Source organism: Oryx dammah, unplaced genomic scaffold (genome assembly GCF_014754425.2).
Source record: "Oryx dammah isolate SB20612 unplaced genomic scaffold, SCBI_Odam_1.1 HiC_scaffold_23, whole genome shotgun sequence".
NCBI classification, from domain to species: Eukaryota; Metazoa; Chordata; class Mammalia; order Artiodactyla; family Bovidae; genus Oryx; species Oryx dammah.
This window is the reverse complement of record NW_024070207.1, coordinates 57278683-57347017: the sequence shown is the minus strand read 5'-3', so window position 1 is coordinate 57347017 and position 68335 is coordinate 57278683. Positions and strand designations below refer to the sequence as shown.

The following is a 68335-nucleotide window of genomic DNA, read 5'->3' as shown; positions in this document are numbered from 1 at the left end:
GATGCAGGAGAAGGCAGTGGGTGGGATGCGGCGCCGGTCAATAAGGTTGTTCTCCAGGTGCGTGGAGATGAGGTTGGAGTCCTGGGCCACACGTGTGTCACAGATGGAATTCAGGGGCACGTGTCTGTGGGGGAGGGGTTGCAGGAGGAGCCCAGACCCAAGAAAGGAGAGTCAGGCATCAGGTAGAGGAAAGAAAGCATGGCCCCACAGTGGATGGTGGGGACACCAAGGCACAGACACCAGGCCCAGGGTGGAGGGTCACCTGGCCACTCGGGGCTCCCAACTTCTCCCACCCTCCCCTGGCCCAGATTCTTCTACCAGCCTCTGGGCATGGCCTCCAATCACAGCGATCAAGATGGGCCCATGGAAGCAGGGAAGGATGACCCCACAGTCCTGCTGCCGGCCTCTGGGGCCCCTGGGTGATGAGTCCACAGGCCAGAACATCTGGCCAGCCTGCCAGGTGGGGTCTCTGGGTCTCAGCAGAGCTGCCTCCCTCCCGGACTGGAGGTGGGGACAGGCCAGGGCGGGGTGGGGTGGGGGAACAGCAGGATGCGACCCTACCTGATCTTGTTGTGGCTCAGACGCAGCACCTGCAGTGCCCGGAGGCCCAGGAGACCCCTTGGGATGGCCTGCAGCTGGTTGTGGTCTAGGATCAGCTCGGCCAGGGAGGCCTGCAGGCCCAGGAAGGACACGCCGTGGATGCCGTCCTCGCGCAGGCTGTTATGGGCCAGATGCAGGGTCTCCAAGCCGGGCTTCATGTGCGCGAACACGTAGCCGGGGATGCGCTCAATGCGGTTGTGGTGCAGTGTCAGGTGGCGAAGGCCCCGGGGCAGGAAGGAGGGCACGTGCACCAGCTGGTTGTAGGACAGGTCGAGGGCCTCCAGCTTCCTGGGGTGTGGTAGGGGAGCTAGAGTCAGTGGCCCCTGGTCCACGCCCCAGAGGAGGGTGGGGACTTGCTTCAAGATGGCAGCAGCCACCAAGTCTCCCAACAGCTGGGGAGGGCCAGGCCCTGTCTGGCTTGTGTGCCCTCTGTCCACGGAGGCTGGGAAAAGGTCTACGGGGTCCTCCCTTGCTCACTGCAGAGCTAGCGAGGCTGGCCCTTGGGACAGAGATGGAAGACCCTTTCCTTTCCCTCCCTCCTAAGCCCGAGCGGAGGGGCCAGTGGTCTGGGCCAAGAGCTATCTCCCTGGTAGTCCCCACGCTGCACTTTCTCGACCTCTTGGCCCTACCCAGGCTGAAGGCAAGCTGAAGACTGATGGGGAAGGAAAACAGGAGCACAGGGTGGTGATGCTTCTAGAACAGATCGGGGCAGGGCAAGTGGCTTCTCTCACTGATATCCCCCCTCATCCAGCCCCTGTGGGTGGGGTCAGCTCTTTGGCCTTGGGGTGGATGCCATCCTCCGTCCAAAGCAGGTGGGTCTCTGGTGCCTCCCAAGCCTGCCGAGCCAGCAGCCCCCTCTCTGTCTACCAGCTGGAGAAAAACTGGCCAGCGCCGGCCTAGGCTTGACTGGCCGCCAGCCCCCTGCCCAGGCCCCGTGGCAGGAGTAGAACATGGCTGGGCGGCCCCTCCCTAGGCTGCTGTCTGCTTTCCTTTGCCCCCTTGGCAAGAGGGGGAGAGGAAAAAGGGATAATTAAACCCAAACGTCCTAGTAACTTTTTCCTGGAACACGAGGGTGCAGGGCGGGAGGCTCTGGTCCCTGGAATGGCGGTCCGGACTCTCAACCCCTCCCTCACCCCACCCCTGCCCTGCCTCTGTTGTCTTCAGACCCCAAGGATTGTCCCTCCCCAGCCCTTTGGCCAGTCCTGGGGTCACATCCTGACTCCTTAGGCAGTGCCTGTAAAGGCCCTGTCTGTTCCCCAGCCCCTCCTGCTGGTGACCTGACTCAGCCATCCAAATGCGATCATGGGGACTCATCCTGGACCCTTTTTCCTATAGTGGGGTGACTAGTGCCCCCCAAAGATATGGCTGCCCAGAACCCGTGTATGTGACCTGATTTGGCAAAAAGGTCTTTGTAGATGTGAGTGAGTGAAGGATCTTGGGATGACATCATCCTGCTTTACAATGGGCAGGAAATACAATGGGAGGTGGTCTTATAAGACAGAAGAGGAGAGACACAGACACAGAGGGGAAGCCAGGTGAAAAATGCAGAGATTGCAGTGGTGCGGCCACAAGCCAAGCGGCACCTGGAGCCCCCTGAAACTGGAAGAGGCAGAAGAGATCCTACCCTGGAGGGAACACGGCTCTGCCACACCTTGATTTTGGATCTCTGACCTCCAGAACTATGAGAACAGAGCTCTTTGTTGTTTTAAGCTACCCTCTTTGTGGTACTTAGTTATGGCTGCCCCAGGAAGGTCACAGGCCTTTTTCCTGTGGCTGCCATCTCTTCCATGCCCCTTCCTGCCCCCATTGCTTCCTAGCTAAACCCAGCAGGGGGACAGCTTGCAGCAACTAGACTGCCCTCCCTCTGGGCACGGGCAGAGGAGGGATTTTGTGGCCTCGGGAGTTCAGTCGGGTGGGAGGGTCAGATGGAAATCGTGGAGGAGCAGGTGGTGACTGAGGGCCCAGGCCACCCTGAACCCTGGGCAAGGAGCCAGGTGACCCAGGTGACCCACCAGGCCCCGTGAAGTCTCTCTGCCTTCCCTCATAACTCTCTGCTTCCTTTATGAGCATCCTCTATCTCTGTGCCCATGGGGGCAGAGCTTGGCCAGTGCCAGGGCTACCACAGTACTCACGGAAGATTGATCCAAGCACGGGGTGCCAGTCGGTCCTCCTGGAGCCGGTTGTTGCTGAGAACCAGCACGCTGAGGCTGCGGCTGTGGTTCAGTGTGCCCTCTCTAACCTCCTCGATGACGTTTGTGCCCAAGTGCAGCTCCTAGGGCCAGGGTTCAGGGTAAGCAGTCCACCCACCACTCGGTGGTGGCCTAGCCCAGCTCCTTGCCCCCTTCCACTAGGTCCCACTGTCTCTGCCCCTCTCAGGGATGTGGCCAGCTGTGCAAAAGATCCCAGCTGACACCTGCAAGCTGTACCATGACTCTTCAGAGTCCCGCAAGACACAGGCTCAGAGAGCATTGCCAAGCACCAGGGATCATGCGGCCCAGAGAGGGCATGAGCCTTGTTCAGGGACACCTGGCGGGTCCACAATGGTCCTCAAGGCTCAATTTTGGGCTCTAGGAAGGTTTCATCAGGCGGAGGAAAGGCCCTTTGGTGCTGAGGCCTTGTGGGTTTAGCATCAAAATTGCCCCCACAGGCAGCTGGCTCAGCTGTTGTGGGCAGACACTCCAGTCTTTTGGCCACAGCTTTACCCTTGTGGCTCAGTTGGTAAAGAATCAACTTGCAATGTGGGAGACCTGGGTTCGATCCCTGGGTTGGGAAGATCCCCTGGAGAAGAAAAAGGCTACCCACTCCAGTATTCTGGCCTGGAGAAGTCCATGGACTGTATAGTCCATGGGGTTGCAAAAATTTGGACACGACTGAGTGACTCTCACTTTCAGGGATTCCCTGGCGGCTCAGACAGTAAAGCGTCTTCCTGTAATGCAGGAGACCCAGGTTCGATCCCTGGGTTGGGAAGATCCCCTGGAGAAGGAAATGGCAACCCACTCCAGTACTCTTTGCCTAGAAAATTCCATGGATGGAGGAGCCTGGTGGGCTACAGTCCCTTGGGTTGCAAAGAGTTGGACACAACTGAGTGACTTCACTTCCCTTTGCCTCTCGTGGCCTCACTTCCCTTTGCCTCTCGTGGCCTCAGGGCTCATAGTTACCTGCAGGGAGGCTGGCAGGCCGGGCGGGATGGTCCGAAGCTGGTTCCGGTCCAGCCTCAGGTACAGCAGGCTGCGCAGGGGCTGGAAGGCTAGGGGGGAGATGTTTCCGTCATGTAGCCTGTTCCCTTCTACCTCCAGTGTCAGCAGCTGGCTGAGACCTGTGGCAGCAGGCCGAGGGGGCAGGTGAACTGACTGCCGAGCTCAGAAGGCTGGCTGGGAGCTGCCCTCCTTAGCTCCAGAGACACTCCCCTGGCCCTGGAGGCCAGGGCCACCTTTCTGAATTGGCGCTCCCCGTCGGTCCCCCGGGAGGCTGCCTTGGGTGGAGCCTCTGCTTGGCCCCTCCCCCTGGCCCCTCCCCCTGGGGCCTGTTCACACCCCGGAAGCTGCTGTACTCCAGGCCCTGAAGAAGGTTGTCATTGAGTTTGAGCTCCTGCAGGGAGGTGGGCAAGGCTGGCACCGTGGACAGCAAGTTCCCATCCAAGTTCAGCCGCTTCAGCCGCGTCAGATTCTAGGAGGTTAGAGGAGAAGACCAAGCTAGAGACTGGGGTGCCGCTGGCTGGGGCTGGGCCTTCTAGATGTGGCCTTGGGCTCGTCCTTCCCACAGACACCCTGGTTGGGTTGCATCATGGCTTCCTGGTTCCCTCTTGGACCAGGCTTGTCTCTACTCAAGTTCTCCCAAGAGTGCTGGTCCCTTGGGGGACCTCAGGATCTGTGTTGGCCTCCATGCTCCCGGCTATGGACCATGTCACCCTATATCACTGATGCCCCTGGCACTGGCCCCCCTAGGAGACCAGGATGAGGGGCTGCTGTGTACCTTGAAGGCGTGGGGGTGCAGGCCAAGGGCATCCAGCTTATTCTTGCTCAAGTCGAGCCACTCCAGGTTGGGTAGTCCCAGGAACGTGTGGGCTGGAATCTTGGCAATTTCGTTCTCTGCACACACACAAGGTAGCCATTTTCCCGGCCCCTCCGTCCCCCTCCACTCTGCCACTCCGTACCTCCTCCACACAGGCCAGAGGCTGCAGTGACAGACTCCTTGAAGGAGCTGGCTCTTCTGATTGACACAGTCAGAGCCTCTCAGGTCAGAGGGGTGGTGAGTCGTCCTCAGGCGTGGTGGGGCGGCAGCCATGGGGACCAAAGACCAACTGCAGTGGACACCTAGGTGTATGTCCTTCTACCCCTGCCATGGGAGTAGGTGTGGGAAAGCGGGCCCACCCACCTGCCAAGTAAAGCGTGGTCAGGTCAGGGTCGGACAGGGCAGGGACACGTTTCATCTTGACATTGCCACAGGCGATGGCCGCCTGGGCCAGGAGGCAGGAAGCTGGCAGGGAGGGCATGATCCACTCCACAGTGCCTGGGCCTATAGGCACAGGGCTCTGCCCTCGCCTGCTTCCAGCTCTTTTCCACCCATGACCTGTGGTCTCCGAGGTGTTGCTGCCCCCTTCGCCTTGGCTATGATCCTTCTCACACCAGCCTGCTGGCCTGGGTTGCTGGGGGGCCCCTGGAGGATAAGAGACAAGGCCTCAGCCTGCTCACATGGCAACAAGGCCCCACTGAGGAGCAAGGTCTTTCCCGGGGCTCCCCAGACCTGCTGATGACTCAGCCAGCTGTACCAGAAAAACAGGCCATTGGGCCTCCTGCCCTCGGCACCAAGGGTAAAGGCCCAAATTGGGGCCCTAAGGCTGGGGTAGAAGATCTGCCTGGGGAGGGTTGCCCTCCTGCCTTGCAGATGGGGGCACTCAGCTTGGGCACTCTGAGAGCAGGTGGGGGTCTCAGTGGGTGGGGGTGTCAGTGTGATTGGGCTATGTGTCCAAAGCCAGTCCTCACCTTTGGGGGACCTCTGGGGTTTTGGGCCCCTTTTCTTGGCTTCCTGGCCTCCGATCTGCCTACCCTGGCCCTTCTTGGCAACCATGGCACCCTTTTGGGCTTGGGGGGTTCTTGCCACCCCAGGCCTGGCTATATCTGTGGCCTGGGGGTGGACCTGCACGGTGCCAGCCCCATGGTTGTGGCCCTGTTTGTGCTCCCAGGTTGCTTGCTGTGTCGACCTCTTCTGGGTCAGCCTGAGTCTGGCGAGGACCTTCCAGCGAGGGACTGTGGGCTGGGTGGAGGCTCTGGGGGGCCCCTCCTTGGAGGTGGGTTGCAGCGGTGGCCTGTCCAGCTGCCCGTTGTCAGGCCTGTCCAGGCTCCCATTCGTGAGCATGGGTCGCACTTGACCTGCAGAAGGAGCCAGTGTGGGGTGGGGTGGCTGGGACCCCTGTGTGCCTGGGAGGCAGCACCTCCTTCCCGAGGAGGGAGAGAAGCCATTGGCCTGCCTGTCTCTCTCCTGTATTTCCCCAGGCCTCACTTCTGCCTTTTTTTTCTCTCCTCAGGAGCTCTTGGCCTTCTGTCACCAACCCAAAGCCACCAAGTGTCAGAGATTCCCTGATCTCCAACCCGCATTTTCATGCTGCCAGAGTGGGGGACCCTGATTAGGAGAGAGGTTCTCAATGTGATAAGCAGGCTGCATCACCCTGCCTGCTTCTCAGAACTCCCAGGGATCCTTCAGGGACAAGGTACCAGCAGGTCCTTGGCTTATGACTGTGGGCCCAGGAGACCTTCAGTTGCCCTATTCAGAGAGGTGGGGCCTGCTCCTGTGTTTCCAGTTCCCTGTGGCTTCTTCCTGGGCAGGGAAGGGTAGGGATCCCCTCTGGGAAGATGAAGGGTCGCTGCCACATGGCACAGTTTGCTCCTGGAGGTGGAGGCCCCAGTGCCTACTGGGAGAGGAGATGTTGAGGGTGAGGAGAGCCTACAGGCCACTCTGAGGGGCTGTCAGCCATTGCAAAATGGGGATAATAGTCTCCCAACCCAGGCCTCCCCTCCACTGCATGGTGCATGCTGAGTCCCTCAGTCGTGTCCAACTCTGTGTGACCCCATGCACTCTAGCCCTCCAGGCTCCTCTGTCCATAGAATTCTCCAGGCAAGAATACTGGTGTTGGTTGCCATGCCCTTCTCCATGGGGATCTTCCCCACCCAGGGATCGAACCCAGGTCTCCTGCATTACAGGTGAGTTCTTTACTGCTGAGCAACCCAGAGAAGCCCCTCATGGCATGGTAGCCCCTCCTCAACCAGCACTGACCATGGGCCTGTCCTGCAAGTCCTGCTGTCTGCAGTGGGTAGGGGACTGGGTCCCCTCACGGGCCCCTCCCATCCCACCCCTGGGCCTGGGCGGGGCCTCCGCTTCTGGCCTCCCACGCTTCTCCTGGTCCCCTTGGTAGGCATTAGGGCAGCCAACTGTACTCTCCAACCAGCAAACCTGGGTCCATTCTTCCAGATCCAGCTGCAGCAGCCTCTCTTGGCAAGGGGGTGTCTTCTCTCCCCTGTCCCCACCATGGGCAATCAGCACAAGGGCCTCTCAGAGTCCACCATGCCCCCTTGCCCTCCAGGAATGGATTCCTTGAGGCTCATGGGTCCCTTGTGGCCCTGAATGGAACACTCATGGGGGGTCATGAGGTGGGCAGCCTCAGGGTGAATCTGCTTGCTCTCCCTCTGCACCAGCCCTGGAGGTGGGGGGTCCCGGTAGTGGGGAAGGGTGCCATCATGCCAGCCTCCCTGCTAGTGCCACTTACTCACCGTCTGGGGGCTCAGATGCGCTGGGTGGCGGCGGCTGCAGGGTGGGCAGCCCTGTAGGGGTTGGCCGAACCCTGGGCCCTCTCGGGCCAAAGACTTGCTTGGCCAAGGCCCCTCCAGGGCAGCACCCCACCCAGAGAGCCAGGACGGGGAGTAGCACCCTCTTCATGGCCGCTGGAGCTGGCAAAAGAGATGAAAGGCTGGGAAGGATGGAACACCAGTGGGGCAGTAGGCGACAGTCTGGCTCCCAGAGCTACAGTGCTTCGAGCCTCCCCTACCTGGCCCAGCCCTCCTCCAGGAAGGCTGTCCCCCAATAAACGCCTCCCCAGGCCTGGCCCCTCGCTTCTCGCAAAGTCCACTGCTCTCATCTGAGGAGAAAGAGAGATTGATTTTTTTTTTTCTTGGACCTGAGCACTCTCGCTCCTTTTCTGAGAAGCCTGCATTCATTCTCCACTGGCCCTGACCCAGTGGCCCCCATGAATAGGGCTTCTGTTTCTGTACACAGGGGGACCTGTGAGGCCCACCACAGACAGGGCTGCCCACCTCGGGCTTCCAGGTCCTACCTCAGTGGCTGGGAAAAGAGAGGGTCCAGGCCTTGAGAGCCAACAACACACCCCAGGGCCTCCAACGTCCTTGGGAGCCAGGGCAGATTCCCAGGCCACCCAAACCATGGTGGCTCCAGCCACTCTGTTGCAGTTGCCAATGCTGAGGCCTCCCAATTCCAGGGGAGACAGAAACCCTGGGCAGAGCTGGGATGGGGCCCCAGTGCCCCCCACCTCTGGGCAGTTCCCTTTCCTCCAGGCTTCCACCTCTTCCTCTGTAAAACGGAGAGCGGGTATACATACACCCTGCAGACCCCCTCCATGCCCTCACCCCCACATGGGAGTGTGTGTGGACCAGGGCAGCCAGGTTCTTCGGTAACCCTTGGCCTGGGGCAACCTGGCAGCCGCCTGGGTGAGGCCATCTCACAGGTCCTCACAGACTTCTTGGCTAACAGTTTCCAGGTCCCACTGGGACTGCTGACATCAGGCAGATGGGTCCCTCTGGGTCGGGATGGGGTTTGAGAGCAGGGGCAAAGAAGGGGTGTCTTGACCACAGGCTCCCTGGCCCGCCCTCAGAGGGCCCCAGCTCTAGGCCCAGCTGTGGCAGCAGGCGGGGGCTGGCAAAGCAGCCAGGTCTCACCACATGGCTCTTTGGGGCCAGCCTTGAGGAAGCTTTTCCTACAGCTCTGTCCAGCATTGACTTATGTTTGGAAGCGATCTTAAAAAATGAGTTAATTGTGGGCAAGGCTTGGGTGGAGGGGAGAAGGGGAGGGGTGAGGAACAGGGCCAGGAAGGCTTGTGGAGGAGTGGCCTGTAGCCATCTGGGGTTCAAGGTATCTGTCCGGGGCTGGGGAGGAATGTGTGAGACCTAGGATGGGGCAGGGGGCACAGATTTCCCCCCACAAGTGAGTCTTCCTTTGTGCCTGGGGAACAGCCTGAGTCCCAAGTGCCAGATGTGGTGAGGACACAGCAGTCACTGCCTTCCCAGAGCCCTTGGGCCACCTAACAGTCCCACATGAGCCACACAGGGTCCGCCATCCTATCTGGGGCTCTGGGTTAAGAACTGAATTTGGGACCATGAGACAGAGACAGTCTGGGGATTGTGATCAAGAGCCCTGGGAGCCAAAGATGAAGCCATCATCTGCTTGTGTGCTCATAGGTGACACAGGATATCCTGGGCTAACGTTTTGCTGAAGCTGGGGGATGGGGAGAACGTAGGCACAGGAGGCCAGGGTTTGCCCAGGGATCCTGGACCACTGAGCCCAATCCCTCCCAGCTCAGTACAGAAAAGGAACCGAGAGGGGGTAGGGTTGGCCCAAGTCTGATGCTGGAGACCGGGTCTCCTGCCTCCCAATCTGGGCATTGCTTGAGGACATGGTAGGACCCAGATGGGCCCCTGGAGATGGACGGACTGGTGGGAGCCCTGGCTCTGATCCTCCCCCTGCCTGGGGATGGATTCTGGAATCCTGGCCCCCAACCCATTTCCCCTGTTCGCGCCACTCCCCAGGCGCTGACTAAACATCCTGCCATCTGGTTCCCATTAGCTGGGCTGGAGGTGGGGGAAGCCTGTTCCCAGGTTTCTTTGGCACAGTGGCCTGGAGGAGGGAGGCCTAAGCTCCTACCCACCTAGGCAGGAAGGGGCGAGGCCTGGAGCACTCTCAGCCCCCCAGTCCCATGGAGTCCTGTCCTCACTGCCCTTTTCCCACTGGGGGCTCATCAGCCACTTGGCCTTCTACTCTGTCCAGTATCTAGGGGCCTGGCCATCGTGGGGACCTTGCAGCCGCCCTCACAGAGCACAGCCAGCACACAGAACTTGCTTGTGGACTGGGCTGAGACAGGCAGGGCCCCAGGCCAACACTAACCCTGAGCCTGGTGTCTGGATTTTCCAGGAACCAGAGATGTAGCCTGAGGGCTGTTGGAAGGGTTTTGGTCTCCCAGCTCTGCCCGGATGGCTCAGCCATGTGATGTCAGGAGGAAGCCTCCCTGCTCAGGGCCTCGGTCTCCCCATTTTGCTGTGGTGGATATGGTCTCTTTAGAAAGTTCTAGAATCTGAGAACTGGAAGGGACGTATAGAAACTGGATGAGATGATCACAATTGCTTCTGGCTGCACAATCTCAAGGTTCTGAGGGCTAGGAAGGGAGTCTTGCTTCTTCTCCTCCTGTTCTTCCCTTCCATGTGGCCCAGTGTCTACATGCAATTTCCCCCCAAGAACACACATACCCTCATGAGTCAGGACTCACTCAAATTGGCAGCCTAGAGGATGACAAAGCAATGCCTTTTTGTCCCTCAAGCCTCCTTAGAACTGCGCAGCGGAAAGCTCCTCTCCTGTCAAGGGAGGATTGGAGAATAGATCTTTGCTCACAGAAGATTCCTGAGCCCCTGCAGTGGGCCAGACACCATGCCTGGCACAGTGTGTGGTACAGTGGTGAACCACATGGCCAGCTTCCCTGTGCTCACAGAGTGTGCTGTCTACTGAGGTGCATGAGGACCCCATCAGAAGGAAAGGGACTGGCCACGGTGACTGTAGGAAGAAACACTTTCGGCAGGATGAGGACTGTGAGAAACTGACGTTTGGGCTGAGATGTGAGTAAAAAGGAGATATCCATGCAAAAAGGGCTCCAGTAAGGAACCCCCCTGAGGAGGATGGACAGCAGTGCGAAGGCCCTGAGGCAGGAAAGGCTTTGGCCCACTTTGAGAACCAGCAAGGAGACCAGTGTGGTGGAGCAGGCTGAGTGAGGAGTGAGGCTGGGGAAGGGTTGCAGGGCTAGCTTGATAGTGCATCAAAGTGTGGCCAGTGGACTTTGCCTTTGACCTTGAAGGAAGCAGGGAACTGCTGTGGATTTCTGAGCAGAGGAGCTACACATGATCTGACTTTTTAAAAAAAAATTTATTGAGGTATAAGTGATTTACAATGTTGTGTTAATGTCTGCTGTACAGAAAAATGTATAGTTATACACACACACACATAGTTTTTCTTTTTCATATTCTTTTCCATTACGGTCTATCACAGGATATCGAATATAGTTCCCTGTGCTACATAGTACAGAGAAGGAAATGGCAACCCACTCCAGTATTCTTGCCTAGAGAATCCCAAGGACAGGGGAGCCTGGTGGGCTGCCGTCTATGGGGTCGCACAGAAGTGGACATGACTGAGCGACTTAGTAGCAGCAGCAGCTATACAGTACGATCTTGTTGTTTATCCATCCTATATATAATAGTTTGCAGCTACTAATCCCAAACTCCCAATCCTTCCCTCTCCCTCCTTCTTCCTCCATGGGCAACCACAAGTCTGTTCTCTATGTCTGTGAGTCTGTTTATGTTTCAGAGATAGGTTCATTTGTTTTGTATTTTAGATTCTGCATATAAGTGATATCATATGGTATTTGTCTTTCTCTTTCTGACTTAGTATGAAAATCTCTAGGGCCATGCATGTTTGCAAATCCATGTTGCTGCAAAGAATTTCATTCTTTTTAATGGCTGAGTTTTATATATATATATGCTGCATCTCCTTTATTCATTCATCTGTTGATGGACATTTAGGTTGTTTCCATGTCTTGGCTATTGTGAATAGTGCTGCTATGAATACAGGGGTATGTATATCTTTTTGAATTAGAGTTTTATCTGGGTATATGCCCAAGAGTGGGATTGCTGGATCATATGGCAACTCTGTTTTTAGTTTTTTGAGGAACTTCCATACTGTTTTCCATAGTGGTTGCACCAATTTACCTTCCCACCAACAGTGGTGGTGGGGGGGGTCCCTTTTCTCCACACTCTCTCCAGCAATTATTATTTGTAGACATCTTAACCATGGCCATTCTGACTGATGTGAGTTGGTACCTCATTGTAGTTTGGATTTGCATTTGTCTAATAATTGTCTAATGGAGCATCTTTCCATGTGCCTATTGCCCATCTGTACGTCTTCTTTGGAGATTTCTCGATTTAAGGATTCTGCCAAGTTTTTGATTGTGCTGTTTATATTTTTGTTATTGAATTATATGAGCTTCTGTATATTTTGGAAAGTAAGCCCTTGGGCACATCATTTGCAAATATTTTCGCCCATTTCATAGGTTGTGATCTGACTTACATTGTAATAGGATCCTTTGGACTGCAGGGTGGAGCACAGACTTGTTGAGGGCACAAGGGCAGAAGGAGGGAGCCAGTGTGGAGGCAGCTGCACCCTTCTCTGGGGAGGTCTTTGAGTCTGGCCCAGGGTGTGAGGGGGCTAGTGGGAGAAGTCGGTGGAGCCAGAACAATGAAGGCTGAGTGAGCCCGTGGCAGAAACTTGGGAGGCCAGCTCTTGACCTGTCGAGTGTAAAGTGGGTGATCAGACAGCCAAGTGGTCAAATCTGTAAGGCAGTTCTGTGTATGCATCTGGAGCTCAGGGTCAAGGTCTGGGCTACCAGTCCTGCCCTCCCCTTGCCTATCATTAGATGAGTTCATTGAGCCCCTACTATGTACCAGGCCTTCTGCCAGGACCCAGGGAAGAATAGTGGCTCTGCAGCCAAAGACAGACTCCTGGGGTAACACCCAGAGCAAGCAGACAGGCCTGTTCTTGTGCCCTCCACAACGTGTCCCAGTAACATCAAAGCTTGTCTGCCCACGTGCCCGTGTGTGTGTGTGTGGGCATCTATCACATATAAACAAAGGTACAGTGGCCTTTTCCCTCTTCAAATTTTGATAAGAAAAAAGGCAAACTTTCCATGCCCTCTTCCTGTTGCTAGCCGTTTCTTCCCTAGAGAAAACCCATCTTGTTTTAATGCCATGAAAACCCCAGAGGATCTGGTCCCAATTAAACAACTTTTCTTGCAGATGCTTTTGTGAGATCCAAATACATCAGGTGGTCCAGATTCTTGTGTCGTGCTTCCTTCCTTGAGACCTGGTGTTCCTGAGCGAGCAAGCCACGGAGGGAGAGTAAGAGAGAGAGAAGAGAGGCACATAGACAGACAGACTAAAGGAAAGACAGAAGAGAGGGAAAGGGAACACAGAATCCGGATGATGGCTGGGGATGCAGTGATGGGTAGTAAGAAGCACTGGTGGTCAAGGAGAGGACCGTGGGCATCCTCTGGACTGTGGGCATCCCTGGGGAAGGTGCCAGTGGAAGGTGGGCTGAAGGAGGGTGAAAAGCAGCAAGCGTGGCTTGGGAACAAAAAGGTCCCAGGTGGCTGATGTGGCTGAGTCGAGGGAGCAAGGTTAGGGGAAGGTGGGGGCCACTCTCCCAGCCTCCTTCCCTTTTGAAATTCCAGATGGTTCTTGCCAATAATGTGGGCCCTGCTTGACTCCCCATGGAAGCTGCCCCTGCCCCTCCAGGTGGGCATCGAGGGGCCCCACACATGGGGCAGAGGCTAGTGTGGGCCTGGGGGCGAGGGAGCGGGAACGCGAGGTCGAGCCTCCCCCCAGCCCCCACCTTCCTGGCCCTCCGGAGTGGGCACGTTCACGTTCCAGTCCTGGCGCCCGCGTCTCCAGCTCCAGACGCATGTGACTCAGCCCCGCCGGCCTTGCCAAGCTGTCTAGACCCAAGTGTCTCCCCGTGGAGGGGGCCGTCCCGCCGGCCACTTCCTCTGACGCCACCCCGGGGTGGGGGTTGGGGGGCGCTGTGGCGCCCCAGTGCACGTGCAAGTGCGTCCCCGCCTCGCCCAAGCCATGTGCGCGCGCCCCTGCCCCACCAGCCTTCGGGGGCACCAGGCGCGTGCGCGGAACCCCCAGAGACTCGCCCCCAGCCCCGAGCGAGAGGGCGCGAGCACAGGGCGCCCCAACGCCCGCGGAGGCCCGGCTCACCCCCTGGGAGCCCACCCCCTGGGAGCCCACCCCCCTCCCCGCGTGGCTCCCCCAGGCTCCCCCAGAGGAGGGCCTGGGAGCGCACTTGTGGGGACAGCCCCGCCCATGCACCCTGGCTTCCTCCCGCACCCCCACAAACCTCTCGGGCCTCCAAGCGGACCCGCAGGCCCTCGCAGGCCCTGGGGGTGGGGCCCTAAAGCAGGAGGTATGTGGCCTTGCCTGGGTGTCCCAGGCGCAGAGAGTCAAGGGCTGTCTCAAGCCCCTCTCAAGGGCTGTTTCTCCAGCTGCACCCCCAAGCCCCTCTCAAAGCCTGGTTCTCCAGCTGCCCCCCCCACCCCCAGTCCCTGTCCCAGCATAGGGATCAGAAGGGACAGAAAGAGGAGGGCAAGGTCCCAGGGAAACTGCTTCATCCTCTTGTGCCAGCAGACATGCTCAATGTGGACACAGGCTGAGAATGAGAACGTTCCTGATGGTTTTCATCAGGCAGCTCCTAGGCTGACATTCTTAGCCAGCCAGGGCTAGGACCCTAAGACTCCCCCAAGCCTCCTCTCCAGGCAGGTCCATGTCTGTCAGGCCCATAGACACACCTCTGGGGTCCTCCAGACTTATGCCACCCCAGTGCATGGCCAGAGCCTCTGGGTGGGTGAGTGGCAGCCCCCCAAAGGAAAGCTAGTGTCATTCTTGTTCCCAGAACCCTTCTGGTCTGTTGTGCATGACAAAGTTTGGGGTCCCTGCAGCCTTGAGGCTCTTCCCAATCTCATTGGTAAGGGTCCCCTGTGTTCATGTCCTATACCCCTCCTCCCATCCATGTGAAGATGGTTTATTTTGGAGTGGGCTTCTGGCTGGCACAGATGGCGAGGGCTGGCTGCAAGCCCTGGGCACCTGGGTGGATGGGTGACCAACAGTCCAGCCTGCTGGCTCAGTCTGGAGCAGATGAGAGAGTTCCAGGAAGAGGGTAGGCAGGGAAGAGAGGGGGCAGGGGGCGGAGACAGCCCTCTCACTTTGCCTCTCCTGGAGAACCTTGAACTCAGACCTTCCTCAGCCTGGCCTCATCACCCTGTGTCATTTCTCCCCCAGATCCAATGCCAGGCCCAGCCACTTACTTCTACAGAGTGCCTCAACCCATAACTAATGGAATTATTCCCCTGAAATCTCTCTCTCTCTCTCACACACACACACACACACACACACAGACAGACAGACATGTGCCCTTTTCTCAGGAGCCTGCATTTGGTGCTCACTTTGATCTCATTTTCTTACTGGGGAATCTCAGGGGTATGGGGAGTGGGCACTGGAGGGATCCTCCATCCCTCCAAAGCTCCCCTTTCTTGGAACAAGGCCTTTAGTCTGTCTCAGAGGCAGCCGAAGCAAATCTGCCTTCTCTTCCTTGTCTGTGTGTGTTAGTCTGTGTCCAAGTCTTTGCAACAACTCTTTGTGACCCCATGGACTGTAGCCCGCCAGGCTTCTCGGTCCATGGAATTCTCCAGGCAAGGATACTGGAGTGGATTGCTATTACCTTCTCCAGAGGAGATTTCCCTGGTGGCTCAGTTGGTAAAGTGTCTGTCTACAATGTGGGAGACCTGGGTTCCATCCATGGGTTGGGAAGATCCCCTGGAGAAGGAAATGGTAACCCACTCCAGTTCTCTTGCCTGGAAAATCCCATGGACGGAGGAGCCTGGTAGGCTACAGTCCATGGGGTCGCAAAGAGTCGGGGACGACTGCGCAACTTCACTCACTCACTCTCCAGAGGAACTTCCCAACCCAGGGATTGAACCGTCACAGGCAGATTCTTTACCATTTGAGCTACAGGGAAGTCTCTTCCTTACTGGAGAGGTAAATCTTGAACTTTCACTTTCTTTGATTGGCTGTTGAGGGGGGGACCTGGTTCAGATTCCCCCAGCACCCTGGGGTCTGCTGCTAATGGCAGCTGCAACTTTGGGGTCGAGGCCCTTCCTCTCACCAGATGCCCTGTACAGCTCCTACTAGCAGCCCACTGCTCCAGGGCAGGGAGGCCATGGGGCCAAACCACCTGGTTGACTATACATTTCGGTGCCCAAGGCACAAGGCAAGGTGCGTCACGTGGCTGGTTGCCTCAGCCACCACCGCTCGCTGCCAGCCCATCCATGACACAGTGAGGCCAGTACCTGTCAATTGGTCTCATTTTCCAGCCTCTTTTCCAAGCACTGACACATGGCCAAGTTTCCCCCACGATCAGGAGTTTGGTTCAGTTCTCAGGTCTGCGCAGGGCACTGTGGTCTCTGCTGACATCCGTGCCCCACACACCCAGCCCCATCCCCTCTCAGGCAGACATTATCCTTCAGCTCTTGACCTGCCCAGGCCTCCTGCACAGAAGCCAGGAGCTCTGGGCAGGCATGCCCCCTAACAGAATTGTCCACATCCCTCCCTGCCTCTCTGAGCTTGCATACCTCCCAAGACAGAGAGCTCCCTCCCTTTTCCCAGGCAGCCAAGCTAGTGTTTTTGACAGTGCCCTCTGAGAGAAGTGCTTCCTTGTATTGAGTTTGAGTCCACATTTCCAGAGGCGTCTACCACTCTGCAGTCCTTTCTAACCCACCCAGAGAGGCCCAGCAGTCTCTGTTCCCATCCCAGTCCCCAGTCTTTCCAGTGGATGAGGCTTGGGAGGCACCATGATTTGGGGGTGGTGTGGGAGGGGAAGCTGAGACCTGCTGCTGCCATTTCTATGAGCTAAGGGCTGGCCAGTGGGCTCTCCATGCAGGGGACGGACCTGAGTGACCCTTTGAGATGGTCTTCTCCCATCAAGGCCCTGACAATCCCACCACATCCTATCCTGTGCCATAGACAGAGCTGCTGAGTCGGGAAAGGGCTGTTTAGACTACTGGCTCCATAGAGCTGGGTGGAGAAGGGGAATTTTCTTCCAGAATACACAGGGGCTGGTTTCTTCCTGATCTTCAGGAGCAGAGGATATGGGGAGGGTGGGGAGGCCACCACACTGCCATAGTTTCTCCCGCCAAATTCCCTAGTCCTAGGAAAGATCCACAGAAAAACCCACAAGAATTTGAATGTCTGAGCTGGGGCTGTGATGGAAATGAAATTTTTTAAAAAGAAAGAAAAACAAAAACAGAAAAAGAGGGGAAAAAAAGATTGAAAAAAAAAAAAAAACCTGAAAGTCCCCTACAGCCTTCAGGCGTGAAAAAAGCCCGTCAGCAGCCACATTGGAGGGGGAAGGGACCTTACAGTGCTTTTGCAAATCTCTGAGTCCCTGGGTCCCTGGGCTGGGGCATCCTTCAGCTCAAGTGTAGAGGTTGTGTTCTCAGAATAGCTTGGAATTCCAAACCATTCACTAGGGAATCAGGCCTTGCTCCACAAGGCCAGGCTGGGGTCCCTTCCTCTTAGTCCAGACTCCTGCCCATCCCTTCCTTCCAGAACATGGCTGAGCCCTCTCATGTCATTCAGAGGACTGAAGTCGCCTCCTGCCAGGTCCCTAGGTCTGCTGGCCTAGTCTAGCCCTGCCCCCTGATGCCACCCTCCAGGAGATGGCAGGATGGGGCACTGAGCAGGGACAGACTCTGGAGAGAATCAAGGAGGGCTGGCAGCAGTTCCTTGCTGCTGGTTTCCCACTCCCTGAGCATCAGCCACCCTCCATCTCCTTCCTACCTCATCTGATCAGCAGGTCCCTGGGATGCAGGCATTCTCTGAGCTGGGGGTTTTGGAGGTGTGGCAGAGGACAGGCTGACACATGTCGTTTCAGACTCTTGAGTTTGAGGGGCCTGAAAGGTGCAAAGACATATGTAAGTGGCCAGGGCACAAAGGAGACACAGAACCTTCCAGAAGGTCAAAGACAGACTGGAGGAGGGGTAGGTGAAAGGAGCATAATAATAGTAAACACGTACATAGTGCTTTTCACATGCCAGGTATTGCCCTGGGTATTTTATAGAAATTATTACCTCATTCCACCCTCATAGCAACCCAATGAGGTAAATGCTCTCAGTATCCACATTAGGTGCGTGCAAGGAAGCACAAAGAGGTTAGGTAACCTGCCCAAAGACACACAGCTTGGGCCAGATTCGAATCCACAAAACCTCTTTCTAACTACAGCTGTGAGTGTGGGCAAACGGAAACAGAGACCCGCGCTGGAACGTGGGACGCTGAAGTCCCAGTTCTGTCCCGTCACCCAGGTTCCCCCTTCACCTTTCCGCGGAGAAACCGCGGGAAGAGGGCAGGAGCGCCCTCTCCTGGAGGATGCTCTTCCTGCCGCGTCCTCAGCCCCGGGCCGGCTGGCTGGAGCCTAGCGCGTGAGCCTGGGACCGAGCGCTAGCCCCGGCTCCTCCCGCTTTCCTCGAGGTCAGCCTCCTGGGCGCAGACGCTGCCCAATGGGAAGGCACGGTGGAGGAGGGGGCGGGATGCGTCTCTGCGCAATACCCCGGCTACGGCGCAGGCGGGTAGGCGGGAGGGACACTAGACTCGTGATTGATTGGTAGCTGGGCCGGCCAGTCAGCCGGGGGCGTGGGCAGGGCGCGGCCTCGAGCGGGAAACATGGCCGAGTTGGGTCCTGGCGGTGGCTGTGCTGGCGGCGGCGGCTACGAGGGTGAGAGTGACGACAGCTCGTTCCAGGCGGCCGTAGAGGTCTTCGCGAAGCTGAAGGTGCTGCGAAGCCCCGGGAGCTGCCCCGGGGCGGCGGGGTCTGGGCGGCGGGGCTGCAGAAGTCGGTGGCGCCTCTGCTGGGGGGAGGCTCGTAGGCCGTCCGTCTCCGCTCCCTGGGCGGCCCCAGGCTTTCACTTTGCTGTCTCCGTGGCCCGTGCCTAGGAGTTCAGGCGCCTAAACTTTAGTCCCGCAGATGCTTTAAGGCTTGGCGTGCGGCAGGAGTGCAGGGGCGGGCGGCGGGGTATGGGGCTACAAATCCTGGCTTCTAGGAGGAGGTCGCAGGTCTGGGGGAGACATGGGCGGAGTGCATGCCTCCGGCTTTGAGTTTTCTGCAGCAAATGCCGGTGACAGCGGTGGTGAAGACACCCTCCCCGCGAGGTCAGGTGGCGGCCCCGGGGCTGTGACCCGCTCTCCCCTCATCCCCTCTCCTTTCCCCTCCGCGACTCCTCTCCCCTCGCCCGCCCCCTCCCCCCCGTCCGTGATTGGCCCCGTGGGCCCTCTCCCGGTTCCCTTTGCTCCACGGCAGATGTCGGAATCTCGCCATAACCCCTAGTTGCTACCAAGTCAAACTACCGCTTCTGCCTCGAGGGGGGCTCGGAAAAGGTGGGCACCTGGAGCTGCAGATGACGGGGACTGAACTCTGGGCGTGATCAAGACCGCTACCCGTGGTCCGTGGCCGGGGGTCTGTGTCACCTGCCTGGTGGCTGCTTGGCGGCCGGGAACGTGTGTGAATGGAGGTGCACTGAGAGCGTGATTACTGCTCTGCGTTTCAACCTTTCGCTGATGTTGCCTTTCTAAAACTTCCTGGCTTTCCCTTTCCTTGTTTAGGACCTCAACTGCCCCTTTCTTGACGGTCTTTATATCACAGAACCAAAGACCATTCAGGAACTGCTGTGTAGCCCCTCGAAGTACCGCTTGGAAATCTTGGAGTGGATGTGCACACGGTAACAACCTGCTTTCCTCCTCCCCCACCCTTGGGGTACACAGACACCACTCAACCCACAGGGGAAGGTGGGTTTTCTTCTTTATATGAGAAGGTGCCCACCGTCTTTAGTTACCTGCTTAGATAAGAAGTGAAGCCGTGCTCGGATCTGGGAAGAAAGTGCCCTGGAGAGCGCTTCAGCTTGTCTCTTCACAGCCGTGCTGTAGCTGAGCTTGGCTTCTGAGCATTTTTCTGGCTGTAACTACTACTTTCAGAGCTGGCAGGGATCTGGGAAATGATGTACTTCAGACCTTTCATTTTCAGACTGAGAAGCTACTGTTCAGAGTGGAGTCAAGAACTATCTGGGGTCTTACTACTGAGGAGTGGCAAGCCAGGGCCAAGACCCCATTTCCCAGTCCTTTGGGTCATGGTACCATTCCTCAGACACTGATGGGTGTCCGCAAGGAACTGGGGGTGCAGAAGGCTGAGGCACCAATCCCAGTGCCTTCCCACCAGCAGCTCCCAGTACTCTGGAGAGCCAGACAGGACAGCAGGCCAAGACAAAGCCAACAGGCTGAGGGCTCTGGCAGGGGTATGCTCAAGAGGCTGAGTATTCAGGGTAAAGATGGACGCGTTTTGCCCTGGGACCTGGAGATTTTCTTTAAAAGGAGACAGGATGTGTGAGCCAGGTCTTTGAAGGCTGTATAGGATCCTGTATGTGTGCCATGCAGGGACCTGGGCAGACTTGGCTTCCCTTGCATGGTGCCAGGCACACACAAACACACACACAGCTGCACCATGTGTCCAGCCACTAGCCTAAGGTCACAGTATGGTGTTGCACATACTTGAGATGTGCTCTAGGGTCTGAGGTGACAAGCGGGCACACAGACACATGCTCACTGGTGTACCATTCCTCAGACACTGATGGGGGTCTCAAAGGAACTGGGGGTGCAGAATGCTCAGGCACCAGTCCCAGTGTTGGGCACACCTCTGTTGTCTGAGTGCTGGGATGCTGGCATGGAGGAGGTCGCGTTTCATCTGGGAACAGGTCATGGTGGACACTGGTTTCCATAGGAGCGAGGAGTCAAGCTATGGGAGAGAGAACCAGGCAGCAGTGGCTTGAATGGCAGAAAGACTCTGGGACCAGGAGAGTGACATGTGAAATTGGCATTTTTGGCAGGGTGACTTGGGAGTTCTGTGGCAGATAGGTTTGGAGGAGAGAGGCTAGAGGCAGGTAAGAGACTGGAACCTGGCTTGGAATGGCAGTGGCTCATGTGACAAGCACTGTTGGTCCTGGAAGGACTAGTGCCTGGTCCAGGAACCTGGGATAGAAGTGAGGATGGCCTGGGCTAGTTTGGAGATCTTGAACACAGGAAGGGGGCCAAAGTCAGGCCTTAGAGAGGCTCTTGTGGGAGGGTGCCCAAAGTTGCATGGCCCAGGTGGAAACTGGGGACCAGGTCCCTCAGCTGGCTAGAGAGGCGATGGATGAGAGTCTGGCTGAGGCCCTCAGATGCTTTTAGTGCTTTTTTAAATACAAGAAACAATTCTTTTAAGAAGCAACCAAAGAATGTCCAATTGATTTTTATGATCCCAAGCTGGCAGAAGTGCTCTAGGCCTCTTGATGGCCAAAGAGTATTTCATAGTCCAGTTTCTCCCAATTTCCTCTTGGCTTGTTTGCACACGGCTTCACCATTTCAGCCTCGTTTAGGTCCACCTATTCACCTTCCTCTGGGTAGAACCTGGGAACTGCATGCAGCATTGACTGGAGGTGGGGTTGGGCATGGTGGTCTTGGTGGCTCATATGCCAAGCTGGCCCTCAGCATGGGCAAGGCAGAGCCACAGGGTCCCTGGATCACTGAGTTCAACTCTCGTGGGTTTCCTTGGCACCTGAGGAGCTTTACTTGCTTTCGAGGCCTTGAGCACTGTTAGTTTCTGCCCTGCTCCCTGCTGCTTCAGGAAAAGCAACGTTAATGAAAGTCCTTTCCGAGTGAGGTCACTTAGGCTTTCGGGGATTTATTCTTGAGTGTGTTGAAGTGGTTTGCTGTGGTCCAGCCTAATGGATCAGTGAGGGCTCCCCGCTCTCTGGCGCTTTGTGAGTGGGAATGTTGCCTGGCAACCAGGCCCAGGGCCAGCCTCCCAGCTTTTCACATGGTGGCACTTCCCTCTCCTGCCCCTTCTGGCCCAGCCCTTTTTGACAGAAGGAATGGGTGCCTTAATGAGTAATTTAAGACAGGTGGCACAGCTGAGGCTGTTGTCCCGCCCCCTCTTCCCTGCAGTCCTGCGGTGGGGGGCAGGGTGTCAGGGTGGCCCTACTAGCTCCCAGGGCCCCCCCAGCCTGGTTGGGGCAGGTATGGCCACAGGGAAGGAACAGTGAGCCTTTTCCACTGAACACCTGCGCCGTCCTTTCCCACCATGATGATGAGAAAGTCAGCAGGTCCCCAGGGTGAGGCCTGGGCCCCGACCCTGCTAGAGATGGGGCGGCTCCCTGGCCAGCAGCTGGAGCGCCCTTCACATGGCCTGACTGCTGCGCCATGCCTGGACCTTGGGGCTGGGGTTGCCATGCTCAGACTGTGCCCCCTCACGGAGGAGACCCAGTGGGAGACTTGGGCTCTGTGTCACTTGTGATGCCTGCCATTGTATTGCATGTGGTCAATCTGTGTCTGGAAATGGTTCTGCCCATCAGCTTGGCATCTTCTTTTTAAAAATTACTTATCTTAATTGGAGGTTAATTGCTTTACAATATTAGAGTGGTTTTTGCCATACATTGACATGAATCAGCCACGGGTGTACATCCTGAACCCCCATCCTGAACCCCTCCTCCTACCTCCCTCCCCATCCCATCCCTCAGGGTCATTGCAGTACACCAGCTTTGAGTGCCCTGTCTCATGCATTGAACTTGGACTGGTGATCTATTTCACATATAGTAATAGACATGTTTCAATGGTATTCTCTCAAATTATCCCACCCTTCACCTTGGCGTCTTAAGGCAAGATGCTTACCAGTGGCCACTCCCTTGTTATCTGTGTGGTATTGTCAAGGCTGGGGCTCCACCAGGCCAAGGGGACAAGTGGAATGGCTGTCTCCCCACCTGAGAGGCTGGGACTGTGATCCCAGAGCCCACCACGCTAGGAGCCCTCAAATGGCTCAGAGCTGTGACCTTGGGTAGCATCATTGCCTGTTGACTTACGTTAGTTTAAGAACAGAAAACGCCCCTCTGTTGAAAGAGATAGGCATGGGCCTTTACTCATGGATTAGTCTGTGACAAGAGGCTGCGGTCATTCATTCGTAATGCTTACCAGCCACCTCTTCAGTGCTGGCTGCTGTGTTTGTCAGGGCCTAGAAGTACACAGCAGAAAGTTGGCTCCTGGCCTCGGTGAGCCCAAAGTCTGGGAGGTGAGAGCCCAGCGGAAGGACTGTGTCCAGGACCTGCAGTGATGGAGGGATGCCATTGTGGCTGCAGGAGGGTCCAGCCTTCCCGCGGCCTCCCTGGGGCGGCGAATGTCAGCCAGCGGTGGGCTTCGCCGGATCAGCTGGAGCCAACTTGGTGTGCTTGGCTTGGGTGGGAAGAAAGCCCTGCAGGTGGAAAAGGGCAGTCAGCCACATGCAAGGAGAGGGGCCCAGGCCCGGCCTGCGAGGATGCCAGACCAGGGAGGTCCTTTTTGCATATTCTCCAAACAGACCTGCACCGTGATTGCAAGCAAAGCCAGCCCCTGGGTTCCTCTTGGAAAGGTGTCAGAGCTCTGAGGAATTCAGTTTTCTTTCCTCTTGGGCAGTCCTTTCATGTTTTTATTGTGAGAATTTTAATGTCAGTACTCAAATTCACGTTTCCAAGGTGAACTTTCAGAAATAGTTTGGTTTTGTGTTTCACTGATAATTTATGGAGTTGAAATCACATAAGATTATCCATTTTAAAGTGAGTTTTCCAGTGCCATTTAGCACCTGGATATGAAGATTCCCTTTTGAGAGCATCTGTAAGGAGAGGTGTGAGGGCCCCCTGCAGCCCACTCAGGCCTGACTGCTTTTGCTCTTTGCCTGCAGGGTCTGTCCCTCCTGGCTCGACAGGTTCAGCTCGCTGAAGGGGGTGTCAGCCGAAGCGAAGATCCAAGGTGGGTCTCCTCCATTACAGGAATTTTGTGTTGAATGGTGGATTCTGGCCATTCTGACCTGGTGCATGGCCTCCTTAGCAGATTGGTAGATTGCACAGTGGACTGGTGTTTTCAGTGGTTGTCCCCAGAGCCTGCTGGGATCCACCCTCCCTTGTGTCTGTGAAGGAGACCCTGCCAGCCCATCTACTAGGGTGCTGGGAGGCAGAGACAACCGTTCTTGCTGATGCCACCAGTGATCAGGCTGCATTGTGCTTGGGTGTGTGTGCGTGCCTATGACATGAGGCATTCCTGGGCAGGTCTCTGTGGGGCCTATCTTGGAACTGCTTCTTTTCAATCCATTTTTGGCAGAAACTTCCCTTAAGCCAGCAACAAGCACTAGGTAAAGAGGAGCAAATTGCAGTCCTAAAGGCGCTGGCTAGCTCTTCACCCACACAGCAGTGTTTCTGAAGGTCCATCCTTCTGCGAGTCTGTGTTTGCCTGACACCTGGCCCAGGGTGGGTGAGCCAGACCCCAGATTCCTGATCCATGCCCCTGCTGGCCCTGCCACGTTAGTTATCTGGGGCCTGTCCCGAGGCTGACACAGGTTGTGTCTCGGAGCCCATGGAGGCTGGGCCAGCCTGGTCAGCGGGTCACAAGTGAATCCTTGAACACGCACGCACAGGTACCTACCGTGGTGTTACCATTCCTAGCCTGTTTCCTCTTCGGTAACGTGTGGGTGAGCAGCTCAGCTTGGCCCACCCTGTGGGGGTGGGGCCTGGGTGGCAGAGCAGGTGGTAGATGTGAGTGCTTGAGGAAGAGTGTAATTGGGAGAAACCGTGACACGCGGAAGAGGGATTAGAAGTCACTCGTTCATATTTAAGGAGCACCCGCTCTGTACCCAGCACTGCTCTTGTGGAGCTTACTTGCTAGCTAGGAGACAGGTGATAACACAGTAGGTGGTGACATTTCTCAGTGTATCAAATGCTGAGAAGCACCATAAACAAAGATAGGTGAAGGCAGGGTGGTGCTTGGGTGGGCTGGGAGAAGGGTGGCACTGTTGGCTAAGATGGCTGGGGAAGGTCTCCTTTTTAAATAACAAGAGTCACATGGGAAAGAAGGAAGTGAGGCAGGCAGATCTCGGGAAGAATAGTGTTTGGGGTGAGAGAAAAACAAGCACCCAGGCAGGAGGTAGGAACAGCCAGGAGGCCAGGGTGGCTGCAGTAGAGGGCAGAGCAAAGGGCCAGGGCTGGGGCGAGGTCCGAGGTCCGAGGGGCGACAGCGCCAGACCAGGCCAGGCCTGGTGGACTGCAGAAGGACGTGGGCCTGTATTCCAAGAAGGGCCATATAATCCTGACTGTGGGCTTAACAGGGAGGGTCCCTTGCCTGCTGTGCTGAAATGGATGTGGGATGCTGGAAGAGGGGAATGCTGCCCAGATCCTGGATTTCTAGTGAAGGGACCATTTGCTGGACTTGAGACTCAGATGTAGGCATTTGCAGGGATTTGGGGTCAGGGGCTGCAGGGCTGGGTGGGATGTAGAGCTTGCACTGGCCCCCGGCTTTGTGGCTCCAAGTCGTAGCCTATCAGCTGGTTCCTCAGAAAATGCCCAGGGTTCCCTGAAAGACATGGCCGAGGATTCCTTGCACCACACAGGGCCTCAGTTTCCTAATCTGTGAAATGGAAGAGTAGCCACCTGCTAGGGTTGCCTGCAAGAGGAAGGGGTGTGATGGCGTGAAGGGCCTGTATGAAACTGACAAATGTGAGATCGTTCCTTGTGCCGTGGCTTGCTGAGGTGTCTGAAAGGGTGGCATTGGCATCTTTGGAAGGTGCCCTGGCCTCTGTGGGCTCCTCAGGCAGCTGGCGGGCTTCTGCTGGAAGCCATCGTTCCCCGTATGGGAGAGCATTGAATGCAACCTCTCATCGTAGGTGAGGAAGCTAGCCCCCAGAGAAGGGCAGTGTCCAGGTGTAGGTCACATAGCAGGAGGCCATGCTAGCACCCCAGGGTGTCCGTCACCTGCCTCCTTGTTGACCTTCTTTAGCAGGGAAGCACTTGGCTAGGTGCCTGGCCTCCCCCTGTTTGGGTGGCTGTCTGTGGTAACTGGACCCTTGTGTTCCAGCAGAGATGGTGAAACTGGGCCATGAATTGATGTTGTGTGGGCTGGATGACCAGGAGCTCCTGAAGGTAAGAGAGAGCACCCCGTCCCTGTGGGCAGGGGCCCTCCATGATGCTGGGGTGATTCTGGGAAGGCTCCTTCTCTAGGAGCCAGCATCCTTAGCCCCTGGGGCAGGAACCCATAGGATTTCTTTGGGTGGACCCTTGCCATTCCTAGGACAAGGTGAGGGGCTGGTTGAGGAGGTCGAGGAGGCTTTCTGGCTTACATGCCAGTAACTGTCATGCCCTTCCTCCCCCAGACAGCAGGTCCTTGTCATATGCCATCTCCCTGGGAAGGTGACAAACAGCTCTCTCAAGGTTACTCTGTAACAGAGCCTGGCCTCTTGAACCCAACACTCTGGCTTCTGAGCCCATGTACTTTCCTCCACGTGTTGCCTTTCCATACAAAGGTAGCCACCCTTGAACCTACTCTGAAACCCTGCCACCTCCTCTTAAAATTTAAGAAGCATACTTGAAATAATTATTTCCATGTTTTGCCTCTTAAAAATAATGATGCTCCGACTGTCTGTGCCTTATACATTTTTGATAGAAGACATGTTTCCAGTTCTCTTCAGTATATATGAATAGCTAGGAGTGGAATTAACTAACTTTCAGAATTCTTTGAATATGTTAAACTTTTCGAGGAACCCCAAAGTGTTTTCCAAAGTGGCTGTACCATTTCACATTCTCACCAGCATTGTGTGAGGGTTCCAGTTTCTCACATCATCACCAACACTTGTTATTTTTCATCTTTTTGATATGAGCCATCCTGGTGGGTGTGAAGAGCTATCTCACTGTGGTTTTGATTTGCATTTCCCTGATGACTAATGGTGTTGAACATCTTTTCATGTGTCTATTAGTCATTTGTGTATCTTCTTTGGAGTAATGTCTCTATTTCAGTTCTTTTGCCCACTTTTTAATTGGGTTGTCTTTTTATTTTTGAGATGTAAGAATTCTTTATATATTCTGGATACAAGTCACATCAGATATTTGATTTATAAATATGTTCTCCCATTCTGTGGATTGTCTTTTCACTTTCTAGATGTGTCCTTTGGAGTTCAAAAGTTTTGAGCTTTGTTGAAAAAGAGTTTTGTATTTTTAGCTCTTATATTTAGATCTTTGACCCATTTTGAGTTAGTTTTATGTATGGGTGTAAGGTGTGTATCCAACTTCCTTCTTTTGTATGTGGCTGTCCAGTTTTTCCAGTTAACCAACCACTTATTGAAAAGACCATTCTTTCCTCATTGGACTGTTTGGGCATCTTTGTTGAAAATCGATGAATGTAAAAGTGAGGCTTTATTTCTGGATTCTCCATTCTATTCCATTGATCTGTATGCCTGTCCTTATGCCAGTACCAGAAAGCCTTGATGACTATAGCTTTGCAGTAAATTGTGAACATGACAGTCCTCGAACTTTGCTCTTTTTCAGATTGTTTTGACTTTGAGGGGTACCTTGAATTTCCATATGAATTTTAGAATCAGTTTGTCAATTTTTGCAAAACTGAGCTTTTAATGGAGATTGTGTTGAATCTGTAGATCACTTTGGCGAGTATTACCATCACCCCTAATAAGTCTTTCTATCCTCGAACATGGGCTGTTGTTCCATGTAGTTCGGTTTTCTTCAATTTCTCTTGGAGACGTTTTGTAACTTTCAGCGTATAGGCTGTGAGGGGCGGCTTACCCTTTCCTGGGCTGGTGGGGCTCCTGGAGCCCATCTGCTGTGGAGGGGCTGGCATGCAGCCCAGGCCACCGGTCAAGGCTTTGTGAGATCCTGAGTGACACTTGGTCTCATGTTTCTGCCCAGGCTTTCCTCCATCTAGACAGTGTCCCACGCCTCATCTCCTTCTCGCAGGGTGCCCTTTGGGTGTATCATTCTGGTTCGGTGTTGTTTGGGGCTGGTTGGGAGAAGGAGGCAACACGAGGCAGTGATGCCCCCAGTGGCAGGCCAGGGGGCATGGAGGTGGAGATGCCAGGAGCTTGCAGAGGCACTGGCCCTGTCCCTGTGGCTACGTAGGTGGGAGCCAGGCTCGCAGGGAGTGCTAGGCATCTGCAACCATGATGCTTGTGGACAGGAACTGAGCTGCAAACAAGAGAGCAGAATGTGACCCTGTCCCCCAGTCTGCTGCCTCCCCGGGGCTGCCTGGGCCCCCTCGGCCCTCCCCTTCTTAGCCCACCCTAAAAGCCGCTGCTCACAGGGCTCTTGGAGCAGGCTGTGTTTACGGCCTGTATTCACACAGGCTCTCCCAGATTAAATTTGCATCATGGGGCTTGGTCTCGGGCCTCTCCCCCTTTCTGGAAGGAGTGGAGCTTTAAATCAGACTACTCCCAGCTGGGCATCCCAGCCTTTGGGGTGGGGGGCTGACTCAGCTGCTGCTCAGGGACTCTGGCTGTAAGGCTTGGCTGCTTGTCGCCTATGGGGGAACGAGTCCCCGTTGGCCATGAATTAGCAGATGTGATGTGGCCACATCCCCCGCCTGTCTTGTTGTGCCAGGGGCCCTGAGCCTGTCCATAAGCCTGCCACGTGGAAGCCTGGGGGGCTGCTGGCCCGTTGGGGCAGCAGGGGGCCCCTGGCACATTGGGCTAGTGAGTACATGTGCCCTTCCCTGCCCAGGGCCGGGCCTGCGCCCAGAAGCAGCTGCACTTCATGGACCAGCTGCTGGATGTGGTCCGCAGCCTGAGTGTCGGCGGCTCCAGCTGCCCCAGGTAAAGGTTGGCACAGGCCCTGCCCGAATTGGCCGCCAGGCGCCCTTGCTCCTCCAAGCCCCCTGGGCACATCTTCCCAGCAGGAATCCCCCATGCTCCATCCCAGGGGAACGCAGGCTCACCCCACCGAGGATGGATACCTGGGCTGTCCCTGCAGGTGGGCAGGCTCTCAGAGACTGGAGGAGATGCCTTCTCCTGGCCCCTTAGCTAGTCTTGGCTGGTCTCTGGGATTGACAGCGTGGCCCTGGGGCTGCCTTTGTAGTGCAGAGGAGCGCTTCGAGGACACCAGGGAGAAGACCGAGGGGTTGCTGGGGGAGCTCTTCTCCAGCCCTTGCCTGCAGATGCTCCTGAGACCCAAGTGTGAACCATGGCCCATGGACGTGCAGCCCCTTCTTGACAAGCAGAGCGATGACAGGCAGGGGTAGGTTGCCTGTTGGCTGGGACGGAGCCTCCTGTGCGTGGTCCACAGGTACCCTGATGCCCATGATGGCACCAGGCAGAAGTGACCCCTTGTCTCCCTGCAGGGCCAGCCCCTTGGTCAAGTCGGAGGAGAAGAAGGTGGCAGAACTGGCCCGGCAGCTGCAGGAGAGTGCCTCAAAGCTTCAGGCACTCCGGGTGGAGGTGAGGCGCTGGCTGCGGGGGTACTGCATGGGGCCCCAGCCCGATGTCCCAAAGCCTCAGACAGCCCTGTCTCTCCGACGACTGTGTCAGGAGGCCTGAGTGAGGTGGCACACATGCCAAACAGCCCAGCTTCTAGAATGTGATGGCTGGAGAGGGGAGGCTTTTCCAGGAATGGAAAGGACTGGCTTTGGGGAGGAGCCCTGTGCCAGGCCTGGCACCCTGGGCTTTTCCTGGGCTTTCTCCTGCTACCCTCCCTGTAGCCCTGGACCTTTCCTCATTGCCGCTAAGGTCCTCAGGAGGACGTTGAGGTCCCTGCAGGCCTCTGGTCTTCCATTCATCTCCCGGTTTCTGGAAGCATGGAGTGGCCAGCAGACCCCCACTTCTCCAAGGGGGCTTAGGGCCCTGCCTAGTGCCCCATGGCAGGCGGGATAGCCTCCACCCCTGACTTTGCAGTGCTTTGCACAGCAAGGAGCCGCTGTGGGCAGTGCCCACGCCAGCACCCTGGACCAGAAGCTGCGCCTGGTCATCTCTGACTTTCATCAGCTCGTCATAGCTTTCCTGCAAGTCTATGACAGCGAGCTGGGCGAGTACTGCCAGCGCCCAGGCCCCTACCTCCACCCATGCGGCCCCATCGTCCAGGCTGTGTATCAGACCCTGACGTCGTGCAGCCAGGTAAGCATTGCCCTTCCCCCGGCCCCTCCCAGGGGCCACTGTACCCCCAGCGAGGCACCCGATGGTGGGGACTGGCTGATCTCTGGGCTCCAGGCCTCAGGCTGAAACTTAAACGCAGGTTGGGGCTATAGAGGGGAGGAGGGGTGCTGGGGATGTCCCACTGTGGGTCCCCCTGCCCTTCAGGAGGGTGCCCCCCAAGCCACAACCGCAGGCGCAGAAGAGGTGTGTGCGCTGTTTGCGCTGGGCCCCAGCTGACCGTGGGAGACTCTAATCCCAGCCTACAGCTTCTGTCCCGGTGTTGGCCTCAGCCTGTCTGCACAAAAGGCTCAAGCATTTCACGGTGTGTTTGTCCTTGCGTGGCCCAGAGCGGTGCCAGACAGACAGATGGATGCTTGCCCGTCTTGGCCCTTGACCCAGTTCGGACAGACAGGAAAAGGCAGCCTCACACGGCTGAGCTGATGGCCTCAGCATTGACTCTGATCTCCGGAGCCCAGATTGCTAGCTTTGGTTATGATTATGTGCACACTTGCCACACATGACACTCTGCCATCGACTCAGGGCTCTCACGGCGCTGGCCTTGGTGTTCTCACAAGAAAGCTCCCAGACTTCCGAATCTCTGACCAGCTTGTTCTTTGCTATTCTACAGCAGGCTGAGTTAGGGCACAGTCCTCGCCCATCAGAAAGGCCCTTTGACCTTGGGACATTGACTTTTGCACTGTCCATCTGTCCCCTCTACCCCAGCTTTGTGTGGCCTCAGTGTGGGGTGGGATCCAAGATAGTGTGGCGTCCCTGCAGGGCCATGAGGAAGAGAGTTACACTGGGGAGCTCTGGTGGGTGACTGTCCTTGCAGCTGGAGGCAGGTGTTCAGTGTCCACCAGGGTGAGGAGCAGGAGATGCCTCCTGTGGGTCAGACCGCTGGCATTCAAACCTACACGTCCCCACCCTCTGTTCCTCCATTGAAGCTGTTGAAGGCAGCCGTGGAAGTCACTAGCACCTCGGTGAAAGCTGTGCAGATGGTGAACCAGCAGCATGATGAACAGATATGCTGGGGCAACAACAGCTCTGTCATGAGTCTAGGTATGTGGTCACCCCTTGCTGTGTCTGTGGCCACCCGATTGGTGGTCAGGGCCATCTTAGGGCACCTCGGCCTGCATCTGGGGACTGGTCCATTCCTGTTCTCTTCTTTTTATGATGCTTAAGGTTTTCCTTCCCTTAAAAAATGCTTTTGACAGAAAAGAAAACCATGAATGGTAGAAAATGGGGATTCTCTAAAGCTGTACAGAGGGAAACTGAAAGCACTGCATAACGCAGTGGCCCAGAGGTGGTCAGTGTTCATGTTTTGGTCTGTTTCCCTCTATTCTGTTTCCTCTCATCATTTTTAAAAATTAATTTATTTATTTTAATTGGAGGCTAATTACTTTACAGTATTGTAGTGGTTTTTGCCATACATTGACATGAATCAGCCATGGGTGTACAGCTCTCATCATTTTTTATTTCTTTGTATAAGGTGAATCTAATCACATCATGCTACACTATTATATTCTTTCCCTTGGACCTCATTTTAAGCATTGACCCAGGTTCTCAAAATCATATTTCCAATCGTCAGACACTTCCTTTCAGACATGAGCTAAAATTTGCTTAACATTTTCTGAGCCTGTAGCTCACTTTCGATTATTTATTGTTATACTGTTCCAGCATTTACAATACTGACAAATGGGAATAATTCAAGGTTTTATTCTTGGATAATGCTTGGGTACATACTGGTTATATGTATATTGTGGGACAGTATTTGTTGTTTCAAAACTTGGTTACAATGACATGAGGAAATGCATAGTGTATAGTGTTAAAAGGAAAATGCAGGTTGAAAATTAAATATATGGTATGATCTTACTTCTCTAAAGGGAAAAAGTGCAGAGGAATCCATTGTGGAAGTTGAGTTACCACATGGATGTTGATTTTCTCTGTGTGAGTCAGAGGTGGATTTATATTGTTTGTTACTCAGTCGCTAAGTTGTGTCAACCCCATGGACTGCAGCATGCTAGGTTTCTGTATCTTTCACCATCTCCCAGAGCTTGCTCAAACTCTTATCCATTGAGTCGATGATGCCATCCAAGCATCTGATCGTCTGTAACCCCCTTCTCCTCCTGCCTTCAATCTTTCCCAGGATCAGGGTCTTTTCTAATGAGTTGGCTCTTTGCATCAGGTAGCAAAAGTATGGGAGCTTCAGGGATGGACTGGTTGGATCTCCTTGCAGTCCAAGGGACTCTCAAGAGTCTTCTTCAACATCATGGTTCAAAACCATCAATTCTTTGGTGCTCAGCTTTCTCTATAGTCCAACTCTCACATCCATATGTGACTACTGGAAAAACCATAGCTTTGACTAGACAGACCTTTGTTGGCAAAGTAATGTCTCTGCTTTTTAATATGCTGTAGGTTGGTCATAGGTTTTCTTCCAAGGAGCAAGCATTTTTAATTTCATGGCTGCAGTCACCATCTGCAGTGATTTTGGAGCCCAAGTATAAACTTGTCAAGAAAGTAAATTGTGTCAGTTTCCATTGTTTCCCCATCTATTTGCCATGAAGTGATGGGACCAGATGCCATGATCTTAGTTTTTTGAATGTTGCGCTCTAAGCCAACTTTTTCACTCTCTTTTACTTTCATCAAGAGGCTCTTTAGTTCTTGTTTACTTTCTGCCATAAGGGTGGTATCATCTGCATATCTGAGGTTATTGGTGTTTCTCCCAACAATCTTGATTCTAGCTTGTGCTTCATCCAGCCCTGCATTTTGCATGATGTACTCTGCATATAAGTTAAATAAGCAAGGTGACAATATACAGTCTTGACGTACTCCTTTCCCAATTTGGAACCAGTCTGTTGTTCCATGTTGGGTTCTAACTGTTGCTTCTTGACCTGCATGCAGATTTCTCAGGAGGCAGGTATGGTGGTCTCGTATTCTTGTCTCTTGAAGAATTTTACAGTTTGTTGTGATCGTTTAGTTTGTTTCCTGTTTCTTTATCCTGTTCTGCAGCCTTCACATATTCTGCAGTGAGCATGTATCACTCAGGGAATTTCCCTCTGATTGTCAACCTTTAAGAAAGGTCGCAGTGAACTCGTTTCAACAGTTGAGGTTCCACGTGGAGGTGAGGTTCTGCCATCGTGGCAATGAGGCCAGCTCCTCCCGTTTGTGGGGCTAGCTTTGCTGTTTCCCACCTTCCTGCTATTGGGTAAGGTCAAAACTGTGTCTGCATTTAATTTTAAACTTTGTTTCTGAGTAAGTTTCTTCTTCTTATGGAAAATACACTCAGAGAAGGTTTTTCGTTGTTGTTGTCTTTTGTTATAAGAAAAAAGCAGCTTTAGGGAGGAGTCTTAACTCAGGGTTAGACAAGTGAAAAGTTGCCTCTGTCCCCTGGGCTGTGGCAAACCCCCTTCGGTCCATTGCTACTGACTTTAAAGCAGATAGTTGTGTGACCACAGACCAGGCTAAGAGATGGAACATACCTCGCACACTAGCGACTCCATCAGCCACTTCCTGCCTGCAGCTGAGTGCTGGCCCGGCTTGGTGAGGATTCTTTCCCGGTTCCTGCACCTCCCAAGTGAGGGTCTGTGATCGCTCATGTTCATTGACATATAATGGAGGCCTTGGCGTAGTCTCTTCAGTCTTCCGTTCTCAGATCTGTCTTGCCCTTTGGCTCTTTTGATAGTCTTGGTGTGGGGTCACTTTTGAGTTTCTCCCATTTGGAGTTGTGTGAGCTACTTGGGTGTATAGCTTCATGGCTTTCCTCCACACTCAGCCAGATGGCTGACAACGGTTCCTTCCTTCGCACCTCTGTTGGTCTTGCCTTAAGGTCAAGTAGAGTCATGGGCTGAGGGACTTTGCAGGTCTCTTCCAGACACCCGCATGGCCCCAGGCGCTCGTGTGGACTTCCATATTCCCAGGACTCTTGCAGCTCTTCAGAGCCCTCATGGGCCTCTCCTGCCCTGTTGTCTCCTTCTGCACTTGCTGCTTTGTCTGTGTTTGCTCCAGCCCTTTTCCATTGCCAGAGGCAATGGTCATTCAGAGAAGAGAACTTTCCAACCAACTTGAATGAACATACTCAGCATCTTGTCCACACATACTGAGGAAGCTGGGAAGAACTAGCAAGGAGAAATGCAAGCAGACACTCTTAGGCGTTAAACGTGGTTGTCAAAGTGTTCAGAACAATCCATGGAGAGAGTTAGGCAGATCTTGAGTAGAAAACATCTTGAGACTCAAGAGACAGGGGCAGATAAACAAGGGCAAAGAAAAACAGTGCAGAGATGGGCTGAGATCTCTGACACTGAGAAAGGAAGGAAGGAGGAGGGAGGCGGTTGCAGAGTTGAGGGCTGAGTCCAGACCAGAGGGAGCCCCAGGACTCACTCCAGACCTAGCCTCCCATAATCCACGGTAGCAGGGATGCAGTGTTGGGGGCCCAGGCTTCCAGAGACAGCACAGCTTGGCCTAACCCTGAGTCAAGGGAAGGCCACATAGCACTGAGGGCGTGGGACAGAGGGGCGACATGTGAGCTGAGGTATATGCTCAGATCTGGGGGAGCCTAGGAGCAGGGCTGGGGCATCTGGAGATTGGGAGAATCTGAGGACTTGGTAAAGGGAAATGACACCCCCGAATCCTATCTATATGTAAGAGAAATGTGAGCGCCCTCAGAGGGAGTGGCGATGCTGAGTGGGAAGGCTCGTTGGGGCCAGGCCTGTCTCCTCTCTGTGAGATGCCCACCCAGCCATCACCCCAAGGCTCACCCTGTGATGCCCAAGCTTCGCACTCACTCTTGGAATGAGCAGGACCTAACACCACTTGCCAACCTTGTGGGAGGGCAGAGGACGGGCTGGGGAGGCGAGCTCCTGGAGGATGGACTCGGACAAGCTGAAGGAAGGGCTGATCAAAATCCATACAGCATCCGAATCATGAACCTCCCTGACTCCTGGGCTCTGCGGAGAGTGGTGGGGAGGGACCCGGCCAAGCTGGTGAATCTCAGCCTGGGAACTCTGCCTGGGGCCCCCAGGGGCTTCCATCAGAGCTCACCAGGCCCTGGCCCCCTTGGGGCCTCCTGGCTCAGCCCATCGCCGGGTGCCCTGGGCCGAAGGACAGCTGGACTGACTGACCTTACTATTTTCCGTTCTCTTTCATTGGCAGTGACCAAAATGGAAGAGCTAACCCAGCAATATAAGACCTTCAGCAACTGTCTACACAAAGGCCCACAGTAGCCTGTGAGCAGTGAGCTCCACCCTGAAGAGCCAGGCAGCAGCAGTCAGTTCCCTTGCCGTGTAGACACGGCCTCTAGCTGCTCAGCACCTTCAGCTCTTTGGCGAAGGGTTGGGGTGTGGGGGGTGTGAGGGGAGGGTAACGTGGGAATGGTGGGGGGTGGAGGTGGGGTGGGGTGGGGTGGGTTTGGGCAGTGTGAGCTGGGGAGAAAAGAAAGCCCAGGTTTTAAGAAGTTGCCTCCAGCCTGCTTTTTTGTTTCTGTGGCTCTGCCTGACTGCCTCCCTGCCCATCCTGCCTGCCCCACGTTCCAGTGCCCGTTAAGCCTGGTGGTGTCTTGTCACGACTCTTGACTGAATGTGACCATGGCCTCCCCCAGGCCCTGATCCGCTGCTTCTTCCCCCTGACCCTGGGCTGGCCTTGGGGGTGCTGGCACCCACTGCATCTGGGGTGTGGCCGGTGGGAGCGTGCTTCCTTCTCCTGCCTCCCCAGGCCACCCAGAACCGACCTGGGGAATTCTTGCTGGTGGCCTGACTGGTTGGCCAGGAAGCAGCTGTTGGGGCTTTCCAGGGCCACCCAGTATCTGCCTGAGCTGTGTCACAACCATCTCCCTCTTTGCAAGCCCAGGGACAGACACACCCGGTGGGGTCCCCTGCCCCGCTCAGCTCAGCATCAGGCTGAAGGGCACTGAGGGAGGCCCCCCTCCCCGTCTAAGCATTTGGTTGCCAGTCTCACTTGCACCTTCATTTCCCTGATTCCCCTGTGGCTGTTCCAGACCAGGAGGCTCCAGGGAGCTGGTCCCCTGCCATCAGCGGAGGTGGGAGCACAGGCAGACCCCTGGGCACTGTGGTCCAGGTTTCCTGACAGCTTTACAGCCCAGGAGAATGGAGGGCCCACTGTGGGCAGGCTGCCTCTGGCAACTCGGCTGCCTCCCTTCACCCCAGTGGGAGACCGGGCTTGTGAGCACCCGCTGCCAGAGGCTGGCATGGCTTGCCCAGGGATGAGGTCCTGAATGGTGCCATCCGCTCTCCTGGAGCAGGGAGGGCCTTTTCTCTTACCTCCTGCGTTGACTGTGCCCTTCACCCTGGCCTGAGCCACTTGGGCCGGGCAGGACCTGGAGCCTCTGGCTCTCATGGCACTCGGTGGAGGGCTGCTCCCACCTGCCACACCTCCCTTGCTCCTTCCCTGGCCGCCTCTGCTCCAGGCTTCTGAGATATTCTAGAGGAAGAGGAGCCCCCCAAAGTGGAGGGCTGCTGCCCTGATGCACCCCAGCTGCTGTCAGTGGGGCCCCACTGTGGCCTGTTCTCCTAGCTCACTTTGGTTGACCCTGGTGACGGAGCTGTGCCCTGGAGATGGCCCTGTGGGAGGGCACCAGCCCAGGGCTGGGTGTTGAACCCAAGGCAGCAGGCCTGGCTGCTGCTGCCAGACCTGATCAGTCGTGGAGGCAGGGCAGAGGTCTTGGGTTTCCTCTTAATTCCTGTGAGACACCTGTGACGACATGTTCTTCCAGCCCAGGCTGTGCTCTGCCTGTGGGGAGCCCGCCTGCGGCCCAGGAGCCAGCTTTTCAGCCTGTAAAAACATGGGGTGTGTGTCCCAGCAGCTGTGAGCAAGTGAGGGGATGGCAAGCTGGCTGCACAGGTCCTGTGGCCTCGGATCTCCACCCTACCCAATGGGCGGCTGGGGGCGGGCCACAGCCACAGATTAAAGGCTGCCTGGAGCAGCCTGTGTGAGACAGGTGTCCAGTAGCCCAAGAACCTGGCCAGCAGCTGCTGCAGGTAAGCCAGTGTGGCCAGCTGCCAGGGCCCAGAGGCAGAACGGGGGCCGGATCAGGTCAGATCCGAATTGGATCCACCCGTGTGGCGGGAGGAGGCCAAGCCAGGGAGGCTGGGAATTCCCAGGAGAGTTGTCTTGGGTGCCTGCTTGTCTGCTTCCCAGCAGCTGATCCCAGGGGCACGTTTGTCAGGCCCTGGGCCTGAGGCTGCTGGCCACAGTGTGTTGGTGATGGTGCCATCCTGGACTGCAGTCCCTGGTGACATGGGCCTGGTACACTGCCTATCCATGTCCTTGGGGTCCAGAAGCAGAGGCCCCTGGCCAGGGTCTGGGCATATCAGGCCTGCCTTTTGCTGTTTACTAGACGGTAGCAGTGGGGATGGTCAGGGAGGGACCGAGGGACACCATGGAGGCGGGTGACAGGAGGCCTCATCCTGGACAGAAGTAACAGATCCCTGTCACTGGATCCCAGTTCAGAAGGCTCTATAGCAGTCTCTCTAGATCTGGGTCTTAGAAATGGCTCCTAGAGCCTAAAGGCCCATGAGGTAGCCAGAAGGGAAGCCAGAAGGGTCAGGACCTTGGCCATGGGCAAAGCTGTTGCTGGCAGAGGTCAGGCATCCCCATCTCTTTGGCCCCTGTGTCTTCTGCCTCTTGTTTTGGCAGCTGTAGGCTTCCCTGTCTCTGTGAAAACCATTACCATGTCCAAGGTACCTCGGGCCAAGACCTTTGTGTTTCTGGACCTGGAAGCCACCGGGCTCCCCAGCGTGGACCCTGAGATCGCCGAGCTCTCCCTGTTCGCAGTCCACCGGTCCTCCCTGGAGGACCCCGAGTGCGATGAGTCTGGGGCCCCCCTGCCACCTCGGGTCATGGACAAGCTCACACTGTGCATGAGCCCAAAGTGCCCCTTCACTGCCAAGGCCAGTGAGATTACCGGCCTGAGCCATGAGGGCCTGAGCAGGTGCGGGAAGGCTGGCTTTGATGGCACTGTGGTACGGATGCTGCAGGACTTCCTGAGCCGCCAGGAGGGCCCTGTGTGCCTGGTGGCCCACAACGGCTTCAATTACGACTTCCCCCTGCTCTGCACAGAGCTGCGGTGCCTGGGCGCCCACCTGCCCCAGGACACCGTCTGCCTGGACACGCTTGTGGCACTGCAGGGCCTGGACCGTGCCCACAGCCATGGCACTCGGACCCAGGGCGGTAAGAGCTACAGCCTGGGCAGCCTCTTCTGCCGCTACTTCCAGGTGGAGCCGAGTGCAGCCCACTCTGCTGAGGGCGATGTGCACACCCTGCTCATGGTCTTCCTGCACCGCACCGCTGAGCTTCTTGCCTGGGCCGACGAGCAGGCCCTCAGCTGGGCCCACGTGGAGCCCATGTATGTGCCACCCGATGGCCCGAGGCTCGAGGCCTGAGCCAGGGCGATGAGGTCCCAGTCCCTGCAGCAGGGCAGCACCAGCATCTGTGCTGTTCAGCCGGGCCCAGACACCTGCCAGGCTTCACCCGATTCTGGCTCAACCCTAAAACCTTCTCCTGGCCTCTTCCCTGGCCCGGGCGCCAGGGGAGTTGGTTGCTACTGGCACCCACCTGTCACCTCGTCTCTCAATAAACACTGACCACTGCTCACCAGCTGGCTTTTGGCTCCCCTCCTCCCCACACCCTGCCCAGAGTGGGCAGGCAGGGAGCAAGGCCCAGGGCAGGAGCTGAGCTCCCCCCCGCACCTGCCCCCCAGGGCAGCCCCCTGTGGCCTCTCTGTGGTGAGTCTGCTTGGTGAGACTTCCGTGCTCAGAGCCTGGTCCAAATGGTTGACAGGCTGGGGCTATGAACCTCAAGCCATGGACTTCTGCCCTGGCTGGTCTCTTCCCACGGCTTTGATTATCACCCCCCAGAGATCCCCCCAAATCAGTGAGTAGAACCTAAGGAACCTCTGTGGGGCCTGAATGTGTATCGGCAAAGCCCCACTGCCTCCTTCCCAGAGCCCTGTCCCTGCTCTTGAGTGGGCAGCAGGCTGAAAGGATAGAGTCAGGAGGTGGGTATGCAGAGCGCCAAGCGGAGTGGGGTGGGGGATGCTGGTGTGGGAGGAGGGTCGGAGATATGCACATCGAGTGTGCAGGGAGGGTATCATTGGGGCTTCAGCTGTGCTGCATGGGTGCTCAGTGAGGGAGACAGCTTGGAAGGAGTCTGTCCTGGGCCCCGCGAGACTGAGAAGGGCCGGGAGTCATCTCAGGGCAGAGGGCACCTTCTCAGCCGTTGGCTTGGCGGGGGCGTCGGCTGGCCCACCTGCTGCTGGGGCCCCGCTGGTGGCACCAAAGGATGAGGCAGGGTAGGGGCGGGATATCTAGGAGACAGCAGGTGAGAAGGGGCGGGAAGGTGGGGCGACCATGCCCAGGAGTGACTCACATGAGCCACGCTTTGAGCCTTGAGCCAGCTGGGCCATCCTGAAACATGAAAGTAGGTCAGAGTGGCTGGGGCCACGGCAGTGGGCAGGGTGGCAGACAGAAGAGGCCAGGACCCAGGCAGTGGCTGCCTCAGGCCAGCCTCATTCCCCAGCTAGGGTCCGGACAGACCCTGACAGCGCCGGGGAGCCACACAGCACCGTAAGCAGAGGAGAGGAAAAGTCGACTTCTGTTTTTACAACATCTCTCAGGCTGCACTGTGGGAAAGACCTGAGGGGAACAGTCTGGGAGGGTGGTCCACGCCCTGCCACCTTCCCCGGGGACAACACCCACCTTAGAGAGGGCCAGGGCGGGGCCTTGGTCCAGGAGCCGGTGGCAGGCAGAGGTGAGAGTTGGGGGTGCCCAGGGCCCCCCAGATCCCTGGTGTCTGGGCACAGCTGGATCCCTTTATCTCATTAGCCAGGCTCTGGGCCACTGACTCACCAACTCACTGAGTAGGTGAGGCCAACAGGACCCCCTCCAGGCCACAGTGGGTGGATCAACAGCCTTTTGTGAGCCCGAGTGCTTCTCCCTACCCAGTGCCAGCTTGCTGGGCCTTACAGCAGCCGGGGCACAGGCACCCTCCCTGAGCCCATGCTCAAACTGGCCAGGTGATGTTGTGTACCTGCTGCATGGAGCAGACAGGCTGGGGCGTGTCCCCTTGTGTCTGCAAGCTGTGATGTGCAATCCACGGTGACAAGAAATGTAAGCCTATTTGTGTGTGTGTGTGCACCTCTGTGTTGCGGGAGCATATATATTTCTCTATGTCTGTCTATATATGCACACAGACACAGACAGACATGTAAGTTTACTATAAATTTTACTGTTATAAAAGATGTAAACACAATATACAAATAAATCTACAATATATATACAATGAAACACATGATACACTATTTCTCAATTCTGTATGACCCATTGATTCTCACCAAAACCTCTTCAGTTGACTTGCCAAACTTTTGGATTGGTACCTGACCCATGGTTGCAACTGAGGGCTGACTGTGGTTCCCACATAAACGTTGGTTGATATTTCCTCTGATCTTACCAAGACAAAAGTGAAACAGCAAAGGTATGTGTTGGAACCTCATATATTCATTGGTGACATGAACAAAATCTCTGCTGAATTGGATAGTAGTTTTTGATACTGGAAGTTTTTTCTTTTTGTTATTCACAATGTAATTACTACAGACTCAAGTCTATGCACAGAGAAGGCACTGGCGACCCACTCCAGTACTCTTGCCTGGAAAATCCCATGGATGGAGGAGCCTGGTAGGCTGCAGTCCATGGGGTCGCTAAGAGTCGGACACAACTGAACGACTTCACTTTTACTTTTCACTTTCATGCATTGGAGAAGGAAATGGCAACCCACTCCAGTGTTCTTGCCTGGAGAATCCCAGGGACGGGGGAGCCTGGTGGGCTGCTGTCTATGGGGTCGCACAGAGTCGGACACGACTGACGCGACAGCAGCAGCAAGTCTACACAATCAACCGAACAATAATCAGTCTAGCCTGGGTTTGCAGGCAATGCTGATTCCTGTGGGGTAAATACTCCTACCAGGCCAAACTTGTAAAAACATGGCTACCCATATGACATCATTGAACGTGCGGTTCAGAAGAGATACTGGGTGGTGCACTGTGCCGAGGTACCAGGGTGAAATAAGACATGATGCATTTTGAGTATCTCCTTTGTTTCTTTAATACAATTTAAGTGGAAGTTTATACAGTTGAATTTTTAAAATAATGGCATTTGACAAACAACTCTCAAAATTCCTGAACTTTACAAAATGTGTTTATGTCTTTGGCTGTGCCAGGTCTTTGTTGTGGCATGTGGGATTTGTAGTTGCAGCATGTGAGATCTAGTTTCCTAGCCAGGGATTGAACCTGGGCCTCCTGCATTGGGAGCAAGGAGTCCTTAGCCCCTGGACCACCATGGATTACCCTGAACTTTTAACATCCACTAGAATGGCTACAACACAAAAGACCAACAATCCTGAGTGTTGACAAGGATGGGGAAGAACTGGGAGGCTCAGGCACCACTGGTGGGGGTGGGAGATGGGACAGAAACTTTGGAAAGCAGTTTGGCCGCATGTTAAGATATTAAACACTCACCTGCCATAATGACCTGATGATTCCACTCCTGAGTATCTATTTACCCAAGAGAAAGGAATGCATGTGCATACACAAAGACTCGCACACCTCTGCTCTTGGCAGCTCTAATCATTACTGCCCCAGGTTCCTGGGCTGGTGAGTGGTTTCAGACTGTGTGCATCCACAGGGCTGAACTCGGGACTCACAGCAACCATGCTGAACAGCAGGGCCAGACCTGAAGAACCAACTCCGCTGCTCCAACTCACCCTAGCCGGCCATTTACTCCTCGTCAAAAAGTGTCGGTCTCTCCCAAGCCACGTCCATGTCTGCCAGTGCGGATGCAGCTGTGATCAGGAGCATACTTGATTGAAAACAGAACTATCCATGCAGCGGGATGAGGAGATGAGGACAGAAGACTGGAGCAGCGGGCTGGAGATGTCTTTCCGTGGAGAGTCCACAGGCTATGGGGTACCATGTGCACAGGACTTCAGCTTATATCTTTACGAATCCCATCTATCTTCTTTTGGCTCAGTTTTTGTCCCCCCCCCACCGCAATTTCTTAAGAGGAATACTAACCTCCTTTGTCAGCTTCCATCTTGAATCAGTAAGGCACTCAAAGTCTGCAATTTTGCCCTGAACGAGATTTTCCTGTGTCTTGGACATTTGTCACTAAACATTCCTCTTTGCTTTGCATTGGGAGATGCTTTCAAATTTCACTTTTCATTTCCTCACCTGTCTCCTGCTTGCATAGTAGAGTTTGTCTTGGTTTCCAAGTTGTTGAGACTGTGGTCATCTTTTATATGTGTATTTCAAATTGTACTGGATAGTGGTCTGAAGATATATTGCTTAAGATTTTGGGGTGGGGGCTTTATTAGCTTTCTAGGGCAGTTTTAACAAAGTACCGCAAATTGAAATGTCCCTGTTTTATAAAGGTCCAGTCCTGTTGGAGTAGGACGCACCCTACTGACCTCATCTGTACTTGAACATCTCTGTGAATCCTGGTCTCCAAAGGTCATGTGCTAAGGTTCTGGGGGTTAGGACTCTTAACAGAATTCAACCAATAATAGAGTCAAATGCATGAAACATTTAAAATGCCCAACAGACTGAAAAAAAATTAATGTCCTCAGAGATGTGTGCTTTTCACTATTTCTCTAGACTCTAGTTTGATAATTGCACTATTGAATTTCTCTTTTTTTTTTTGTCCACTAGATCAGCCCAACCCTGTGATACTGTATTAAAATACTCCATTATCATTGTATTTTACTGACATCATCCCACCTGTCTAGTAGTTTTTTTCTGAGCACTTAGTTGCCTTGTATTCATATGGCTTTATGACTGTAGCAGTCAGGGTGCTTCTGAGAAACAGGACAAGTTGGAGAGCTCTAGATATGTGTACATATGGAATCGGCTTATATATTTCTGGGGGCTGGCAACTCTGAAGTCTGCAGAATGAGCCATCGGGCCAGAGACTCAGGGAGGAGTAGCGGCTTGGTCCAAAGGCCATTTGGAGGCAGAATCCCTTCCTCTTCAGATGACCTCGGTGTTTTTGTCATCAGGCTTTCAGCTGATTGCATGCAGCCCACTCACATTATGTAGACTGACCTGCTTTGCCTGTTAATCTCATCTCAAAAATCCCTTCACAGTGACATCTAGACGGATGCCTTGACTGAACACTGGGAACCCTAGCCTAGCCAACTTGACACAGAAACCTGCTGGCACAATGACTGCTCCATAGCCTTGTTTTATGTGCTTTACCTTGTCTGTGGAGATGGACCCACATGTTTTGCAAAGTGACCACCCACCACTGATTCCTTCATCTCTTCTTTCCTGAGGCTTTTGTCCTGTGTGCTGTGTAGATAGTTTCTGGGTCCTCATTCTTCCCTTGCTGGGTGACTGGCTGTGGCTGGGACAGGAACCCATGGCTTGCATGTGGCCCCAGATTCCAGCTTCCAGAGTTGCCTGCCATCTCAGTAAACAAGCAATTATGCCAGCGATCAAGCCATCAGCCACTGCAGCTGCCCAGTACTGTGTATCCTGAGAGGAATTCAGGATGGAGAAAAATAGGATACTGATCCTAGATAGTTAATGTGTGTATCAAAGGAATGATATCAATGAGCCCAGACCCTTGAATCTCTCCTCCACATAGAAAAGCATGAAATTCATTAACTTGCGATGTCTGTTTTTTGTGACTAGCAGCAATTTTTTGGTGTTTGACTACCATTTTGTTGTTTTGAAGCAAAATCTGGCTCCTCCTTAACCTCTCTGGAACAGTTTCTCAGAGCTCTCTGAAAGGCTTTCCCCTGGACTACAGTCCTCAGTAATGGCCCCAAATATAACATAATTCTCAACTTTTAGGTTTTACTCTTTTTTTAGTCAACAATCCATTTCTATTGTCGCTGGTTCCTTATATTCTGAAGCTTCTAAGAGGTTTTTCTGGGATTTCAGGAATGTTCAATAGGCAATGCCCTGGTTTGTGGTAATCAATCTGGTTTCAAACTTGGGGAGCCCACCCACTCTGTAGACGAATCCTCACAGTCCCAGGGAGTCCAGGAGGAGAGAGTGGGCCCCAGACCTCAGATCCACGTCCTCCCACTTTAGGCTCCCTACCCCTGGACCCTGCCCACCCAGAGTCCTCTCCACAAAAGTGGAAATGAAAGCAAACAACTTCACTCCTCAGTTCAGTTCAGTTGCTCAGTCATGTCCAACTCTTTGTGACTCTATGGACTGCAGCATGTCAGGCTTCCCTGTCTATCACCAACTCCTGGAGCTTCCTCAAACTCATGTCCATCGAGTCAGTGATGGCATCCAACTATCTCATCCTCTGTTGTCCCCTTCTCCTCCTGTCTTCAATCTTTCCCAGCATCAGGGTCTTTTCCAACGAATCAATTCTTCACATCAGGTGGCCCAAGTATTGGAGTTTTAGCTTCAGCATCAGTCCTTCCAATGTATATTCAGGATTGATTTCCTTTAGGATGGACTGGTTGGATCTCCTTGCAGTCCAGGGGACTCTCAAGAGTCTTCTCCAACACCACAGTTCAAAAGCATCCATTCTTTGGCGCTCAACTTTCTTCTCATAGTCCAACTCTCACATCCATACATGACTGCTGGAAAAACCATAGCTTTGACTAGATGGACCTTTGTCGACAAAGTAATGTCTGCTTTTCAATATGATGTCTAGGTTGGTCATAAGTTTTCTTCCAAGGAGCAAGTGTCTTTTCATTTCATGGCTGTAATCACCATCTGCAGTGATTTTGGAACCCCCCAAAATAAACCCTGTCACTGTTTTCATTGTTTCCCCATCACAAAACCAGAAGGAATCCTCAGTCTTTTAAGTCAGGCAGTCCTTTCCAAGACTCCTGGTGATCTGGCTGGCCCTCTGTGCTGGGAACTGCCTTTATCCTCAGGACCAGAAAGCTTTCTCTCAGCCTGAAGATTTGCATTTCAAAGAGGTGACTCCAAGGCCCTGAAGAAGAGCCTTCCAGAGCTGTAAGGCTGGCAGGAGGCGGGCCAGCTCCAGGGTTCACAAAGGGGAGGTGGATCTCTGTAGTGGTCTAAAGAAAGGGAGGGCAGAAAGGTTTCCTTCCAGCAGCTTGGCTGAGGCTTTCCCACAGTCTTTCCACTGCAAATCTCAGCTTGCAGGCCTCCCACAGCCCTGCCCGCCACCCTCGGGCTGCCTTGTGGCTTCCCAGCTACTGCCCCACATGACTCGCCTCTCTGGGGACACTCGGGTGTCTGATAAGTTGTGTGGACTCTGCTCATGGGGCTGCTCTCTGCTGAATGAAGGGCTCAGCACATGACCTCCCAAAGGCCCACCCATGGGGAATTGTCCCTTCTCCGGCTGGCTTCCCTGCCATTTCTCTGCCTCGGCTACCAATCTGGGCATAACCGGGGCTCGGGGGGAAAGGGAGTGCTGTGGACAATGTCAGCTGGTAGGCCTTCCCAAGGCGAGATGGTGCATCTTTAGAAAGGCCTAGCTCGGGCTGTCACCCACAGTGGTCAGTGGACCCCATCAGTGTTGGCAGAAGCCTGGGGTGGGGTTGGGCGCCTGGCCCATAACCAGGTGAGGAAAAGCCTGTGGGGAGGGCGGGCACGAGGAGTGGGCAGCCCCGCAGAAGGCTGGCCAGTGACCATGGCAGGTGAGAGGCTACACGGGGTCAGGGAAGCTGTATAACCTTCCATTTAACTTGGATTAAAAAAAACAAAAGTGAAACTGAAGTCACTCAGTTGTGTCTGACTCTTTGTGACACCATGGACTGTAGCATACAAGGTTCCTCCATCCATGGAATTTTCCAGGCAGGAGTACTGGACTGGGTTGCCATTTCCTTCTCCAAAAAACAAAGGAGACACTGAAAACTCATCCCCTGACCCCATGGAGCCTCTTACCTGCCTTCCAGGGGACATCAGGTTGAGAAGCTGGAAATCCTGCTCATGGAGAAAGAGCGAGCAATGAATTGTTGACCTTTCCCCTACATGTGCTTACCCTGGAGGTGGTGAGAGGTACCCAGCAGTCAGGAGAGAGCCTTGATTCTTGGTGATGTGTGAGGACTTTGCCCAGGGGAAGAGCCTGGGTGCTGGGCCCTGCCCCTACCCACCCTGTTCCCCAATTCTGTGACCAGCAGACAGGACCTCACAGGGTGGCCTCAGTTTCCTCCTCTGTAAAATGGACACAGTACAGTTGTGCCAGGAGGATGGATTGAACCCAGACAGGGCACACATCAGCTGAGTGGTGAGTGTCAGTGAATCCAGCTCCCGCTCCTTGGAACCCTGGCCTAGAGGCTTGGCATGTTTGAGATTCTCATTATGACCTCTGAGCCCTACCTGCTGCCCCTGCCCACTGCCCTCATCCCTCCACCAGCTCCCTGGGTTCCACAATGTTCCTGTCTGGGCTCTATGGGGACCTCGATATGCCAATTCTTAGACTTGGTGGATATGACCTTATTTGGAGAAAGGGTCTCTGCAGATATAATTATATTGACAAATCTTGAGATGAGGCCATCCTGGACTAGCCAGGTGGGTCTCAAATCCAATGACAGGTGTCTAGCAGTTGGATCTGAAAAAAACTAGATATCTATATGGAAAAAATGAATTGTGAATTGACCTCACACCATACACAAAGTTAATGAAATGGATTATAGACCTAAACGTAAAAACTAAGACTATGCAACTTCTATAACAAAAGTGCGTCAAGGCTGTATATTGTCACCCTGCTTATTTAACTTATATGCAGAGTACATCATGTGAAATGCCAGGCTGGATGAAGCACAAGCTGGTATCAAGATTGCTGGGAGAAATATCAATAACCTCAGATATGCATATGTTACCACCCTAACAGCAGAAAGTGAAAAGAAACTAAAGAAAGAGACTCTTGAGGAAAGTGAAAGAAGAGAGTGAAAAAGCTGACTTAAAACTCAATATTCAAAAAAGTAAGATCATGGCATCTGGTCCCAACACTTCATGGCAAATAGATGGGGAAACAATGGAAATAGTGACAGACTTTATTTTCTTGGGCTCCAAGATCACTTCAGAGGGTGACTGCAGCCATGAAATTAAAAGACATTCCTTGGAAGAAAAGCTATGACAAACTTAGGCAGTATATTAAAAAGCAGAGACATTACTTTGCTGACAAAGGTCCGTCTAATCAAAGCTATGGTTTTTCCAGTAGTCATGTATGTATGGATGTCAGAGTTGGACCATAAAGAAGGCTGAGTGCCAAAGAATTGATGCTTTTTAACTGTGGTGTTGGAGAAGACTCTTGAGAGTCTCTTGTACAGCAAGGAGATCCAACCAGTCCATCCTAAAGGAAATCAACACTGAATATTCATAGAAAGGACTGATGCTGAAGCTCCAATACTTTGGCCACCTGATGCGAAGAGCTGACTCATTTGAAAAGACCCTGATGCTGGGAAAGACTGTGAGCAGGAGGAGAAGGGGACACAGAGGATGAGATGGTTAGATGGCATCACTGACTCGATGGACATAAGTTTGAGCAAGCTCTGGGAGATGGTGAAGGACAGGGAGGTGTGACGTGCTGCAGTCCATGGGGCTGCAGAGTCGGACATGACTGAGCGACTGAACAACAAAACTATGCAACTTGTTTAAGAAAATTGAAAAAAAAAAGAAAAAGAAAATTGAGGATCAAATCTTAGTGGCTCAAGTTTTGAAAAGATTTCTTAACTGTGATATGAAGAGTGCAAGCTATAAAAATTAAAAATTCATAAATTTGACTTCATCAAGATAAAATCACCCCTTCTCATCAAGAAACAGCTATGAAAATGAAAAGGGAAGCCACAGTCTGGGAGAAATAGCTTCAGTACACATATCTGACAAAGGACTTGTATCTAGAACTCTTACATTAAATAACAAGACAGCCCAAGTTAAAAAAAAACATGAGGAATTCCCTGGCGGTCCAGCAGTTAGGACTCAGCGCTTTCACTGTGGAAGGCCTGGGTTCAATCTCTGATCAGGGATCTGAGATTCTGTAAGCCTCACAGTGCAGCCAAAAAAAAAAAAAAGTAATAAGATTTAAACACACACATCACCCAGTTAAGATATATGACTGGCTGATGAGGTTGTAAAAAGGTGCTCAACATCATTAATTATCAGGAAAATGCAAACCAGAACTACAACATGATCCCACTTCAACCCACCAGGATGTCTGGAATCACAAAGATGGACAAAATCAAGTGTTGGGATGATGTGCAAAGTTGGACCCCTCATACACTTCTGGTGGGAAGGTAGCATGGTGCAACTGCTTTGGAAAACACTTTGGCAGTTCCTCAAACAGTTAAACATAGACTTACTATGTGAGCCAGCTATATATGCGGGAGAAAGGAAAACATCTGTCCACACAAAAAATTGCCCACAAAACTTCACAGCAGGTTTATTTGTCAAGGTCAAAGCTTGGAAAACCCAAGAATGTACCAAAATCATTTTGATCCATTCAGACAGTAAGACTAGTACTTAGTGATTAAAAAATGAAGAACTTACAAACACACAACAACCTAGATGAACTTCAAAGTCATTATGCTGAGAGGTCAGGCAAGAAGAGTGCATGCTGCATCATTTCAATTACACAGAATTCTAGAGAAGGCAAACCAATGTGGAGTGACAGGAAGAACAATTGCTGTGAGAAGGCGGGGCAAGAAGGGGTAGGAAGGAGTGAGCACTGGGGCAGACAAGGTAACTTTTTGGGGTGATGGGCATACATTCACCATCTTCACTGCTGTGGTTTTACAGGTGAATACATATCAAAACTCATCCAAATGTACAGTCTGAATATGTGCAGGTTTTGAAAGATGAACCAGCAACCTTCAAATCCTAGAGGACCCTTGTGTTGTGATGTCATGGACACACTGTGGCTAGCACAAGAGGAAACCATCTAAGTACAGGTACAAGTGGGAACTGACCTGAGGGAATAAATGGCAGCAAGCCACGACCCGGGGTGCTTTGCAATTTTGGGCACTCCTGTTTGCCCTTGCCCCCCACACCCCGCTGAGTACTCTATCCTCTTCTCCCCTTCCTGCATGGAAAATTCTTCAGAACTGTCTAGATGACTCCAGTGTACACTTAGTGGTCTTCAATGTGTAAATTCACAAACTCTAGCAGTTATCATCTACAACTTTTTTCTTCCTTGATCTTAGAATAATTCTCTCATGTTACAAAAAATTGCTCTTCTTCAGGAGCCAGCTATAGACCAAACTTCTTCATCTGACACTCCCAGCTGTTCGTGCTCTGGTTCTAATGACCCTTTACCCCATGTCTGCCCTACAGAAAGCCCTCCATCCTCCCAGAAATCCCATGATTTCTACTTCTCGTCTTCAGAGTTCACCTGGTACTAATTTCTACCCTGACCTCCACACAGCACTTTGCTACCTAACCAGGCAAAGACTCAGCATCCTGAGCTGAAAGCTGCTGTGTCCCCCTACCGAGGCAGGGATGGCAAAAGCGGGGTCCTGGCCCCTCTAGAACTGTTCACAGGGAGTTGCCTCCAGCCTGGGCATCCTGCTTCCCCTAGGTTGCCACAGCATTGGCCAGAACCAGCCCCAGGAGTGAGGGGGAAGCCATCCAGTAAAGAGTTAGAAACTAAGGACATTCAACAACAATGGCAAGAGAGTCCTGAGCCCCCTTCTCAGGCACCAGGCAGCTTTGCAAAGGGGAACAAGCCTTGCAGGCAATGTAAGCAAAAGGTCTAAGACACCAGGTCACTGATGGGGTGCTCTGCCTTCCTGCTCTAGGAGTCCCAGTGGCCTTGGGCGGCTGCCCTTGGTCTCTGTGCAGCTCCGCTTGGAGGGGTCCTGGCTTCCCTTCAAGCCCAGACACACTGTCTTGGCTCCCCCTCCCCCAGTCTAGGTCAGCACCCTTTCCTGAGACCTTTCACCAAACTGCTGTTACTTCAAACCAACACCCAGACCTTCCTTATTTGTTTACACCCAAAGTCAAAGAATTCAGTTGGGACAGTTTACCAGTTATGAGAAGATACTGCCGCAGCACTTAAACAGCTCTTGAAAAGTGTCCCAAATTTGCAAGAGCAAATCATGTGCTACAGGCTGATCCAGTGTCCGACAAGGTCATCTCCGGAGCTGAAGCCCAGTCCAGAAGTGTGGAGTGTGAATTTTGTTGGGGGGCAGGTGGTGAAAAGCAGGCAAGACATTCCCCAACAGTCTCAGCTTTTACATTCCAGTCGTCATCAGAAAGCAAGTGCAGGCCACAATCGCAGTTCCCCACCTAGCCAGAGGGGAGCCCGATTTCAAGGCACGATAGAAGGCAAATAGCAAGCATCCTTTCCGGACACTCTCTGGATGATTCCATATGATACCCGTTTAGTTGCTGATGCACACCCGATTGATTACCACCACATGTACTAATGAAGAGGAGTGAAAATCTAATGAAGAGGAGTGAGATGAGATGGAGAAATGCTAAACCAAAGACGCATCACTTATACATGTCACATATCTCGGTAAGCACTTAGAAACCCTGGAGCCTTTCAGGGCACTGAGACCAGAGCACATGTGCCTGGCATCTCTGCTTGCATCTCTCCAGGCAAGTCCACTTTCTATTGAAAAATCGGACATCACCACATGTACCCCCAGTATCTAGTCATCTCTAGGTGGGTCCCAAGGTAAAAAAAGGTGCTCATGTTCAAAATTTAGTCAGCTTATCCAGTGGAACCAATGGGATGATGCTGTACTGGGGAGATACACCTTTTCTTTATTAAAAGTTGGTTACTGACCCATAGGAGTGAAGCCATTCTTTCTAGAGCGATGGAAGTGGATAGCATTGTGCATGGATTTACGCTCCTTCCAGGCCTGTCATGCAGCAATTGTTGCCCCAATCCTGGGTCACCTCAGCTGAACAAAAAGGGGACCAGAGCCCTTTGTGGGGTGGGCTTCCTGAAGCCCTGCTGCCTTCAGACAGACTGTCTGGCACCTCAGACGAACAACACGCTTCCCAGTGACCTCACCAGAGAGTCCAAAGACAACACTCCTTTAAAACGTCTTTTTTCTGGTGGAAAATCCAAAGCTGCAAATACTTTCCACTGCCAAAAGGTAAGGTTGGGGCCAACTGTAGTCTAAAACCTGAGGTCAATGCGCTAAGGGGACAAGAGTCATTTCACAAATATTTACTAAACACTGGGCTCAAAGACAACGTGACACACAGAGCAAAAAGAGGCTGAAACAAAAGCAAGTTACAACAACTAAGGAACTTTTCCTAAGTCACAAATGTGCACAAGTGATGGTCATATAACTGTATGAAATGACTCAGTCTCTATCTCCTTCTCTCCCTCTCACTTCCAGAGTCGTCCAAGCAGTGGATGCTCCAAGCAGCATGTGCAGAAGGAGCCCTGCAATTCCAAGCCCAGTTTCTGGCAGGGGAAGTGCGTGCTTCTCAGAGGCCCAGTGGGGGAAATCTCCAGCACACCCACCACCTGCCTGCCCTCTGGCAGCCCGTGTGACTGAGCCAAAGACCCTGGCGGGTGGTGAAGGGGGCTGGCAGGTGGAGATCCAACCAGGATGCAGGGCTAAGAAGGGCAAAGGGCAGAATTCCTGGTCCCAGCTCTGGGGACAGTGTGGGCAGAACAATCCAGACCTGCCAGCAGCTTCCCCCCAGGCAGCACAAACTCTCCCTTGCAGAGTCTCTGTGGGTAGGGTGGGCAGAGGGTGGCCTGCAGTAAAGTGCCATTTGAAGGCTTCACCCTGTCTCTGCAGGGATAGGGGAGGGAGTGAGAAGACGGGCCAGGCTTGCCAGCAAGCTAACTGACCGTCAGGCCTGAGGTAGGCCCTTTTCTCCTTCCTGAGGTCTTCTGAGAGGGTTGGAAGGATTCTTATTTAAGGGGCGATTCCCTGACACTCCCCTATAGCAAAAATTTCTACTATGACTTACATTACACCTGAATGCAGAAATATTGAAAGCAACTGAACCTCTAATACTATAACAAACATCATGTGAAAGCGAGAGCCATTACTGGGCTTGCTCTGTGCAAATTCCTAACCCAGCCTGCTTTCCTCCTGATCAGCACCAGGCATGAGGGGCTGCTGTTTCAGGGGGAGAAGCAACTTAAGTTGGGCACTTTAGGCACTGAGGGTGGGGAGGAGGAGCAGACAGACCAGCCCGGCCCTTGCAAGCCGAATCTGGAGGCAGTGGGTGGGTTGAGCTGGGGTGCGGGTAGGAGATGAAAGGCAGCAAGGCAGCTGGTGGCAGCTGAGAGGGACCTGGGCCCAAGGGCTCCTCTCTCTAGGAGGGGAAGCCGAGAGTCCCCAGGCCTCATCCTCTTTGAAGGGCCCAGGGAAGCCATCCCCCCAAATCCCCTGAGCTCTGAAAAGATGGGTCCTGAGTGCTGCTTCTCCTGGAAGCAGCTGGCGGTGCCCATGGGAGGCTGCGGCTTTCAGGCACAAAGTCAAATGGTCTGGAAAAAGTATGGGCCACTGCTCAGCACAAAAGCAGGGTGTCCTGTGAATTACCCCCTGGGGAGACGCCACTCTCCATGGGCTGATGTGTGGGCACACAAAGTGGGCACGAGCACTTTACTGTCACAGTCTCTGAGTCCTTTCTCAGACCATTTCTGATGAATTTTAGGTGATGTCACAGTCCAGCCACAGCCTTGATGTGGAGCCCACAGTTCTGAGTGCTGTCAAGTCCCTCCCACTAAGCTTTTAAAGGATTAAAGTGCTCTTCGTGTCTTCTACCTGAAAACACTAACAAGTCTTGGGATGAAGTGAAGGCCCCCATGAGATGATATGGGTCACTACTTAACTCAAAGCACTTGCTCCCACCCACCCACAGCATGCAGGCCCCAGGCACGAGGGGCAAGAGCACTTTCAGCTGCTCCAGTGAAGAATACAAATGTGATAAGGGGCCAGTGTGCGGTGCAGTCTCTGGGCTACAACTGCATCATCAACGAGGGGAGGGAGGGGGACTAGGAGGGCTCATCTTAAAGCCAGCCCTCCTGCAGAGCACCCAGTCAGATGGTGGTACTGGGGGCAGTGGCACAGCTGGAGTCTTGAAGGTGCTTCTCATTCTCTGGGTGGGACTCTGCAGTGGCTCTTTGGAGGCCCAGGCAGGCCAGTTCCATCTCTGAGTTGTTCCCCTCCAAGAGGTTCTGGTGAATTCTCGGCTGCTGGTCAGGCTGTGGTTTCTCCTTGGAGGCCTGATTGCAGTCATCACAGTGGCTGCAGGCACAGGGCTGTGGGTGGCTGTGGGTGCACCAGTGCTTCAGGAAGGCAGAGCACTGGTGGAATGCCATCCCACACTCTTGACACACGTAGGTTCTCTTCTCAGTGTGCACCATCTGGTGGTTGAAGAGGTTGAATCGCCGGCTGAAGGTCTTCCCACACTCACTGCACTCATAGGGCTTCTCACCAGTGTGCACCTGGTGGTGCTGACTGAGGCCTGAGCGCCCCCGGAAGGCCTTTCCGCACTCCTTGCACATGAATGGCTTCTCTCCCCTGTGGACACGCTGGTGGTGAATGAGCTGGGAGATGCCCTTGAAGGCTTTTGGGCACTGGCTGCACGTGTAGGGCTTCTCACTGCTGTGCGTGCGTTGGTGCTCAGTGAGGTTGGAGCTCCTGCTGAAGGCCTTGCCGCACACATCACATGAGTAGGGCCGCTCACCGCTGTGGATGCGCTGGTGCTCCATGAGTGTGAAGTTGCGCCCAAAGCGTTTCCCACATTCATCACACCCATAGGGCTTCTCGCCAGTGTGGATGATCTGGTGCTTGATGAGGTTGGAGCCACGTGTGAAAGTCTTTCCACACTCGCCACATGCATAGGGCTTCTCACCGCTGTGGATGCGCTGGTGCTCCAGGAGTGAGAAGTTGCGCCGAAAGAGTTTTCCACACTCACCACACTTAAAGGGCTTCTCGCCACTATGGATGACTTGGTGCTTGACGAGGTTGGAGTTCCGGGTAAAAGATTTCCCACACTGCTGACACACAAACCGCCTCTCTGTGTCTTTGGAACTCGGATGTCTTACAACCAAATCCTGCTTACCTCCGCGGCTGCTTCCCTGCATCTCTCTTCCCTCACCTGGGGAGCTGCCTTGGCCTTTCTCCCCAGGAGGGTTACCCCTGCTGGAACTTGTCTGTGGACAACAGGCATGTTTCTGTCTGTGCTCAAGTGTTTCCTTTGACTGTCCGTCTACCTGGCTTATGTTGCCAACCTGAAGATTGGCCCCTGGGAGTTCTTTTGGACAATTTTTTTCCTTTGAAATTGTCAGCATGCTATTCATCCTGTCACCTGGAAAGACACAGAGAGCACCAACAAGTGTCATTACCTTCCTGGGTCTCAATTTAGGTTTGTTCTTTAACCTCACCCTCACTCCAAGGCTGAGAAGAGTTGAATCAGGAGTTGAGGACATGGGAGAGAAAGCAAGATGACCATCAGCAGACAGGAAGGCAAGAGGGGAGGAGGTAGCAGTGAGCTTGAAATAGAAGAGCTGTTGTGAGACAGAGGATTCCATGGAAGATTTAAAACTGCCACGAAAGAGAATGTCTAACCCAAAGTGACCATGCCACCCTCCATCAACTGCTGCTCTTTGCCAATGGCTCAGGCAAGCCAGTAGAGTTCCTCTCACTCACCTGCCTGCATCCCTGTGGTGATCCTCATCCTGTGGACATCTGCTACCCACGGTTTCTCTCCTTGCTCTAGCTGGATGACCAGCTGAGGCTTGGAGAAAGAAAATCCTGTCCATGGAGAGGAAGCAGGTTAATCACTCCTGGAGTCAGTCCAGCATTAGTATCTTCAGGACCAGAGAATAGAGAACTTTCTAGAAAGTGTCACTGGGAAGGTCCTAAGAAAAGGCACAGTCCCTCTAGGGGCAAAGAGCTCTGAGTGTATGAAGAAGCTTGGTGTGTATGAAGAGTCTTAAATAGGTGGTGATTTGGGCCAAGAGGGTAACCATGTTATTATTTGGCCTGCAAGATGGGCAGCCTTGTGGGAAGTGGGGAGTTAGTGGAGAGACACTGAAGGACAGACAGAAGGCTGGAGCAAAGCTGCAGGGAGTATCAAGAAGTGAACAGAGCTGAAAGGCTGCCTGTTTCACCATGTAAGAGAGGAGATGTCTCTGTTCCTTACACCAAACCTCACTGCCTGGTGAGGGGCAGAAACAACCAAGGGGGGCACAGTGGAGAAGCCTGTGCCAGCTCTTTCCAGGTTTTTCCAGACTGGAAAACCAAGTCCTGGGCCTCTATGCCCTGGGCTCTATATGGCTTGATGCAAGGAACAGATGCTTCTAAACTCTATAATATGAAATGTACATAAAAGGCAACCTTGGTAAAAATAAGTATAAATTAATGCATATAAATATTCAAGCATAACTTGCACCTATCTTTTGGGTAGATGAGGTCTAGTTAACCCCCGATTTTATATCAAAATACCTATAGGCCTAAAACCATTTAGATAAAACTGTCTTTGAGGTAAAAGCTGGACATCAGTGGATTACTGACCTGATGGGGAAATGCATTTATTCTTGGAATCATAGTAACCAGCAAGAAAAGGAACTCAGAAATAAACTGAGTTCTGAGACAGGATGGGGGCCTGACTGTGTAAAGGATCCTTACCCAGTGACACCAAATGGTGGTAATTCTCTAGCATCACTTGCTTGTATAGCTTCCTTTGTCTGTGATCCAGAAGCTTCCATTCTGTCTTGGTGAAGTACATGGCAACATCCTCAAAAGATACTGGCACCTAAAACAAGCCATCGCTGTGGTTTCAGGGGAATTCACCCTCATGAGCCCCAGGATGAGCTGGCAGCAACAAAAAACATGGGTCGTGGTGGGGCCGAGAGAGCTCAGCAAGAGCTGTTACAATGGGACAGGAAAGTGCAACAAATGGAGGCTGATGGGGGGATGCCAGGCCAAGGGGCTGCCCACAGTCAGGGAGCCCCACTCACCTTGGGTCTGGTTGTCAGGAGCATGGCTGCCATCGTGGGGGCACGGGGATGCTAAGGGGGTGGAGAGAGACTGATGTGAGCTGAGCCTATGCACTGTGTGACCTTGTCCAGATAAGGCCCCAATCAGAGCTGCTAACAAAATTCAACGCATAACACTTTCCAAAGCTGAGCTTCTGTCCCCCTCTCCTCAGGAGACAAGGATTCCATCTCTCCTCATGCTGGACCCGCCTAGCCAGGCTGCCAGACTGTTAAGGGAGTGTATTTCTTCTTTCTTTTTCTCACTTCCTTCCTCTCTCAGCCCTCCTACCACATGACTAGCCCCTCAATCCTGACTTTCAAGCTATCCCTGGAAGCCCCACTGCCACTCTCTTGCCCCTGAGGTCAGGGTTCTTTATATATACATATATATGTATATATACACAATTTTATTTATTTTTGGCTCCTCTGAGTCTTTGCTGCTGCATGTGCTTTTCTCTAGTTGCAACCCCATGGACTGTAGCCCACCAGGCTCCTCTGTCCATAGAATCCTCTAGGCAATAATACTGGAGTGGGTTGCCATTCCTTTCTCCAGTGGATCTTCCTGACCCAGGGATCGAACCCAGGTCTCCTGCATTGCAAGCAGATTCTTTACTGTCTGAGCCACTAGGAAGCCTATATATATATAATTTTATTTATTTTTGGCTGTGCTGGGTCTCTGTTGCTGCATGGGCTTTTCTCTAGTTGCAGAGAGTAGGGACTACTCTCCAGTTGCAGTGCATGGGCTTCTAACTGAAGTGGCTTCTCTTTGGTAGTTGCAGCATGTGGCCTCAGTAGTTGCAGCTCCTGGCCTCTAGAGCACAGGCTCAGTAGTTGTGGTGCATGGACCCAGCTGCTCTGCAGTATGTGGGTTCTTCCTAACCCAGGGATCGAACTCGTGTCTCCTGCATTGTCAGGCATTCTTTACCACTGAGCCACCAGGGAAGCCCTGCAGAAGGAGATCGAGCTCAGGGTTCTTAAAGAAAAACTCCAAATACACGTCACTTTCACTTGTAAACAGACTTGCTCTCAGAGAAAGAGAAAGACCAAGCTGGTGGAATGCATGGTGGAGGCCACCCCCTCCAATGCTGGGAGAGAGGGTGCTTTCTGAGAGCACAGGCTGAGAGCTCTGGACTGGGCATGAGCAAAGAGAGTAGCAGGCAAAGGGCATGGCCCATACCCAGCCCGAAGATGGGCCCCAGCTGGGCGGTGGGAGGAGGAGTGGGTGTCATAGCCTGTTTGTTCCCCAAGAGAGGGCAAGGGGACAGGGTCCCTGGAACAATTTAAATCGCCCCAAATTTCCTTATCACCCACAATAAGCTGTCAGTTAACAATGTGCTGTGCTTAGTCGTTTCGTTGTGTCCCACTCTCTGCGACCCCCATGGACTGTAGCCTGCCAGGCTCCTCCATCCATTGGGGACTCTCCACACAAGAATACTGGAGTGGGTTGCCATGCCCTCCTCCAGGGGATCGAACCCGGGTCTCCCACATTGCTGGCAGATTCTTTACCGTCTGAGCCACCAGGGAAGCAGAAATAGTAGAATGATGGGGGAAAAATATCTTGACAAATGACAAAAAAAGTCAACTTGAAATGTCCTTGCACCAATTAAAGGAGTACATTTTTATTTTAAAGAAACACCATCAACTGTCAGTGACTAGAGCAAAATTAATACTAAATCACTTGCAAGTAGCTATGTAACTAACCTCCAAGTTGGGACAAAAAGCTTATAACAAACCAATAATTCCTCTCCAAATTGGCAAAGCCAGATGAATACAAAATCATTTCTTAGAAAGCACCTAAGAGTTGCACAAGCAGTGAGAACAAGAGGGACTAAAGTTCAGGAGATAACCATAGATAATTAATTTAATGTTCTTTTTTTGGACAACTCAAGGCACAGGGAACAGGCTGAGAATTACAGTTTGTCCTGAGCAGAAGTTTAAAGCAGTCTGAGAGGCTGTAGTAATAAAATCAGAGACATGAGACGTCTCAAGCTTATGGTTGTCTTTTCCTCTCATGGTATATATAAACTTCTGAAGTTAAAAAGGCCCCAAAACTAAACTGAAAGTATGAAAAGCAGAGCTCAGGGAACTGATGTGATGATACAAAACTTAAAGAGTTAAGGAACCTTTAAGGGAAGAAGTCTGGTGAACAAACTAAGTTTTCAGATGAAAGCCAAGAAATAATCAAAGGCAGCTGATACCTTACTAAAACAAAACCCAACCTGCACTCCATTCAGTATCTGCCTGAATTAAGGGGGCCAACTTCCATTTTATCAACCTAGCGAAGAAAGGGTGAAACTTTTCCAGGGGAAGATATAATCTTCAGGAGTATCTGTAATTTTAAAGATTCTAAAATATGAATTAAATTAACATTTAATTGTAGATACTGCAGGATTATTTATATTTCTAGCATTTAACTAAAAATAAATACATTACCAAGAAATAGGACCCTAAGAACAAATCTCAAAAAGAAGAAAAACAACACAAAACAGAACCAAATAAGCAATTTACATATTTGAGTTAACAAACTAAGACATTAAAATATAATTAATATGTTAAAGAAAACAGTGAAAGAGATGGAAAAAATACATGAAAAGATGGCATATTTCCCTAGGCAATTAATGTCTGTATCAGAATAGAATCAAAAGGATATTCTTTAACTGAAATGTCTAAAGTGAGCTCAATAAATGGTGTTAACAGGAGATAGGGGTTCCCTCATAGCACAGTTGATAAAGAATCTGCCTGCAATGCAGGAGACCAGGGTTCGATTTCTGGGTCGGGAAGATCCTCTGGAGAAGGGAATGGCAACCCACTCCAGTATTCTTGCCTGGAGAATCCCACAGACAGAGGAGCATGGCAGGCTACAGACCATGGGGTCACAAAGAGTCAGACACGACTTAGCAACTAAACCACCACCAACAGGAGAGTAACACAAAAGTCAGAATTTTGAATTGGATGACATGTCGATACAAAATACCATAAATAAAAGCCCAGACATTAAAAAACAAAAAAGTGGAAAAACAGAAAAGACCAATAAGAGACATACGAAACACTATAACTGAAGATCTATGCAGAGAACAGATCCGAACAAACGTTTACAAGATTTTCTAAATATAAGAGGAAGGTATTAACCAACAGATTTAAGAAGCTCTAAGAATATCAAGCCAGAGAAATACATGAAAGAAAGAATTATATGAAGAAAATTCGTATAATAAAAAAAGAAAAATTATATGAAGGCACAACATAGTTTACTGATGAAAACCAAAGAAAAAGAAAAAACTTTACAACCAGCATGGGGGAGAAAGAGTAAGGAGGAGATATAGTACCTTCAAAGGAGCAGTAAGAAGAGTCAGAACTAGAGCTAACTTCAAGGGGGAAAATGGCAGAAATTGGAAAAATAGGATAAAAATCTTAGGCACCACAATAACCATTTGCATGAGTTATTTTACGACAGGAGGTCCTGGTAAGGAACACATAACCAACAAGCCACCACCAACCAGAACAGTTCGGAAAAGGCCAAAAGGAGATGTCACATGTCCCAGGATCCTCTTTGCAGGAATCCATTTTGGCTAAGCAATGCATGTGCCACCAGGAAGGGCCCTGAGTCAGAATGACTGGCCAAAGACAACCCGGAAGCCAATCCCACCCATAAAACCTGAGACTGCAGGCCACGTGGCCAAGCATTTCTCCTGGGTTCCCTTACCCTACTGCTCTCTGCCTGGGTGCCCCTTCTCAGTAAAATCTCTTGTAAAGTCTCAGTAAAGTCTCAGGATGTGTGTCTCCTTGAATAATTCATTTCTGAGTGTTAGACAAGAGCCCACTCTCGGGCTCTGGAAGGGGTCCCCTTACCTGCAACAAAACCATGAGGTGAAATGATGAGGGCTGCTGGCCACATGATGTCAGAATGTCTTCCCTATTTACTGCTGGTTACAAGAGATGAAGTGAACCTAATGGTGGGACAGAGCTGGGATGTCCCCCAGAGGTGGGATGTCCATTCCCTTGGCGGAAGTGCTCAGTAGGGCTCCTGCCAAAGCTTCACCTGATTCTATGCTGCCCTGGGACTCAGTCTCTGGTTTACAAAGGACCTTGGGATGGAGGGACCGGTTAAAGGCACCACAATGGAGCAGCCAGCACTGATCCAGAAGGTGGGCTGTTTCCTGGTTTTCTCTGCAAATTAGTGTCACATGGGAAAGAGGAGGCTGGGAAGGGAGATTGTTCTGGATGAAAAAAGAGTTAAGTGGCCAACAGCCAAGTGCAGTGGGAGTCCCTGATGACATGCTAGCATGAACCAAAGAGGAATCAAAGAGGGAGTTGGGGGGTGAGAGTGGGGCGACTGCTGTCCACATGGTGAGTGAATCGTGGCCCCTGGGTTAGGGAAGAAAATGTCTTTCTCAAGAGATGCACAGTGAACCATTTGGGGAGAACAGGGCTTGTGAAGTGACTTTCTAGTATTTTAATGAAAACAAAAGAAACAGAGAAGGAAAGAGGGGGAGGGAGGAAGAGAGAGTGAGGGAGGGAAACAAGCACATAAGGCAAGCTGGAGGCCACTGCTAACCCTGGGAGGTGGGTACTGTGCTTGGTTAGACTAGTCTACTTGTCCATTTGCTTGACAGTGTTTGAAGTTAAAAGGGAAAACAGTTCAGTAGTTTCTTATTAAGTGAACATAGTTATCATCAGGCCCAGTAGTTCCACTCCTGAGTATATGCTCAAAAGAATTGAAAACATGTTTTCACAAAAACTTGTCCACCAAAAAAAGAGAAAGAAACCTGTCCATGAAAAGAAAAAAACAACAACAACTTGTCCACCCATGTGAATTAAGTGCAGAACAATTCATAATCTCCAAAAGGTGGAAACAACCCAAGTAAGTGTCTATCAACAGAAGAGTGGAAAACCAACCATGGTCTAGACAAAGATGGAACATTATTTGGCCACAAAGGGGAATGAAATACTGATCCACTCTACCATGTGGGTGAACCTGGTGTCATGATGCCAAGTGAAAAAAACCAGACACAGACACAATAGGCCACATACTGCATGATCAACCCTTAATATTCACTGGAAGGACTGATGCTGAAGCTGAAGCTCCAATATTTTGGCCACCTGATGCAAAGAGCTGACTCACTGGGAAAGACTCTGATGCTGGGAAAGATTGAGGGCAAGAGGAGAAGGAGGCGACAGATGGTTGGATGGCATCACCGACTCAATGGACACAAGTTTGAGCACACTCCAGGAGATGGTAAAAGGCAGGGAAGCCTGGTGTGCTGCAGTTGATGGGGTCGCAAAGAGTCAAACACGACTGAGCAACTGAACAACAACAACTACTGTATGATTCTATTTATATGATGCAAGATAAGATTTCATAAGAGCTTTCTTGATCGAGCTTTGAGATTATGACTAAAAACTCTTTTCCTCCAATTAAAATAAATAAATTTAAAAATATTTAAAGTATTGTGAAAAAAAGAGAAAATCTCTTTTCCTTTCACCTTCTCAGGCAGTTTGCTAAGCTCCCACCCCACTGGCCTCCCATATCAGGGCCCCTCTCTCCTGGGCCACTAAACCCATGGCCCAAGTCCCACTTATTGAAGTCTCACATTCTGGGGCCAGGTACCAGACAGCTAGGACAGTCCCTGTGTCCTACAGCCTGAGAAACCATTCAAACTAGCCACCGCCTAGGGACCTTGTGGACACTAGCTACCCCATCAGGTGCGCCTTCCCACGGCACACACCCCTTCTTCTGCCTGTCATCTCTCCAGAGTGCCACTGTTCTGTAGCTCACTATAAAAAAAACTTTAGATCTTATAAAACATATGACATATCCAGAGAATCATAGGTAGATCCAGGGAGTCAGAGAGCCAGGGGCTGGGATTGGGTGGGGTGGGGTGACTGCTTCATGAGGACAGAGTTTCTTTTCGGGGTGATCAAAATGTTTGGAAGTCGCTACTGGTGACCATGTTCACTGGGAAACCACCATCATTCACTGAGAGGCCTGCATAAGCTGAAGGGGTGTGTGTGTGTGTGTGTGTGTGTGTGCACTGAGAGGCCTGCATAAGCTGAAGGGGTGTGTGTGTGTGTGTGTGTGTGTAATACTGATATTAGCAAGGGTTTTCAGACTAGTGCCAAATTGTTTTCAAACACATCACAAGCTTATTTTTGTCTCTATCATGACCGTACTGCCAGGTCACCATCCATTTTGAAAAACACAGAAAAACTGAAAGGAAGAGGTGTTTTCTCTTTTTCTCTAATCCCATATCCCAACAAGAGAGAAGACACTTGAACTGTGACTGCCCAAGAGAAACACGTCACGGACAGTTCAATGGTGGACGGAGACCAATGCTTAAGTTCAGTACCACAAGGTGCATCAGAGGTGCCAGCCAGCAAGCTGGTTACACACAGCAGCGTCTATCCTTGGGACCTAGCACCCCACTGGCAGCATAGTTTCAAATCCTGGAAAGAAACATGACAAGCCCTGTGCTCACAGATCCTGTGTGTGTGTGTATTAGTTGCTCAGTCGTGTCCAACTCTGCCACCCCATGAACTATAGCCCGCCAGGCTCCTCTATCCATGGAATTCTCCAGGCAAGAACACTGGAGTGGATTGCCATTCCCTTCTCCAGAGGATCTTCCCGACCCAAGGACTGAACCAGGGTCTCCTGCATCACAGGCAGATTCTTTACCATTTGAGCTACAGGAAAGTCCTTTTCACAGACCCTAACACCCTAAAAGCCCCAGGCAGGAACAGTGTGACCTTCTCAAGCAGGAATGGAAGAAAAGATATGGAAGGAGCTTGCAGAACTGGAGGGAGACTTCTCCCGAGACACTTTGGCCTCTCCAGAGTAGGGGAGAAGCTGAAGGATGATTCTAGGCCCCGGGGCTCAGGTTTCCCTGAGATAGGACACCAGGTTATGCAGGTGAGGGCCTCTCAGATAGCAGCACTTGGGGCAAGGAGCTGGGAAGGTCCTAGGAGTCTGGGGAACCCGGTAGCCCCTTCCAGGCTGCTCCACCCCACAGAGGGGAGGCAGACTCCCCGTCACTAGCTGAGCCTGGCTGGGGGCCACAGGATGGAGAGAGGTGGAAACGTGGGTCCCAGAGGAAGAAGCAGAGGGCTTCAGTGCTGATGTCTTCTGAAGACCACGAGATGGGGCTATTTCCCCAGAAAAAGAAAACAGAAACAAACACCAGGGAAGGCATGCAGCAGTCCCACTGAGGGCGCGTCAGGGAATTGGGGCTTTGTCGTCCACCGAGAGGCGCGCACAGGGCCACTAGGGTTGGCCCCCTTGTGCCCTGCTGGAACTTCCTCTGGGCTTTGGTGATTCAAGACCCCAAGTGCCTCCACTCAGTGCCAGGCAGCCTTCCCGGAGATCCGTGTCACCTGCCAGCCACCCAGGGGAAAGGCCTGAGGACCAGTCTGAGAGCTGCTCGGGGCCAGCAAAGGCCTCTGGGAGCAACCTCGCAACCCGGGTCTCCAGGCTCTGCTCTTTGCGGGGGTGGGGGTGGGGGTGGGGAACAGAGAGATGCCACTTGCTCCCAGGCCTTCATGGAGTGCCTATCTCACTCATGTGGAGGAGCTTCTGGACCTTGCCCTCTTCTGCTCCACACTAGCCGAGAGTGGCTCTTGCCTTTGCACTGGCTGTTGCCTCTGGCCCCAACGATCTTCCACCTCCGTTCAGTTTTTCTGAAAGGTTGCCTTCTAACCACACTGCTTAAACCCGCACCCGACCTCTCTTCTCTATTTATGCCCCGCAGCACTTAGCACTGGTTAACATACTCTGTGATTCTTTTCTGTTTGCTTATTTTTAAAATTAACTTATTTATTTTAATTAGAGGCTAATTACTTTGCAATACTGTAGTGGTTTTGGCCATACATTGACTCTGTGATTCTTAATCACAAACGTTGACTGTTTCTTGCCCATTTCTTGCCACTAGAATCGGACCCCCCCCCACCCCGCCCCCAGCAGGACTTTGCGGGTTTTGTTCCCCAAGGTTGGATCTGCAGTGCCCGCTGCAGCCTGGCGCCCGGGAGTGCCTGGCCGCTGTCTGGGGGCAGGAGGGCTGGGACCGCTACCTCTGTCAGGAGCCCATCACGCTTTGCCGCTCGGCCCCTGGCTTCCTCTTTTCGCACCTTCTCCGGGAGTGCTCGGCCCCGCTAACATCCCTCACCATTCAGGGACACAACGCCCCACCCCCCGAGAACTGCAGGGGCCCCGTCCGGGGACCCTCAGGGGCTCACGCTCGCGGACGGTTGGCTGAGTGTCCCTGGGCGGGAGTGCCACGACCTGACGCAGAGGCGCAAAATCCAAACTTACCCGCGTCGCGACGCTCTCCGAGCAGCCCTAGAGTTAGCGGCGAACCGCAGTCAAAAGAGAGAAACCAAGAGGAAGGGGGGAGGGAAGCCCCGAGGGCTTGTTCGTCAGCTCTCCGCGCTCGCCGCCTCCCAGGGCGTCCCTAACCACCTGCTGAGACCTGGCTCGCGGGCTTCTGAGCCGTCCTTCTGTTCCCCCCCCCCCCCCCCGCCACCGCGCCCCCATCCCTTCCTTGGAGAAAGCCCAAGGCCAAGGCCACCACCTCCTAGCAGCCCTCCAGGGCACCACCCTCAGGGGGCGACGGGGCTTGACTTTACCTCTGGGTGCGGTGCGGGAGGCGAGTCCTGCACAGCAGTCCGTCTGTTCAGCACCAACTTGCTGGGGCCCGGGGCCCTAGCAGGGCCCGGGCAGCGCGGAGTGGGATGGGGCGTGGTGGGGGGGGGCACGGAGCATGCGCGGCACAGCGGGAGGGAGGCCCAGCCCCGCATCCACCCTCGGCGTGCTCCGCGGGGGGTCTGGCTTGGCTCCTTGTGTCACCCGGGGCACTTCCGCTTTCAGTCTGGGCTGCTTAGAGACCCTGGGGGTCGCAGCCAGTCCAAGACCATCCCCCACCACCATGTCTCAAGACTGCAGGGCTTTACTTTTTGTCCGTCTGTCCATCCTTCCATCAGTCCATCCATCTGGGGCTCACAGAATCCCTGGGGGGGAGGGCAGTCAGCACCAAGTGGCTCAGCCACAGCATGCAAGTAAGGGACCAGCCCATTTGAGGCAGAAGGGTGAAGCTAAGAAAGTGGGGGGCAGTGAGAGGGGATTTGGGGAGACCAGTGGGCAGGGACGGAGGAGTAGGGAAGAGCTACTGCATGCTTTGGTCTTTCCCTGGGTCCCCCAGGGCCTTGGAATCTGCATTTTCCCACAGGACTGGGGTTGGAATCCACAGCTGAATGCACATGCCTGCCCTTGGTCATGATGAGTTCCTCCCAAAGTTAAGAATAGGAAAAAGGCTGTGGAAGAAAATCCACAACAAAAAACACCAGGACTGCCTGTTCTGTCTCTCCTGGCCCTGGTCAATGGGAATTAAGCATGAAGTGGGGACCCTTCCTTCCACAAGCAGAGCACAGGACTGCAGCGAGAAGCCCTCCCCATGCTGATGCTCCCAGGACAGCAGCTGCCTGACCCTGGTTTAGGAGGAAAGCTGGGATCCCCCGACTTGGGTGCTTCTGGCCTTGGGGAGCAGGGTTCTCAGGAGGCCAAATGCAGTATAGCTTCAGGGCCCCGTCCATGGATCAGAGGCAGGGAGGTCCCCTGTGGTCCCTGCTTGCAGGTTCTGATGCCCCCTCTTGTCTTCTCACCAGGAGTCTGGCTAGATAAGCCTGGACCTAGTCTTAGAGGTATAATGGGGTGAAGGGTAGCCCCTTAAAAGATATGTGCACGCCCTAACTTCCAGAACCTGTGAATGTGAGTTTTCTGGGAAATGGGTCTTGTGCAGATGTGATGAAATTAAGAATCTCAACATGAGATCATTCTGGATGATTCAGTTCAGTTCAGTTCAGTTCAGTTCAGTCACTCAGTCATGTCCGACTCTTGGCGACCCCATGATTTGCAGCACTCCAGGCCTCTCTGTCCATCACCAACTCCCAGAGTTCACTCAAACTCATGTCCATCGAGTTGGTGATGCCATCCAGCCATCTCATCCTCTGTTGTCCCCTTCTCCTCCTGCCCCCAATCCCTCCCAGCATCAGAGTCTTTTCCAATGAGTCAACTCTTCGCATGAGGTGGCCAAAGTACTGGAGTTTCAGCTTTATCATCAGTCCTTCCAAAGAATACCCAGGACTAATCTCCGTTAGAATGGACTGGTTGGATGTCCTTGCAGTCCAAGGGACTCTCAAGGGTCTTCAATACCACACTTCAAAAGCATCAATTCTTCGGCGCTCAGCTTTCTTCACAGTCCAACTCTCACATCCATACATGACTACTGGAAAAACCATAGCCTTGACTAGACGGACCTTTGTGGGCAAAGTAATATCTCTGCTTTTCAATATGCTGTCTAGGTTGGTCATAACTTTTCTTCTAAGGAGTAAGCGTCTTTTAATTTCATGGCTGCAATCACCATCTGTAGTGATCTTGGAGCCCAAAAAAATCAAAGTCTGACACTATTTCCACTGTTTCCCCATCTATTTGCCATGAAGTGATGGGACCAGATGCCATGATCTTCGTTTTCTGAATGTTGAGCTTTAAGCCAACGTTTTCACTCTCCTCTTTCACTTTCATCAAGAGGCTTTTTAGTTCCTCTTCACTTTCTGCTATAAGGGTGGTGTCATCTGCATATCTGAGGTTATTGATATTTCTGCTGGGAATCTTGATTCCAGCTTGTGTTTCTTCCAGCCCAGCATTTCTCATGATGTATTCCACATATAAGTTCAATAAGCAGGGTGACAATATACAGCCTTGACGTACTCCTTTTCCTATTTGGAACCAGCCTGTTGTTCCATGTCCAGTTCTAACTGTTGCTTCCTGACCTGCATATAGGATTTTCAAGAGGCAGGTCACCAGTTCCCATCTCTTTCAGAATTTTCCACAGTTTATTGTGATTCACACAGTCAAAGGCTTTGGCATAGTCAATAAAACAGAAATAGATGTTTTTCTGGAACTCTCTTGCTTTTTCCATGATCCAGCGGATGTTGGCAATTTGATCTCTGGTTCCTCTGCCTTTTCTAAAGCCAGCTTGAACATCTGGAAGTTCATCGTTCACGTATTGCTGAAGCCTGGCTTGGAGAATTTTGAGCATTACTTTACTAGCATGTGAGATGAGTGCAATTGTGCAGTAGTTTGAGCAGTTTTTGGCATTGCCTTTCTTTGGGATTGGAATGAAAACTGACCTTTTCCAGTCCTGTGGCCACTGCTGAGTTTTCCAAATTTGCTGGCATATTGATTGCAGCACTTTCACAGCATCATCTTTCAGGATTTGAAATAGCTCAACTGGAATGCCATCACCTCCACTAGCTTTGTTTGTAGTGATGCTTTCTAAGGCCCATTTGACTTCACATTCCAGGATGTCTGGCTCTAAGTGAGTGATCACACCATCGTGATTATCTTGGTCGTGAAGATCTTTTTTGTACAGTTCTGTGTATTCTTGCCACCTCTTCTTAATATCTTCTGCTTCTGTTAGGCCCATACCATCTCTGTCCTTTATTGAGTCCATCTTTGCATGAAATCAGGTGAGCCCTAAATCCAATGACAAGTGTCCTTATAAGAGACAGAAGAGGAGAGAGAGACGCACACAGAAGAGAAGCCACATGAAGACAAACATAGAGACTGGAGGGATGCAACCACAAGCCAAAGGATGCCTGGAGCCCCACAAAATGAAAGAGGCAAGGAACCTGGAGCCTTTGGAGGGAGCACGGCCCTATTGGCACCTTGATTTGGGGCTTCTGGCCTCAAGAGCCAGGAGAATAAATTCCTCTTGTTTTAAGCCACCTGATTTGTGGTTATTTATTTTTGGATCTGTAGGAAACTCATCCACTAGGGAATGGATTGAGCCAGTTGATGCAAGGGGCTGGACGTTTGTATCCCACATTAGCAACTAGTAATGAGATGTGTGCTAAGCTCAACCTTGGGGAAGGCAGCTTTTGTGGTTTTGGGCAATTCTTAGAGAGCCTTGGCATCCAACATTCACAGAAGGAGGGAGTGAAAGCCTGAGGTGGGGCGGGAGCCTCTTGGAGTGCACCCCACATCCGCCACACTGTAGAATGGCTGAGTGTCCTCAGCATGTATCAGGAGATTCATTTCCCTCTATAAGTTTTCCAGTTTTTGGTTTTTTGAGGCTTTTTAATTTTTTTCTTACAAATGCTTCATTTTTTATTTAGACTTTTTTAAATAGAAAATCTTATATTACAGTAATTTTCTTTGTATTAAAAAAATCTTTTTGCAAAGAAAACTCAGGCCCACAAAGAGGATGCTACAAGGAAGGAAAATTATGAGCCAATCTCTCTTATAAACACAAAAGCAAAAATTCTAAATAAAATATTAGCAAATTGAATCCATAAACTATTTGAGATCATTTAAGTTTAGAAAAAGTAGGAAAGCAATCAATAAAATCAGCCATATTAATGAAATAAAGGAGAAAAACCATGTGATCATTATTTTGCCAAATGCAAAAAACAAAAAAAGAGATTTTGGTAGAATTTAATAACCATTCATTAAAAAAAAAAACTTTTCAGGGTGGGGAGCAATCCAACAATAGAAGAGACTTCCTTAATGTCCTGTTTAGCTTTCTGACTCTGTTCTTGTGCTTTCAACACTTTCACAACAATCTTCTACTCAAAGGAAAGGGTGCTTGATTCTGTCATGGACATATTTAGCACGCATGGACCCACCATAGGCTCAGCTAACATGTTTCTTCATTTTAGACAACTTCATGAGAACTTTAGGTCTCACAGCACGAACGCCCCTAAGTCTGCCTGGGCACACACCACACATGGATTTTGGTGCTTTCCCAACCTTCTTGGTATAAACAATTCTATTACCAGGGGTTCGAGACAGCCTGGTTTTGTTAGAGGCTGTATTGTAGGCACCATCATGAATGCCTCTAGATGCCGTCCCCAGAAGGTTTCCCAGTTTTTTTTTTTAATTGAGAATTTCAAACACATGCCCAGCCTAGAGAAAGTCA

General features: G+C 52.6%; 4 protein-coding genes and 1 pseudogene across 9 annotated transcripts in view; 2 read left to right on the top strand and 3 right to left on the bottom strand.

The window, feature by feature from the left end:
* LOC120881592 (extracellular matrix protein 2-like) overlaps positions 1-5955 on the bottom strand; it is a 6137-nt gene extending 182 nt beyond the window's left edge. Inside the window, exons 1-8 of the mRNA XM_040265304.1 lie at positions 5583-5955; positions 4975-5256; positions 4573-4688; positions 4134-4266; positions 3759-3916; positions 2733-2872; positions 562-888; positions 1-124 (exon numbers count right to left, since the gene is read on the bottom strand). The exon at positions 1-124 is cut by the window's left edge and continues 182 nt beyond it. Coding sequence (XP_040121238.1) covers positions 1-124; positions 562-888; positions 2733-2872; positions 3759-3916; positions 4134-4266; positions 4573-4688; positions 4975-5256; positions 5583-5955 — 1653 coding nt within the window. The remainder of the gene's footprint in view (positions 125-561; positions 889-2732; positions 2873-3758; positions 3917-4133; positions 4267-4572; positions 4689-4974; positions 5257-5582) is intronic.
* A 12207-nt stretch (positions 5956-18162) lies between these two features.
* On the top strand, positions 18163-34916 carry HAUS7 (HAUS augmin like complex subunit 7). 5 transcript variants are annotated; one of them, XR_005725339.1, is made up of 10 exons: positions 18163-18299; positions 19128-19243; positions 23260-23327; positions 25425-25486; positions 28067-28158; positions 28421-28579; positions 28683-28779; positions 29233-29451; positions 30302-30528; positions 34618-34907. XR_005725339.1 is itself a non-coding variant. In XM_040265534.1 (10 exons), exons 1-10 carry the CDS (start codon positions 18192-18194, stop codon positions 34686-34688), a joined length of 1107 nt encoding a protein of 368 aa, XP_040121468.1. In that variant the 5' UTR covers positions 18163-18191; the 3' UTR covers positions 34689-34916. The 5 variants fall into 5 exon arrangements, 4 of the variants coding, with proteins under 4 accessions (XP_040121468.1, XP_040121470.1, XP_040121467.1 ...); XM_040265534.1 differs by having other exon boundaries at positions 30414-30528; positions 34618-34916; XM_040265536.1 differs by having other exon boundaries at positions 29245-29451; positions 30414-30528; positions 34618-34913.
* Positions 34917-36368: 1452 nt separating this feature from the next.
* Positions 36369-38073, top strand: TREX2 (three prime repair exonuclease 2). 2 transcript variants are annotated; one of them, XM_040265557.1, is made up of 2 exons: positions 36369-36458; positions 37117-38073. In XM_040265557.1, the coding sequence occupies exon 2, from the start codon at positions 37152-37154 to the stop codon at positions 37860-37862; it is 711 nt and encodes a 236-aa protein (XP_040121491.1). In that variant the 5' UTR covers positions 36369-36458; positions 37117-37151; the 3' UTR covers positions 37863-38073. The 2 variants fall into 2 exon arrangements, with proteins under 2 accessions (XP_040121491.1, XP_040121492.1); XM_040265558.1 differs by having other exon boundaries at positions 36437-36513.
* Positions 38074-52427: 14354 nt separating this feature from the next.
* ZFP92 (ZFP92 zinc finger protein) lies at positions 52428-55388 on the bottom strand. The gene is made up of 5 exons (XM_040265303.1): positions 55356-55388; positions 55024-55150; positions 54043-54147; positions 53625-53701; positions 52428-53513 (listed from the first exon to the last, which is right to left on the bottom strand). Exons 1-5 carry the CDS (start codon positions 55386-55388, stop codon positions 52428-52430), a joined length of 1428 nt encoding a protein of 475 aa, XP_040121237.1.
* An 8134-nt stretch (positions 55389-63522) lies between these two features.
* The window catches only part of LOC120881590, an 8828-nt pseudogene continuing 4015 nt past the window's right edge, over positions 63523-68335 (bottom strand).

Excerpts from the sequence above, each read along its gene's own strand:
- HAUS7 (XM_040265533.1), top strand. The coding sequence starts at position 18,192 with ATGGCCGAGTTGGGTCCTGGCGGTGGCTGTGCTGGCGGCGGCGGCTAC. Across the intron at positions 25,487-28,066 it reads ATGACCAGGAGCTCCTGAAG|GGCCGGGCCTGCGCCCAGAA; the intron begins GTAAGAGAGAGC and ends TTCCCTGCCCAG. Across the intron at positions 28,780-29,232 it reads TTCAGGCACTCCGGGTGGAG|TGCTTTGCACAGCAAGGAGC; the intron begins GTGAGGCGCTGG and ends CTGACTTTGCAG.
- ZFP92 (XM_040265303.1), bottom strand. The coding sequence starts at position 55,388 with ATGGCAGCCATGCTCCTGACAACCAGACCCAAG. Across the intron at positions 55,151-55,355 it reads TCCTGACAACCAGACCCAAG|GTGCCAGTATCTTTTGAGGA; the intron begins GTGAGTGGGGCT and ends GGCTTGTTTTAG. Across the intron at positions 54,148-55,023 it reads CCACCATTTGGTGTCACTGG|GATTTTCTTTCTCCAAGCCT; the intron begins GTAAGGATCCTT and ends CTCCATGGACAG.
- TREX2 (XM_040265557.1), top strand. The coding sequence starts at position 37,152 with ATGTCCAAGGTACCTCGGGCCAAGACCTTTGTGTTTCTGGACCTGGAA.